The sequence below is a fragment of the Aplidium turbinatum genome, chromosome 11 (assembly GCF_918807975.1).
Source record: "Aplidium turbinatum chromosome 11, kaAplTurb1.1, whole genome shotgun sequence".
Classification (NCBI taxonomy): Eukaryota; Metazoa; Chordata; class Ascidiacea; order Aplousobranchia; family Polyclinidae; genus Aplidium; species Aplidium turbinatum.
In genome coordinates, this window is record NC_137482.1 from 2,097,089 (window position 1) to 2,169,177 (window position 72,089).

The window sequence follows — 72,089 nt, forward strand, 5'->3', positions numbered from 1 at the left end:
CTTTCTTGGGCTATGGCCAGGGATATCTATAACTACGGGATTGGAAATTCTATTCAGTGCTATACATCAGTAGGGTCATCACATTAGCCTACTACGACTACAGAAATGTTAACAAAATAAAATACTGTTTGTATCAACTAAAAAATATACTAAATTAGATTTTACAATAATAATATAATAAATAATAATGTAGGCTACACTCTCATTAAAACTTACTTGATGTATGAAAGTGTATTTAATTTGCTAGAAAAAAAACGATGAATCAAAGAATAAATGAATGCAACGAATCCAAATATCGACTACTGTTGTTCTTTAACGTAGCGCTCAGTTAAAACCGGATGTCCTGATCAAAAGTAAATGAAAAGTGTTCAACAATCAGTGAAATGTGCTGTTGTATCATCATCAACTTGTTTACAGACCAATCCAGCACGAAATCAATCACAAGAATTAAAACCAATACGTCTAGTCATTGTAGAGTTTTTTTTTTAAGCAGCAAACAAAATACATCACGACAGCACCAATGGAATACAAACAAATAAACAAACAAGGCAACTGTATACCCAACATTTTATGGCAGGTAGGCTACATCGATTATTACACTTTTCCTTGGCTGTTTACTACTTGCTGGCTGCTGCCCTTTGAGTTCAATTTTTGTAAACCTTTATGACAGCAGTTCATAAATAATAATGACTCTACTGTGGTATAAAGGTTGTTTCAGTTCCACATAGTTTCCAATCCCGTAGTTATAGATATCCCTGTCTATGGCTAACTGAACTGCACTTTAAATAAATTGTTGTATTCTGAGTAAAACCTGAGCAGCTGAACTGACAACTGACACCTCAGCATATTGACTGAATCATAGTTTAACAATTGACAAACAAAATCTTTACATTTTTTCCAAATCTTTGAAAAATTATGATCGATGGCATTATCTTTTTTGGAAGATTGGATCGGCTACATGTGATTTCAACATCTTTCATAGGGTGAATTCAATTTAAAACATGGGCATTGTATTATTGCATCAAATTTGTAAAAAATTGATAGCTCAGTTGGTAAGGGCGTAACTTCGTGAACGAAAAAGCTTCAAGATCAACCAGCGCTGGTTCAACTCTCGGGGTATGAGCTTGAGCAACTCATTCTAAGGACTGCTCGCAATTTAGTGGCACCTAATGGATGGAATAAATCCCTGGCAACAACACTTTAACAATCGGAAACTTCACTCTGTCAATTTTGGTAACCGGCCTTGCGTCAAGAGCCTCTGCAAGTATGCGAAACTACCAGGAATACGCTATCTAAGGCTTTGTCAGTCCGAGGATAAAGATTCAAAACCAACCAACCAAAAGGTGAGCAAAGATAACACTGTACAATAAAATCACTATGGCGTTATACTTGATAAAAGCATGCAGTAGATTACAGCACTCCAGTGAACTCACTTGATTTGATGGAGAAAATGTTTTTCTGCCATGTATTGGCAGTTTCACAATGTATCAAGGCTAGGAATAAAACCCTCACACTATAAAAGGGGACTATGCCAAATTATGTTTGAATCGGGAGTAGTTGCCAAGAAATCGCAAATTACATTTTAGCCACTAATGACAGCAAAGATCTAAAAATGACTATTAACATGCTCATATCTGCAGAACCAAAGGCCCAATCAGAGCAAACGTTTTTCAAATTGTTTAGAGAACCAATCGCAGTTTTTAACAGTTCCCAGCACAGTTTATCACAAGTCACAGCACAGTTTATCACTGCGCCCAGTGTCGGCAAAATATTTGAATTTTCACAAAATGTGTCACAAAACTGGCCCTGTGGGTGGAAGAAATGTTAATGAATATTTTTCAAACTTTGGATTTATGATCAATATTCATTAAACACAAAAAAAATTCAACCTGTTTTTTGAGAAGTTCGGCGCGTGGGCAGCACCCTATTGTAGGTAGGAGGAAATTAATCTTTGTTTCAACCTTAGCCCTAATTGACTAAATCTGATTTTCAGCCATAATCTGATTTTCAGACTAAGATCATGGAAGCCTTAAGAATCAAACGTAATAATCCATCTCTCAACCGGCAGTTATTCGCCTGTGGCTCATCGTTCCTTTTGTGTGTGTTCTAATTGTTTGTCCAATGCCTGTAGTTTACACCTCATGTGATCTGTTTCCCACCATAATTACTCGTAATCATTCTTGCATCACTTGTTCAGTTTGTGCTTTTCAGTCCAGAGTGTTGTTACAGTTTTAGTGCAAAGTCAAACTTATCTTACGATTTTTCATTTTATGTATATTTCAGATTTAATTCCTGATGAGGACACACTTACGTGTAGAAAACGTTTGAGTTTATTTTAATTATGTTATATTTTTTGTGTGTAAAAAGTATGTTAAACCCGCTAAGGTTACTCTGTTTTATTTTTTTATGGTTCAACAAAGCAAACTCTCTATCAAAGCTTTATTAGCCCTAATTTTAGGATAAAACTGTATATTATAGAGTTCTAGACCAACTAAAACAGTTGTACAGCAAAGCTCGGGCAAAAAATTTGAAATTTCCATCCAATAAGAAAGCGCATGATACTGTTTGAGCCATTCTATTATTGTGTTATAATCTTCAATCTGTTGTTTTATTGATAAGCGGACTGCTCCAAATGAACACAAAAACCTTTACATCAATTTACAATGATTGATTTATTATGTCCAGCTTGCAGAAAAAAAGATGTCAACAAAAGTTAGTTGCTCAACTACAGCTAATGCAACAGGTACTGATAGACAACTGCAGAATAAATTGTCGAATATACAGTAATTGGTACAAATTGGCTTCGTGTATACGTTTATACATTGATTAAAACAAAGCTTTTGTAGTCTTAAAATATAAATAATCCACTATTTTCGTTTGTTTGAACTCGCAACTTTAAACAATGAGAAGTTTTTCACATATTCCTTTCATCGCGCTAGAACAGCTTCCATCATTGAAACCATACGAGAGGTTCGGAGGGTATATCACGACACAGTTTTCACGTTTGCCCCCGTTTGGTTCTCCCATGTACCATGCAGTATTGTCTGGAGTTGAAAGAGCTCCACCCAACCATCTAAACGATCCTTCTTTTTGAAGATCACGCAATCCTATCCACAAGACACCAGAGCCTGATATCCCGTTGTATATGTACCTTAAAAAGCAGCATCAGCATCAAACAGACATTGATTAAGACACCATCAGGGGCAATATGTTGCAAAAGTAGACAAACAACATTGTGAAAGATCATTTTCAGAAAATGTAGACCAGCGAAACAAAGCAACACACTTCAATGAATACAAATTTAAACTGGCCCTTTGTTTTTAGTTACAGTAGGCTACATACAGTATTCTTATTCGTTATACAACACAATATTTTTTTTATAAACAGCTGTTTTCACTAACATGCATTTTGACCTTGCAATTGACAGTCGTTTAAGAATAGTTGCAAACTTTACAAACCCTTTAGGCCGTTTAGTGAGTAAATAATTTTTCGCGACTCGCCTTACTGAGCGTATTTAATTTGGTCACTTTGTTTGCCAGTTTGTTTTGTTTGTTTGTCGTATCCAGGCTTACACCTGGTGGTTGAAGATTTAGATTAAGTGGACGGGAAGGCAAGGAAGCCAAATATCTTCGTGTTCACCATCAGGCATGCCTTGTCCTGCCGAAGACACAGCCGCATGCTCTTGAGCGGTGTCGAACCGGCGCCCTTTCGATTGCCGTTCCAGGGTTCTCACCACTCGGCTACGCAGCTGACGCCAGTATGTTGAGAAACCCCTATGCTGCAGCACAATATGCTTTAGATCAATTTCCTTCTGAGTCTTGTTGTTTTATCTTCTTGTCTTGACTATTGCGGAGACGTATCCGGCTGGATAATTGTTTTCTGGCGTAATCGCATTACTCTCGAGTGAATATACCTTTCACAATTGTCAAATTATTCCTACGTGATATACAACTACTAGTTGTTTATTATGAAGAAAAAAATACATCTGCAACCGTTTTACTATAAATACTTGACCACATTTAGGCTTATTCAGTTCTGACGATAGATCCTGAAGAGAGTCAGACGAAAACCTGCAGCTTTGAGCTATGACCAACATTCTACTTGCACCAATCGTCATTGTAATGAAAACAATGCATTCTACAGTAGGCCTATGTTTCTCCGCACGTCATAATAGCAAAGCGAAGAGTGGGTAGCGACATTAAAAGCGCCATGAATAGTCACGATTACTAAAGCGACTGTAGTTGTCTTACGCACAGCAAAAACGACTGGAAGAACAACAAATTGTTCCTACACGCTTAACAGGTTAAATAGAAGCAATAAAAATTGATGTATAAAATAACTGCAAGTGTCAAAGTTATAGGAAGCACAATGCAATATAACCAGTAATTCGTTCTTTCATGTCACAATCGCTGGCCCCTGTGAAGCCCGATATTTCAAATAGAATGAGTGCGACCGACACTTTCGGCCAAGAAAGTAGAGGCAAACCAAACTTATAGGCTACAATGTTGTAATTTGCAACTTGTTCAAAACTACCCATTTTTATTTTGAATGAGTTTGTTTCAGATATTTTGCTTCGGGTGTTTGCAAAGTTTATGCTTTGAGGATTGTCCAGAAAATCAATAGCTGGGTAAATTAACAAAAACTAGAATAATTACTAATTTCCATCTAACAATATAAGCCATACCCTATGTGAACCTTGTAATGTCAAAATTAAACTTAATAAATCAAGTGAAGACCTGACTTGTAGAACTACTTAAGCCACATTTTTTGGAAATTTAATCACCACCAAAGATATGTTGTATGATGATCAATGTAGCCTATGTCACAGCAAAAAATTGATTTAAAAAACGGCGTAACTTCGCTGTAACACAAGCTGGTATTAGCATAGAAATAAAATATTAGCAACATTGAAAAAACTTCAATTGCTTTATCTCAAATGTCGTATTAGGACTTAAGTAGTTGTTCAACTCAGGTCTTTAAAAGTAAGATTAGTGGGAAGACAATCAGAAAATAAAGCCCAAATAAAAATATTAGTAAAGCAGAAGTTAATTGGAAGCAACATTTAGAAAAAAGGTGTTCGGTTTCATAGCCTTCTGTGCTTATGTAGGTGGTTATCTCAAACCAGTTGCCAAGGAGAAATATAAAGATTACTTAGAGCAGTGGTCTGGAACCTTTTTAGGTAAGTGAGTCATTAAAGCTACATTTTTGAAAATACATTTCCGTGAGAGCAATAGGTAACTATAGGTTACAATGCTTTATCACTCAATAAAACTAACTTGTGGTGGCACTGGTGAGTTGTGCAAGTGGGAACGTGTCTTCGCAAGACAAGAAAAACAGCAAGGGGTTTGGGGGGTCTCCCCCACAAAAAAATGAAAAGTTACACTTAATTTGGTGCGTTCTAAGTGTATTTAAATTGTAATGAATGTAAAGTTAATATAAAACTTTCTCGATTTCCACTTTAGAAGATTAGATTTTTTGCAAGCCAGATGCCGTCGTCAAAAGAGCGATATATGGCTCGCGAGTCATAGGTTCCCGACCCCTGACTTAGAGCCAAGGTACATTTGAAACGAGTAAGAAAATCTAACAATCTAAGGGTCGAATGCACCAACAGTGATTAAACTGTATTTAACTTAATCTTAAATTAAACTACAATTAAGTGAGACTTTGGTATGCACCAACACCAAGGGCTATTTAAACCATGATTAAACTGTGATTAACTAGCAAGTTAAGTAACAGAGTTAATACAGCTCCAGAGTAGGTTTAAAGCTTGATTAACTTTCCAGCAAAGGTTTGTAGTACTGGTATTGTATTAGTTCTTGGTAATTGCAACATCAGGCTGCACCTTTTGAACTATGGAAGGTGTGATGTGTGATAGGATTAGAATGACCAAAATGTAATTGTAAAGGTTCTTCACTTTTCATGGACAGCAACTGATTTATAATTGTATATAAAATAGTTGAGGTTATGGGTTGATTACCAAAATTTGGCTATTGTAGCCAGGGGTGCCGGGACAATTTTCGACTGGGGGGGTGCAGGATTATGAAAAAAGGCATTTTTGTTGCTGAAAGGCCAATTCTTTTGAAAGTTTTAAGATAAGATATAGCAATAATGCTCATCTATCAGCTCACTGTTGAGTAATGAACAAGTGTCCGGTATACAAAGAAAGGCATCATGTTTTGTTATAATGATGGTTACGTACCTACTGTGTTGCAGAATTTTGTGCCGTAAATATTATTTTGAGGCAAAAATGAAAGATTATAATTAGGCTAAAAGTGAATAGCAGAAATTGTTATATTGTAATATGTGCAGTAGCTTACCGGCGCCCCTGATTGTAGCATATGCGCTGTTACTGATGGCTTGGTGTGGCTTTATACCTGCAATGCACTGTCCCAGGCCTATAACAAATTGTTTAACAAGCTGTTTTTGAGTAAGGACTTTCTGCTGATCCTTCTTTTAGGGTGAAACAGGCTGTAGAGGTTTTAGAGAGTATGATACCGTATTACCGTAATAACTATATTTGATATATTACATACATGTGACTGTGCATATTTTAGCATTCAATGATATGTTATATAGAACTATTTCTATGGTAGGAGTTGTTGTACAACATAGATACTATTTTTACACCCCTTTCTAGGGATGTCTCAGAATACATTGTCCCAGGCCTATTCAAAATTGTTTGACAAGCTGTTTGAACATACATACAATTTTGGCATTTCATGACATATAGAACTATTTTTATGGTAGGAGTTGTTGTACAACATACATACTTGATACTCATACTACATTGTCCATTCCTAACCCTTTTGCTTGTCATCTATGTTTACCTAATCACAGTGACCATGCACACCTATCACTTTGTATTTTCATTACATGTATGGAATTCATGTGTACCAGTGTGTACAATTAGATACAAAATAGTAATAACAACATGGTTGATGCAGTGAATGTAGTGGATTGTGCTGAACTTGATGCTAAAGACCTCACAAAGGGAAGTTTGGAAGCAAAGGTATCGCTGCTTGCGAATTCCTCTCTGAACTAAACTGGACAACACCCTTCCCATTATAGTCGCAACTGCTTGTTTGCATAATTTTGCTGTTCACCGTGGTGAATTTGTGGATTTTGAAGAATCTTCATCTCATGCCAACTCCAGCATAAGGAGCCAACAGCAACCCATGTCCACAGTTGGTGGAAATGCAATGAGAAGGCAAATTATCACTCAATACTTCTAAAGTAATCCGGTCTTGGAACTCATACACCAATCTTGTCACCAGGAGGACATGGGTTCTCAATATTTTTAAACTGAAGTAATATTTTTAACGTAATCAATTGATTTTCACCCAGTGCTGTAAATGAGCCGGTTACTGTTTTCTTTCATTGTACACCTGATGAGGGATCTGTGAGTAAATACTCAGCCAGAAAATCATTTTTTTTACATTGATTCAACGTGTACAGACGTTGAATCAATGTAAATAGTGGTTGATTTGCTGGCAGGGTAGTATTCTGAGGTACTAGTTTTTTCTGTCTGTTTTAATAAAGTTATGAAACCATGGCTACAGCTACCTGGTGTGTTTATTTCTGAATTGTTCTGTATGAATAACAATTACGAACAACAAAAAGTTACAACCATTCAATTGTACATATACAAAATGTTATCACTAGGGCGATTTTTTTGTAACCAAAATGACTTCAATTTTGCAAAAAAGTCACCAAAAAGTAACTTTATTCAACGAAAACAAGCGAAAGAAATGGCAGCAATTCCACATAAAAAAGCATCTAAATTAGTTTCAATTTGTACTCAAATCAGAATTATACATTCAAATTACACAATGTAATGTTTTACATACTCTTGGAAGAAGTTTCTGTCAATCGAACACTTTATACAACTTAGCTGTTGCAGGGAAAACAGTAGGAAAAAACAAACACTTTAGCTGTTGCAGGGAAAACAATTGGTTAAATATAGTTAACACTATTTGTTTGATCGCAAAAATTTATTAACGAGTTTTCGGTAATACACGTGATGCGAACAAGCATGGGCTCGTGCATGCCTAAAATCCATACCATAGTAGAAGATATATTAAAAGTCTGGGCATTACATAAAATGTAAATTCATCTCTCCAGTAGCAATAAAAGATATACAAATAGGGAAATTAGGCAAAAAAGTATGCAAAATAAAGTGACCTAACAAATGAAAAGTAATCTAAAAACACAAAAAGTGACTTTTGGTAACTTTATAACATCTTAAACATTGACCCCACACAACCATGAAATTTTGGTTATATTTTACATTTCTTTTGTTAATTGGTACAACTATAAAAAAGTAACTTTGGATACAAAAAATCGCCCTAGTTATCACATAAATACTTAAACAGAGTAGCAAAGCTCAAATTTGTTATTTTTTACATTGCTCGATTTGTGCCTGTATCAGTTGTTCAGCTAATTCAAATTTTCTTTTTCGGTGTCATTACTCTTTTGGGGTGGACCACCGCCAGTGGTGAAGCTTTCTTGGCGGGCCAAAGAGACCCTTTTTTTCGCTTGGGCCTTCATGTTTGTCCACAACCTTTGAAGCGTACCCTCTTCTCTAACTGCGAAGGTTGAGGCACCATTAAAATCTTTTGTGAGTTCCCGCCAGGCATCATTTTTGTTGTGTGTGGTAACACCATCAGTCTTCTTGTATTCAATAATATTGCGATATGTTGCAATGCAAGTGAGAAACAGATCTTCTTCGTGTGGAAAAAAACTTTGCTATCGTTGTTTTGACATTTTATAAATGAATTAAATTTAACAGTCAAGAAAAAATTGTGAAATATTTGTTCTACACTGAAATACAAAACAGTAATATAATATAGTCAAATCATTTCAGAAAAATTTACCTTAGCCCAATGTTTATGAAAATAAATTTCTAGTTGGCAGTTGTTTCTTGATAAAAAGCATTCCATTACCTCCACCTTAACATCTAGCCACCTGAGTGGTGAGAGCATCTGCTCGATAACTGTATGGTTCTTTTGCTGTTTCCAGTCGTCTGCTGTGTTGCATGTGTAATCGCAGTGTACTGTATGTTGTCGCAATGAGCGTAAAATAAAACATGTTGTTTTTAACAAAGCCTCAGCACTACTGTAAACTGGTCTGGACAGTTTAGCACCCCGTAGTCTTGTAGGGCATTGCCAGGAGTTTAAACAGCAAGGAGTTGATCCATGCAGGTGGACCCCCTCCAGTGTGTTGACTTAGGCAACCCCAGTAACAGGTGGAGGGCTGGAGGCCTCCCTCAGAGAATTTTAATTTTGAAAAAATTACATTAAAGTTAGTTCATTCTGAGTATTTCGAGCGCAAAATGGTCAAAAACAAGATAAACCTCTTTCAAAATGCGACGGTTTCTATCAGGGCCATTGAGAGAACATTTCGGGCCCGGTACCAAGCAAAAATCTGGGCCACCAAAGCTTTGAAAAGCAAAGCAACTTGCAAAGCGACCTTGCACAACTGTCGTTGACACTTGAAATGCCCTTTCACAACTTCTTAAAAAGCATGAGAAATGGTTTCTTGACATTAGACTGTCATAACACCTCTCCTACCCCCGGTTATAAAACACTGTTCTAAGTGGAATTGTCTCAAAGATTCACTTTCAAATTTCTGATGAACAACCTTGTAGCCTTACTGCATCTGCTAAACAGGCTGCTTCTGCAATGTAGTGAAAGTTACGGCACACCAAGTTCAGTAGTTAAAACCAGGCTGCTTAGTACCTGGCTCACATATTACAGCAGATATCATTTCGAGCAAATTTGTGAATACCGGTCCAGCTTACATTTCTACCAAATAATTAATCAGCAAATGTAACGCTTTTTGCCATTGCCATGAACAAACAATGTATGTAGGTACCTTTTTCTACCACTGAACTGTACTGAATCTCATAACAAATCAAAGAAATACTCATTGCTAGAGTTATGACTCAGCAAAAACCATCAACAGTCTGATTAAATCATTGATCAACTAATCATGCACAAAATTTTGTTGGTGCATACCAACAACGAATTAACTTTAATCACTATTTAGTTAATCAATGATTAACTTTAATCATTGTTTAAGTTAATCACTGTTGGTGCATTCGACCCTAAAGGTCTAAATGGTAAAATACTTGGAAAAAGGCCAAGAAGAACCTAACGATTCACACTTTGCAAAATTTCTCACCATGCGTCAAACAAACTAATAAATTTTGGCAAGACAAAAGATATTGATCAATTTGGAACATGGTTGTAGACTGACGGTTCAATCGGATCTTTGTTGAAAGCACAATGGGAGAGGGAGAAAGAGAGTAGGTATAAAAATGGTAAGTGAGAAAAGAAAGGAAAAAATAAAAAAAATGTATTAGAAAAAAGTAAGAAAAATGAAAAAAAAAATGAGAACACATCGAAAGAAAAACTAGGTGAATCTGGCAAGTGGCAATGCACCAGAACAAGAATTAAATATGAAACAACAAGCACTTACTTTTTGACATCACTTTGCATTCCATGAACAGCAAGATCTCCACCAAGTGCTTGGCAAGCTGTTCGGCTTGCTTGCCATGTGGCTGCAGCTTCTGTTAGTTTGTACTGGTATCCATTCATACCGTTAAACCATCCTGATTCTGGCGTAGTTGTCAAGGCTGTTGTGAAATAAACCAAGTTGCAAGTTATTTATTTGTTGCTTTGCTACTGAGCTGAAACAAAAGCTTAATCAGCCAATTTTGCATTTTTCTATAGTCTTCTTTTTCAGTTGTACAGCAACAAAGCTTTAATTTAAGTAACATGTAGTACCATGATTATAATGCATATAGAGATTTCTAAATACTTTGTAATAAAATGCTACAATCCAAATTAGATTTTAAAAGAAAACTTTTTTAAAAACGATTATTAAACGTTAAATTTTGCAGTGAAATCTTAACTTTCTCACCGCGCGTCAGAAGACCCAGCTGCTGCTCCAAAGTAGCTATTCGTTCTGCGGCAATTCAACATAAGTTTGTTAACGAATTTGTTGATCGAAACATACAAGTCACAACTGAAAATCCACCAGCTCAGTGGCCAAGTGTTTCGCCTTCGGCTCTGGTGCTGGTAGATCTGAGATCGATTCCAGGTCGGGTCAAACCAAAGACTTTAAAAACGATACAGATTGTGTTTTTTCTTGCATAATGCAGTGAGATTAAGTCGGGCAATAATGTGATGACATTGTAAACCTGATTTAAAACTAAAAATGAGCCCTGCGGTTGCCGCTAAAAGAGTTTAGCTGTTTTTAAGCGTCAATTAATGAAACCACAACATTATTTTTAACTGAATATTTCATTTCTGGATAACACAGACCGGCAGGATACTTTGGTAATAGTAATTTAGTTTATTTAAAAAAAAATTTCTTGGCAATGCCGCAGCATGAGAACTTTTATTGATAAAATGTCGGCAATGGCGAACAAGTTGCTGGAACCAAACAATATTCAGCTACCAACACTTGGCTTCGATCATTCTGTGTGTGCTGGTAATGCAGATTAATCAGGTAAACAGGTCTTGCACAACTGGGTAACTCTGTTTATTACCTATAAATTTCACAGAAAGTCGCGGAAAATCGAACACGCCTCTCAGAACAACATAGTTAACTTGAGTGGCAGAACGTTCAGGTTGTTACCGTTGGCAGTGAAGGAAGTTAGTGATTGAAAATACATTTATTTTTATCTTAGCAGCATATTATTGAAAGCTGAAACAGATCATGAAACCACAAACTCTGCAGATTGCATAACAACTTATTTGTACAAAAATACCCTAGTTATGACGTGTTTAACTTAATGACATGGCTGATGATGACATCATAGAAGTCTTGAAACATATTATGATATTTAACTTTTTGCTATTTTGTTTTTATCTTTGTATACCTCTTAAGCGATTTGCTCCCTGCAAACTTGTCGATGCTCCCTTTTGACCTTTTTCACCCTTCAATCCCCGATCCCCTTTTCGCCCCCGTACTCCCATTGCACCTTTCTGCCCAAAAGCCCCTCGTTTTCCCGGCCGTCCAATTAGGGAGGAGGCTGGAGTAGATGGAAGAGCGGATGGAAGTTGAAAAGTGTCGCTTGTTCTTGAGCACGTCATCAGATTCTGAGCCACACATGACGTCACAAGCATCATTAAAACAATGACGTAAATCATATTTCATCCTGTTGCTAAAAAACACAAATAAAATTAAAGAATTATTAAAATTTTTTTTTGCTTGCAATGTTCAAGTTTACGATGCTATTTGCTATAAAGGATACTCAATTCAATTCATTGCAGGTGTGTGTGCCAAATCCTTCAACTTAATCTCTTACTTCAGTTACAATCACGTTTTAACGTTCGCGTTTTGTTGCTTCTACCTTTTTCTCAACCTTTGCTATGTTGACGTGTAGGCTATAGTTTTTGTTGTGATGGTCGGAAAAAAAACAACTAAACTGAACTGATTTTGGTTCCTTTACTGAAGATCTAACCCAGGGGTTCTTAAACTTTTTTAACGCGGACCCCTTAAAAACAATTTTGGTTTGCGTGGACCCCTTTTGTGGCCTAATCCGAGAAACTTTTTTGATAAGCATGAATTGGACATAGCGCAATAAACTTAATATGAATTGGTAACAAAATTTATGTTTTATTAAATTTAAAAAATAGCGAATGCAGATTGTTTTTCAATATCTTCGATTTAATTTCATTAATGTGAAGAATGCTGCTGTTTGTTTTCAACAAAAACATGAAACTGTGGCTTCGTCTTTGATAGGGCAACACGCATGTCATGCATCCAACCAGTTTCGACTCTTTGTTTTGATAGTTACCAATGATGAAAATCCTGACTCACATAAATAGGCTATGTAATCACAAAAGGGATTAAAGCAGCCATATAGGCTATGCTTGAACTTCATATCAACGAACTTCACAAATCGCCAATATTTTTCGAATTGAAGGACATTTTTAATGATTTCATTGCCCTTAGTTCAATAAACTCATCTTTTGCAAGGTCCTCATCACTGATATATTCCAGTTCAACGAGGAAAGGGTAACGTATCCATGCTGTATTTATCCTCTGGGCTAAGCAGTAACCTCTGAAAGAGTTTTGCAATGCTTCCAAATGTCTGCACATGTCTGTGTGTCTCCAATCTCCTTTTCCACAGAGATAACGGCAGGGCCTTGAGTAACGACAGGGTCTTGAGTAGATTACCTTCATATCAGTAAAAACATCCGCCAAGTAAGCTAACACTTGAATAAACTCTTCTCTTCACCAGTGGCGGCTCGTCCATAGAAACTGCAAAACTGCAGCACCCCCTGCACATTTCAGTATTTTATTTTTTTTATTAATTTCACGTTTTTTCTCGTGTTCTCTATAGATCCTACCGACTAGAAGTTTCATAATTTCTGGGTTTTAAAAAATATGATGATTTTTTAAGTTTTGTATTTGGCAGCTCTGAACTGCAAGCCCTGCAGTTGCGATCTTATAAAAGAAGAACAAAGAGAAATTGTGACGTCATATTTTGGCTCAGGTTGCTTCAAATCCCACAATTTCGAACTGCAAATTTTGCAGTTGCTGGTCACGTGGTCAGGCTAGCTACTGTTGCAAATACTGTTGTTTTCAAGCACGATATTAGGTGGCTGCGACTGATGCTGTTACATGGTTAGACTAATGTGCTTTGCTTTCTCCACAAAAAAATAAAGCTTAGACTAGGTTTTCATTAGTGTTGTTAAATTAAATTTAAGAAAAGCTCTACCAATAAATTTTTGTGGTTACCAAACCTGGTTGATTTTTTATAAATTAAATGTCACCTAGGTTCATTGTTAACTTACGATAATAAGTTAAGGCCAAAGGTCACATGCTAAAACAGCCTATTTAAACTTGATGAACATCAGGAAATTAATTGCTCAAATAGCCTCAGAATTCATGAAATACCACTAAAATAAGGTAAAATCTATGGGGGTCATGTCCCTAGACCCCTTGGCATCGCGCCTTTGGCGCTCGCTCTTTCACGTATAGGCTACCTCCGGTTGCAGCACCCCCTGCTATAAATACCACGAGCCGCCACTGCTCTTCACTGTTAAACTGCTTTCAGAGTTCAATATTTTTGTCTCTTAGAAAAAAAGAAAAAGCGCTTCAAAACTTGTCCCCTTGACAGCCAACGAACTTCTGTATGATAGAGGAGAACATCATATTCCGCTCCCATTTCTTGACATAACTCTTCACACTACCAGACAAAATTTATATCAAATTTGTTGGGAGAGTTTTCGATGCTAATGCATGGCGATGTAAAAAGCAACGAGTAACGATAACCTGAGGAAAATCATCAGCGTTGTTTGAATTTAATTTCTTCTTTAGTAAAAGTTATCCCATTTTTAGAATTGTACACTAAGATTTCCATTGGGCCCCCATTTTTAGAATTGTACACTAAGATTTCCATTGGGCCCCCTTCATGGACCCCCTAAAACTAGTCCGCGGACCCCTTGGGGGTCCACAGACCCCAGTTTAAGAACCTCTGATCTAACCCTTTAATTAGATTAAAAATCCTGGGTTACCTTGGTTTACTACTTCTACAGCAGTGGTTCTTAACCTTTCTCCCTGATGGCTTGGTACTACCATTGAAATCACCAACCACATCTCGCACCCCCTTTTAAAACAGCTGAAATAGAATTCAAAATATTGGGTAAAAGCCCACTGAACTTTTTGACGTCAGTTTATAACACTTTGATGATTCAGAATCCACGCTTTCCTGGAAACACACCCCTTATTGGTGCGTTCACCCCTGGTTAAGAGCCCTTACTCTAGTCTACTGTTTCTTGTCATTTTTTTCAACACCACCAGAAACGCTACCAAGTACAGTTTGAGGAACAAACCGCTTTATCTCAATAACAAACAAAATGCTTACAATTGAAAGAAATGTGGGAGATGAAGCCATTCCACAACGCTTGTAACATATTGGACAAACCTAATTGCGTCGGCCACTCTACCTAGGCCTATAATGTAATGTAGATCCATTTACTTTTATAACTGTTGTTTTGTGGAGATCAATATAAGGTTTTTCAATTAATTATTTTCAAACGATGAAATAGACCAGCGGTTCTCAAACTGGGGTCCGCGGTCCTTTTGGGGTCCGCGAGACAATTTTCTGGGACCGCGAAGCACCTTCCAAAAAAATTAACACAATCCCGAAGAAAAAAAATTTGTGGAAAGTGAAAATTTTCAGGCAACTTATTTTCCAAAATAAAGTTGAAAGATATATTGTAGTAAGGTGGCTTGGCATCCCTGCCTGATCTTTCGTTTCATTATGATAGCCTTTGTTTTGTTTCTATCGCCTTTGTGACATCAAGGAGTGCATAGTGGTGACGTATTCCTACAACACTCCTTACACTCGTGTTTACCAGATCAAGAGCAGAATTACGAAATATACTTGACTAAAAAGGAGTTAGGCGAAGTTGATTAAGGCTGGTTATTTTTACTGATTTAGGTTTTGAATTAAATGCCTTTCCAAACTTTTAGCTTTTTTAGCCTTAGTCAAATTAGCCAAAAATTAATAACTTTTTAACTTTACAAATTGAATTTTTAACTTAAATTTGAGTACAAAACGTGAAAATGGCTCAGCCTCCAAAAAAATTAAGAGTCAATGATTCCTATGTTCAATTTGGTTTCACTGTGATACATTCTGGAGGGGAAGAAAAGCCGCAGTGCGTGGTATGCTGTTAAGTTTTAGCAAGTTCTGCTGTAAAACCTAGCAAGCTGAAAAGACATTTGGTAACTTATTATCCATATTATCAAAACAAAGATGCAGATTTTTTTAAACGGCGAGCTAATAGTTTAGTTAATTCAAAATTTGATAGCACGAGTGATCAATGGAAGGAAAATACTGCAGGGTTAAGGACCTCCTACGAAATTGCAAGAAAAATAGCTATCGCTAAGCCTCACACCAGCGGAGAACAACTGATCTTGCCTTGTTGCCAAGTCATTGTATCAAACGTTTTGAGAGAATCTGAAGCTCAAAAGCTGAAGCAAGTGTCTCTGCAAACGACACTGTGAGTCTGTGAGTAGGAGAATATCTGAGCTATCGGAAAACATTTTGTCACAGGTGGTGTCAGAGATACAGAAGTCAATGTCACATTGATACCTATCTCAAAACATGTTAAATGTAATGCATAATGTCTACATTCTAGATCATATTGAACCAAACGGAACCTAACATAGAACTGATAACACCCAAGCAGGTGCACTCATTTTATTGACGTGTGCATTTTTAATTGCATGTAACAAATAAATTATTATTTACCGCTTTTGCGCTAATTTGCCTTAAGTTTTTGGTGGACCGTGAGTCGTTGAATAAATCGCAAGGGGACCGCTCAACAAATTTTTTGAAAAAGTTTGAGAACCACTGAAATAGACGATGATGCCTCCAGGGAATAGGGTGGGATGGAATGAAATGGAATGAAAAGCAGATTCTGGGATGAAAAATGTCAAGGATGCAAATGGCTGGATGATTTGGATGATGGGATGGAAAAAGTCATCCATCTTTCTTTCCATCCCAATTCCATCATGAACTTTCTTATACTACATCAAGACATAAAAAATTCATAAAAATAGATAAGTAAAAACTTCCGATTGATTTCGTTTCTTAATTGAGAGCCATGGATCAACGTTCGATGGGGCACCGGTTCGAAACCGCTCGAGAGCATGTGTCCTTGGCAAAACACTTAAAGGCAAACCGTCGACTGCGTAGTGGTGCCTCTTCGATTGTAGCCTTGATTACTCTCATAAGTATGAACAAACGCTGCTTTAGAGAAAAATGTCTAGGCTATGGCCCTTCTTCACATGCTGGTACAGTAGCCTACATTGTACAGAAGTAGTAGGCTACCGGTATATCAAACACACAACGTTTATCCATAAGGAAGCTACGTCGTGGCGGCATTAAAAAAACATGTGGTTATCTAAGCCAAGGTGCCCCTACAAATTTGAATAAAGCTTAAGCGATAGGAAAGAGTGTAGGCTGAACTAGCCCTGCTGCAAACTACAAACACACGCTTAACAGAATTTACCGTGAAAACATAACACATAAAAACAGTCACTTCAGCGCATTCCATCTCGCTGGGCTCTCTGCACAGCAAGGGTTGAAGTTGCCCCGAAACAAGACCACTCTCAAGACCACAGATATAGGTCTTCTAGATCTAACTTTAAACACCAGACGGAACCTATGTAATTCTTAGAAAAATATTGCTGTTAAATTCTTAGCAGTCTGTGGATTTACTTGTGACATAGCCTATAAGGCCTAAATGTCAAAATCACAAAATTTGGAGATAGAAAAGAAATCGAAGATGGAAAAAACTTGGAAGGGAAGATTTTTATGATTGATTCAAATGAAAATAGAGGAAAATCTTAAGATAGAAGATGAAAAGTTATACAAGAATCCTTTATTTAGGATATAACCAAACGATTGAACAAAACAAGTGAAGTAATATCATCCAGATTAGGAAACTTGTATGATTTGTTGATAACATTGGCTACAGTATGCTTAAATTACCAAAAGGATTTTACTGAAATATATTTCTCGAGAATGGCGGCAAACATATCCCTCAAAAGCAATTTTTTGTGTCGAAGCGAAAGTTTCTATAAAGAGTTCAATTTGAAACAAAATGGACACAATTTGTTTTCTATAAAAACAAAATAAAATACCTCGAAATTTCGATTGCAACCTAGTTGCTTATCATTACTGTTACCTCTTCAACAATCAGACGAAAAATCCTTTCTGCATGATCAACAAAAATTTTGAGCCATACTCTGTTTATGAAAATGTTAATTTCAACCTATCTGCAACTGCATCATACATTTATAACAAGTCAATCATCCAGGTTTGGGAACTTGAGGATTATAATTCATTAATAAAGATTTTTCCGTCGGAAAGATGGCTTTTTCAATTCTTGAAAAATCGCAGACAGATAAAATTATAAAAATAATTAATTTGTAAAATCAACCTCAGACCTCAGAGCACAGTGAAAATCATTTAAAATACAAACTTCTAACTTTTCAATAGTTGCAAAGCTAAATGAGATTCATTTCATTACGGAAGATATCTTAGAAGTTTAGAACTGAGCTTACTTAAAAACATCAAGGCCTCGTCAAATAGACTAATATGGAAAAACCTGTAATAAAAATAAAAAATAAACTAAATCATTTTTAACTCTGAAATGATTAGTTATTTAGTTCTAGTTATTAGTTAATTTACGTAATTAGTTATTATTAGCTCTCTGTTTTTGAGAAGTCCACTTCTCTCTCCATCGCATTTCTATCTTCTGCTTTGCCTTGTAGGCTAAGTTATTTTACCACCACTCATCGATTTCATGAAAAAGCATTAAACACTTTCCTCCTTTTTCTTCCTCTTTCCCTTCTACTTGAAATGATTATCTGATAGCAATGCAATAGATAGATTCACATATAGGCTAGCATCAAGCAACAGTGGGCACAAAAGCAAAATGCTTGAGTAAAAAAGTATTGCCTAGCCAATACATCCTCTACACCAGGGATATCCAACCTGCGGCCTGCCTGAGGTGTTGTGCGGCCCGCCAGTCATTTTCACTCCAAGGAGTTGTTTTTAGCAAATTATTAAAAATCGAAAAATACTAACATTTAAAAAGATTTTACTTGTTCTCATAAATGTTCTGAGATTTATGCCGCACCTCAACAGCAGCTTTCGTACACGATACACCGCCAGTGCAATTTGCAAGTGTGGCATGGTTACGCCAGTGTTAAGCGAGAGTCGCTAATGAGTGGGTGTGTGCAGCTCTGTGGCTTCTAAGTCTGTGTTATTCGTTCCTATTTTCACAGATGAAATGAATAATTTTTAATTGTTTTTTTTTTATGTACGAATTTTTTTGAAATCTAATAGGTTCTGCGGCCTATTAAATTATTTCAAGTAGCAATGTTCGCAGTCACCCGTTGCAGTATCCACACATTCCACGTGATCGTTCGTATTATTTAGCTTTGCTTAATGAATGTGTGTATTTCTACTCGCAACAAAATAAACGCCAATCAATCAATCAATCAATCAATGCAGCCCACTAAAATAAAAGATTGAACATCCCTGCTCTACACCCTCTGACCATCAGCATTTTTGATAGCACGCCAAGGTTGATCGACGAAGCAACGGCTTATTTTTATTTTTGTTTTTATACTCATATAAATTTTAAAAGATTTGCTTGCTCTTTTTTTCATTTTTCAAAATTTTTAAATTATTGAAATGTTGTGACAGTTCATATTTTAGAATGTTCCTGCTGTTTCGGTCTCAAGCACGTTATAACTTTCGCGTTTTGTCGCTTCTACCTTTTTCTAATCCTTTGCTATGTTTGGCATATATTGTTTATACTGTAGTTGTGATGGTCAGAAATAAAAACAAACTGAACTGAAACTGAACTCGTACTTGTGCAGTCGCAGAGAAAAATGCAAAAAACGAACTGTTGTACAAGAATAGGCCACGAATCAAGTTGTGACGAACTTTAGTAGTTTGTGATGTGCGTTTGTGGCGTCACGATGCAATCAATTATCAAAAACTTGGCAGCAACTCTGCTTCATTAAAGAAAGGTTAAAGGGCTGGAAAAAACGTAGCCTACTTGTAACTCCAATTAATTGTCACATGTTTTGACAGTTCGTGACGAGAAATGCAACCAAACTAACCACCGACAGTTGCGAGCAGTCAATAAGTTTCAAATGCATTCTTTCTTTTAATGATTCTACCAACGATTCAGCAATTCGAGATTTCCAACCAGGCTATTAGCCTACATTCGGACTAATTTTGTTTAACTACAAATTTTGGACTAGTTTTGAAGAAACAAGAATCGGTAGACCACCACTTTCGGTCAGGCCCGTAACTAGGGGGGGCGCAGGGGGGGCGAAGCCCCTCCTGAAAAAATGTTGGCACCTCCTGGAAAAAATTATGTTAATTAGCTCTGTTCGCTGACTTTTCAGTTTTATACTCAATTTTCTTGTGTTATTTAATTGTAAACATTGTGTGTTTAAGGGTGTGGTAGAATGTTGTCTCTAAAACAAAGTTTGCCTAATTTTAAACGAAACTGCATTAAAAGAGCGAGTTTCGCCAATACCAAACATTCAAATATCTCAGCCAGGAATTAGCAACAAGAAAACATAGAGACTTAGCTTTATTACCGAAAAATGCCCTAGAAAACATGATCTTATCCTTTTGCTATGCCACCGGACAGCACCATTTTACAGGAATATTTATACCCACATGTTTGTTGAAAATGCTTTCAGATTGCACCAAATTCAAAGTAATTTTTCAAAATTTTCTGGGGGGGACCCCCCAGACCCCCCGCTGCTGGGTGTCGTCTTTGGCGAAGACGCCGTCGGTCTTTGCCCCCACCCCCTTTCAAAATTCCTGGCTACGCCACTGACTGGTTCTATGATAAACTAGTCTAATGTAAACGTTGTATTAGGCCTACGATTAATGTTCTTGCGTAAATATACCCACATTGTGTACAAACGTCGTTTTCGTACATGATACGGAAAGTAAAAGTTGGGCCCCCTCTAGAATACTTTTTGCCCCCCCTGCTGCTCCAAGCTAGTTACGGGCCTGCTTTCGGTAGAACACCCTTTCTTGGCAAGTAGTTATATTATTTGTATATACCGTACTTTTTCTCTTTCTACAGGCACGACAGAATCTTATTGCATCCAATTCTTATGTTTAGTGCTTTTATTTTGCAGTTAATGTTTGGATTGATTTGTCAACAGACAAGCAGTTTCATCACTTTTTTGTCCAAGGTTCGAAGGGCTCTGACTTTTTTTTATATCAGTTCAGTTATTTGCTTTCATCAGCAAAAAACTTTACGATAATCATAAACACTGTGGAAATATAACTTTGGTCGAGAGGTGACTTTCTTTAACCATAGACAGATAAAACCAAGCAACCACACGGCATTTAACATCATACATTAGAGTGAACATAAAACTATATGCTACGAACGTTTTCTGCGATTATATTTCATAATTTTTTCTTCATAAATATATTTTTCGTAAATGCAATTTTTTCTTCATAATTTTTATTTCATAAATTTATAGCCATAATTTTTCGGCCATAATAATACATACGAACGTTTTCGGAATAATGTAGACCCACAGCCACCATTGCGTTAAGTTGAAATCGACTCCCTTAAAGCTGCGTCCTGGATCAGCCCCTGACTTCACAACAAGCGGAGTTCAAGGATCCAGCTTTAGCTCCACACCAAGCGGAGTTAAAAACTCTGGCTCTAGCTCCGGCTCTACAACAAGCCGAGTTAATGGCTCCAGCCCCGGTTCCATTAAAAACGCTAAGCTTCGCGGCTCCGCGCTCCGACTTTGCAGCCGTGCTCGTAAGCCAATCCCAACAGTAGGCTATTTAGATTAGAAAAAATTGCTTAGCCTACTAGGTAATTAAATGCACCTGTAAAATTTCTTGTAGAAAATTAAAATGGACGTGTGATCCCAACGCGCTCTTTCAAATTGTGTTTCATGACGTTTCATGAGGAACAAAACAACGTTTCTTTTTGCAAAGTTAAGCTTTAGGGTAGTCAAGCCTACGTTTGAAAACGGTTTTATTCGTGTGCCGTTTAATGTTAACGTGTCATGCAAAAGATAGTTTTGAAATCCAGACCAAAAAAGCTTACATACGTCACTTGCTGATGGTGCAACTGAACTTGTGCTTTCGGTTTCTATGAGGAAATATCCTACATTAAGCAGACTGCGCAAAGTTATGAACAAAAATAACTTCAAACGTTACACAAGGCCTTGAAGCACTCACTATGACGTGCACAGTGAAATAAAGCTAGCCGCGTACGGAAATTGATCATAACTACTGTAAAAATTTACAAAGTGTAGACAAATATTTCAGCAAAGAACAGCAAATATTTCAGCAAAGAATAGAATTTTCGGCATAGATGTTTCATTAAATATTTCAAATGAGACTCTACTCTATTTTGATCTAAATTGTCACTGGCTGCCGTACAGAATTGTCACGTGCTAGTCTGACACAACGAAAGCCGTAGTATGGTAGGCTACATAACCACGCCAAGTAACTTACTAACTGGATACTTACAACTCAGTAAATCTATTGTGCTCTTCAGTAGCGTTGACAGGGGGTCCAGCGGGTACTTTTAGACCCGGGTCCAAGCTGATTTTAGGGGCCGGAACCTTTCCAAGGGGTCCTGACGAAACCACAAAGTATTGTTTGACGAAACCACGAAGGAGAAACTTGACGAAACCACAAAGTATTGTTTGGATACCGTGCGTGTTTCGTAGACGTGTCTTGATTTGGGGTGTATGGCTCATTGTTACCGGGCCCAAATTATCCTCTCAACACCCTTGGTGCTCTTCATTGTTAGCAAATCGTTTTATATTTTGGTGTTCTTTGCTACTAACAGCGACTGCATGGCTTTTGCTTGTTAATGATCGGTGTAGTTTGCAAATAAAATTGAAATAAAAGGGGACATGAATGGATTGATTCGAGAATTTGTTATCCTCGGACTGGGAAAGCTTCTTTGAGAGCTTGATCCCGACAGTTTCGCAAACTTGCAGAGGATTTGAACCACTGACGCAATGCCGGTCACCTAGTTTGGCAAAATGAAGTTTTCGATTCTTGAAAATGTGTTTGCTTGTGAAATATTCACTCGGTGCGGCTGAACAGAGAGCAGTCTTTGATATGGTTTGGTTGGTTTGGCTTTGAATCCTTATCCTCTGGTTGACAAAGCTTTGAAAGGTCATTCCTGATAATTTTGCATACTTTTAGAGGCCTTGAACCACTAACGCAGTGCCGGTTACCGAGATTGACAGAGTGAAGCTTTCAATTGTTGAAGTGCTGTTGACTGAGAATTATTCCATCCGCTAGGTGTCGCTGTATGGAGAGAAGTCCTTAGAATGCGTTGCTCAAGCGCACACCCCGAGAGCCGAACCAGAGCTGCTTCATCTTGAAGATGGTTTTAACTTTCCTGATGTTGCAACCTATGCTGAAAATATAATTCCTACAAAGTGGAACTCCCTTCAATCTCTGACCTAGACCTGATGGGCTGAAACCATAAAAGCAATGTGAAGAAGTGTATAGTCTGCAGAAGACTGCAAAATCAAAATATCGAATTATCGATTTGTTTTGTGTTCATAGTGACAAGCTTGCAGTTCAAGATTGGACTGAAGACAAGCTGCCATCGTGAACACAAAATTACCACAACAAGCAATGAGGATATTCTATAACCGATGCTTGATCACTTGTTGATATTAGTTGGTCTGACTTTCCACTTGCAACACTGTGATCTTGCAACATAAGCACAAAATGACTAAAAATTATGACAAATCTACAGCAGATGTATTAGGTTCTGTTGAGGAAAGTCAGTAACGTCACCAAATCAATTCTTTTGCGTATTCAACATTGCTAAACCATAAAATGAAGAAAAGAAAAACATTTCAATGTTGCACCACGATGCGAACACAGATCAATACCTACATTTGCCTAAGTGGTGCAGTACGGTAGAACAGCTTGCTGAAACTCCCTGCTTTAGCAAAGCCAACTATCTAAGAAATGGCTTCTTTTCACATTGTTTCAACGTTAGCAGACAATGAATCAATGTAAAAACTACCGATTTGCTCGCTCAGTAAAGGGTCAAGGTCTAATAAATTTAATGATATGCGGTAAATGTTTTGTCGAGAAAGCCGACTGCCGTTTATCATAATATGAAGTTATTTCATTGCACGAGAACTTGTAAGAATATAAAGTCAAATGCGAATCTTGCAGCTGAACTGGTAGTTCTCTACTATAGAAATGGTTTTACCTGTTTCAGCCTTGTTAAGTCAGTCGTTATGTCGTGCTAACTAAAGAAACGTTGGAAACAAAGCTGGGGTATCACTGTCAACATTTTGTGACAGCTAGTTTGAAGTCTTCAGAAGAAAGTTAGAGATTGTTTTCTTTTAACTTTGCTGCTCAGCTGATTGTGTTTGATTTCTGGCCATTGCTGCTAAAACAACACTATGTCATATACCCAGTGCTGTATTCGAAAGTATACGGCGGTATACGCAGTATACTCTCTATATGCAGGTATACTCTCTATATGTATACTCTCTATATACTCTCTATATGCGGTATATGCAGTATACTCATATACCCTCTGGTTTTCCAAAGAGAGTGTCTATGCTATCCTTACTAATTCTTGACAACTAGTAATTAACTACTTAACTCTTTGAGGACCATTGATAATGTGAGCTGTGTGATGTTTATTAATTGCAATGGACCACCTGTGCCTCAATTATCACTAAAAAATATGTAAGATCCTGGCTGCTAAACCACCGATCAGCATAGCCGAGTGGTGAGAGCCCTGGAACGGCACTCGAGAGGGCGCCGGTTCGATACCGCTTACGAGCATGCGGCTGTGTCTTTGGCAGGACACTTTAAAGCATGCTTGAAGGTGGACACGAAGATTGGCTTCCTTGCCTTCCCGTCCACTTAATCTAAATCTTCAACCACCAGGTCTAAGCCTGGATACAACAACAAGCTAAGGATGCTAGATCTCAAATTTGTAAAGAGGTTAAAGATATAGATTCCTCTCGGCAGGCTGTTTGGAATGTATTTATAGAAAAATAAACAATTTTGTACCTCTCGTCCAATTTTGATGTTGATAATTCATGTTATGGTAGAAATAGAGTGAAGATTAGTATTTTGCAGGTTGTGTATTATTTATCATTTTGGAAAATCTGACAGTATACCCTGTGCTTTTTTTATGAATACAGCACTGAATACCCAGCAGAAGTGTAGAAAATATTTGGAAGCAACAGAACGCCAGTCGTCAACGTGTGAGATTACCAAGCAAAGATATGTTTATTTACTGTAAGTCAGGTGTTCAGTAACTTTTGAAATCAGAATTGAAGTAGAAATGAGCCCTATTAGTGAATCGACAGCCTTTTAACCTTTTAACTGATTTAGAGGCTAATAACAAAGTGTTGCATTGCACGGTTTGTTCGAGCAACATCAGATAATTCTTCTTCATCTGAGCTTCTTGCGGCTGAAGGCAGTAGCGTTGACGGGGAGTTTGAGGGGATACTTTTGCATCCCGGGTCTTGGATGATTTTAGGTGCCCATTACCTTTCCAAGGGGCCTGGGAACTTGAAGAACCGCCTCTCATTGTTTGGACACAATGTGTTTTTCTTAGAAGTGTCTTGATTTGGGGCCCGAGTATCTTATTGGTGCCGAACCCCTCACATTATTCTCTACAGCTCTGACCGAGGGTATATCCTTCTACTCTACCAGGTTGAAGGGGCTCTCGGACTGCACTGAAAGGCTACACTAATATCCAGAGCCCTATTAACCATGAGGCACACGAGGCACAGGTCTCAGGCCCCCTGGTTTTGGGGGCCCCAATTTTTTTACATTAGTACCGTAGCCGTAGGTAGTGAAAGTTGTTGTGCCAGTGTGTGCACAGTTGATATTTTACAATAGGCTAACAATTTCAAATTGTGTAACGATTTCATGCTAGCCTACACCGAGATGCCCACCCAGGCATAACATTATATTATTATTGATGCTTGCATGGTCTTGGGCACATTTGCTACTTAGAAAGTTGCTTGCTCTGCATCGAAAGCGATTGCCAATAGGGGCCCGTAAACTTAGCTGTGCCTCGGGCCCCCGTGAGCCTTAATCAAGCCCTGCTAATATCATAACACAAAAAAGAAGTACATTGAAGGAAATAATGCTAAATCAATGGTTTAACACTGAGATCTGCCATTCATGGAGGTTTAAAATCAATTTCCGAAATGCTTGTAGAACATCGGGTATTTTTAAGGTGGTATGCTACGTTATGCTACGTATTTAATAAGCCTATTATCCATGGCCCACCCGAGTTTACGAACACTTGGTCAGCGGGGGCCGCATCTCTTTTTTGTCTCATAATTTATAGCCTGTCGGTAGCAAAAAGAGCTTAAGCAAAGGAAGTACATGGTGAAACTTGACAACTTGGTTTTAAATGATGCATGAACCTACTTTAATATTCTTTGTACTTTGATCGAGAACTTACGGTGAATGACGTCATTCATAACAAAACGGACTTTGTGACATGGTTTATGGTAGGTTAAGGAAAAACTTGAATATTTTGAGCTGCAATTTTGGCTTTGTAGCAATGTAAGCAATCTAATTAATTAACGGCGTTGGTTTTGCCTACCGACTTTTGGACTGAAAATTGACATTTGGCGCAATGTTAAACAAGAAAGAAATTCAAAGACTGTTACACAAGATAAATATATAATGCCGTGTTTAAATCAAATATAGTTATTAGTCTCTCAACCCTTGACAGCCTGTTTAGCACTTTTTACAGTATTTATTGTTTAATACCGTGTTTAGATATATTCCTTTTCTAGAAAAAGCGATTTATTCCTATTTTCTTGTCTTGTCGTTAAATATTAAGGCATCCGTCAGTTGACCACTGCCTGTACTTGGACTTAAACTTAATCAGACATAAAATTAGCTGCAGTTAAGTGTCTTTAGTTTTTTCGTACCATGTTGAAGAAATTCTTCTTTTGAAAAAACAATCCAATGATAAACAACTATGAAAGATTTCTCCTTATACTGTAGCAAAACCTGCTGAGATGGATTTATTGTTCAAAGATTTACGATTTTCTGCGAATTCCTCACCGACTTAACAATTGTAATAAATTCTCAACCACATGCTGTGGAAAATCGTTTTCATACAAAGTTCTTGAATTTTGAAGTTCTTCAATCGTTTTGATACAAAGTTACTTTAAAAGCATTGACTTAACGTCCATCATCATGTACAGTTTAAAATTCAGAAAGTTTACTTTTGGTTAACATGTTTTTAAAGCGCAAAGGTGCTCTCTGTTCAGTTATAAGGAATTTCTACAATGTAAGCTTTCAATATTTATTATAACAAGTCATCCGTTTTTAGAAGGATAGAGATTGTACATAACTAAAGGTTCTTCATAAACAAGCATGTGGTTCTCGTGTAAAATTGGGCAGTGAAGCAACTGACAGCAACACAAACAGTTAGTTCAGTCTGAGGTCACAATTTGTTTAATGCTCAACGCATTGATGAAGAGCTAAAAGCGTGAAAATGTTGATATCAAATTGTCAGGAAGTCAGTGACAAGTGGTGACCTTGTTCTCATGAAACACAACAAGGTATTCAATTGTGAGGTCACATTGGTGTATGTCAGAAATTTATCCCAACAGCTCAGCACAGCACTCTGAAAGAAAAATTCGTACATGTCATTCAACATCCACTAATCCGATTTGTATTTGCTATGTAACAAGCCACGTTTTTAACCAATGCTTAACGTCTGTAAACGTTGAATGCATATAAAAAACTGATCTTGCTTTAGGTCTGGGATGCTATTGTGACAAATGGTGCAACCAGGGATTACGTGACACGTTCTTTATTGTGGCATTATGATGCAACTACAACATTGGATTGGAGAAGAAATAATGCTTAACTTAAATTGAATTAGTAGAATTGTTGCACAACAATAAACCATGCGCTCAAATCACCATCTCATTCTGCCACTCATGTAATCTTAGTGAAAACAATTGTAAATTTTACACTGCTTGATTCTTAACCGTTAAAGTAGGCTGTAGTGTTAGTTGAGGTATGTGCAATGTACATAATATATACACAACACATGCTACTGCATTATATATGTGTATGCATGTTTGAGGTATGAACAGTGGCGTACGTAGGGGGCATTGGGCTATGACCAGGGCCTCCGAGAGAAATCATGACTGGTCGGGAAACAATACTAAAAGTGGCCCCCAAAAACACATTTTTTAGCAAAAATACAAGTAACGAATTTGTATCATGCCTTGCATCATGTGTCTTAAGCCGAACTTGGCTACTTTCCTCATCGTGAAATTGAATTCCTTTAAACTTTCGATTTTAAACAGCGTATATATATTTCTAAACAACGTATTTATGTGAAAAAACTTCTTTCAATATGAAAATCAACAAAAATCACTCGACTGCACTTGCAGCAAAATTGCCATTGTTGCTCAATATTTTCTTTTGAAAGAATTGCAGTGAAGTTATATGATGTTCACATGCACATCTCATACATGGTGCCTTTGGCCACGGCCATTGGGAGGAGAATTTAGGTCCCGTATCAAAACGATTCTCTGGCCCCAAATAAAGACACTTCCAAGAAAAATGCACCATATCCAAAGAATGCAGTAGTTTGTGCAAACTTTCTGATGTTTGGGCTGTGTGGGCGTATTTGCTGATGAATTCTTGTCTGTTTGTTGTGTGGAATCCTGGAAGAATCGCTTTTGGGTCGGTGATAACGTCTCCTCCTTTGATAAGTCTGCGTCACTGCGTCTGCGTTGGTTCCAGTCATGTTGTGAATCGAAATTGTTATAGGTGGTAATTTTAGTATAACCTAGAGTAGATAGAGGAAGAATTGTAAACACACAATGCGAACAATGAAAATAGCTCAATAAAGCATTCAATCCATTCCGAACCTTTTGCAATGCAGTTACGGATCACAGCATCAAATAATAAAGATTTTGCAAGGTCTAATTTGATGCACAACATGCATAAACTGCTCACTCGGTTTTGAGTCGTGGTGGAGCGTAAACAATTCTTACAAATTTCTGTGTGCTAAAACCACGTTTTCAACTTGCAACCGTTGGAGGTAGCCTACTGGTTTACGTAACAAATTTTCAGAGCAACAAAAATATTTGGAAAAGTGTTTCGAAAGTTGCAATCAATGATTTTTTGAGTAAATATCATGGGGTGATGCGTACCGGTTTGCAGCTCAAGTTTGCTAGGTAGCTTTCTTTCAAAAGTAGCCTACCAACTCATCCAAAATGTTGATACATTTGTGAATAAACTACCAACAGCTAGCGAATCCTTTGCAACATAGCGTACAGTAGAATAAATTTCGTTTGTAAGATTGAGTTGGTGAAGCGGAATTGTTGGAGCGTTCCGTCCCCAGAAAAATAAAATCTTTTTTTTAATTCATAGTTCCTATAACAACTTAAGTTTGCGAGTAGCCTACTTTCCAGCTTTCTGTAGCTTTGATTACATCTTCCTTTAACTTCATTAAATTGATCAGCTTATTGTCCATTCGTCGTCGTCGTGTGAGCCTCCTCTGGGGCCGAAAAACATTGCACAGTTCTTTATCGCTGCATAAATAGGTTGGTAGAGTGAATGTCGCTTAGGACTGTGATCTACATAATGCAGAAAAGCACAGGTTTGAAACTGTTCAGGTAGGCTGCTTGGAAATGGGATAACTTTCTTTAGAATTTCCTATCTGGCTTCGCTGCAATTGAAAATTACATCAGCTTAGTCGATCAATTAGACCAGGGGTCCGCAAATAGTGGGTCGCGACCCAAATTTGGGTCGCGAGACCATCCACAGTGAGTCGCAAAACGGTTTAAACATATTATAAATATAACTTGTATGGCAAAAATAAATATAATCATATAGTCATTTATATGCTGAGTTTCGTACAATTTGGTAGAAAAAACTTATACTTTCGATTGTAGTACAGTCGTTAAGACCACGGTTATAAAGCCTGGAAGACACCTTGAGCCAGGGCATGAAAACTCTCTAGCTTATCTCCAAAACTGGTGACTGAAAGTCAGCGAAACCAAAAGTTTGGCAGCAGCATTCCACCTCCACAATCGGGAATCTGATCGTGAGCTACATGTTCAGAACAATGGAAAACCTTTGTCCTTCTGCCCGAACCAAATATATTGGGGTGACAATAGACCGATCGCTCACATACCACCACCATTTGGTGTCACTGCGCAAGAAACTGACATCCCGCGCTGCGCTACTCAAGCGCCTGGCAGGTTCCAGCTAGGGGGGAGAGGAGTGAGGACTGACACGATAGCAGCCTTAGCCCTTGTCTACTCTTCAGCAGAGTACTGTGCACCTGTTTGGTGCTGCAGTGCTCACTGCCACAACATCGACACTGTCATAAAAAGCGCCCTCCGCACAGTGACCGGATGCCTGCGTCCCATACCATTGGACAATATCCCCATTCTCGCTGGCATCCAACCTTCTGAGCTTCGTCGCGAAGAAGCCACTCTGTCTCTCGGCCGACAGGCACTAGAGCCTAACCATCTTCACTACAAGATCTCTGCTCCCCCAAACGAGCATTCCCATCGACTGAAATCAAGACACCCATTCGTGCCAGCCGCTCAACCTCTGATCAACGAAGCTGATGAACAACACATCTCTGCGGCTACTTGGGCGGACCATAAATGGAATTCTGAAGGGAAGTCAAGTACCACCAGACTCCATTCGTTTATTCCCGACGCCGACACATGCCCCATCGACCTGACACTGCAAAGACAGGCATGGGTTCGCCTCAACCGTCTTCATACGGGCGTCGGGCTTTTCCGCTCAATCATGCACCAATGGAGAATGGCCTCTTCCTGTGAATGTGGTGCCGAGGAACAGACCGCAGACCACATCATCAATGACTGTATCATCTTCAAGCCACCTAATGGAGTGGAAGGGCTACGCGACATGGATCAGTTTGTCTTTAAGTCATTGTCAATCTCAGCATGCTTTTGCTTGAATATATGTTTTGTACTGATTAATACTAATTAATCAAGAACACGTTTCAGTAAACGAATCTTTTTTTCAATTTACTTTCATTTGAGTTGTGATCGAAATTAAAACTTTCATACTGACTTTCATACTGACAAGCACAAACACTTCTATCTTCTGGAAAGTTTTAGCATTCAATACAGTGAACAAGAAAAAATATTTAAAAAAAGATTGCAAAGAAAATTTTATTGCTCATCGTCTTGTATCAAGCCCGAGTTTAATTCGGCCTTAACCACTTCTAATCCGGACACTGCAAAATCTTCCCGATTTCACGATTCCGAATCCACAGTCCTGTTAATTGCACGACCTGAAGATCTGAAGTGAACCTTCAATCTGATATTTTGAGATCAATCACAAATTGTCCAGACAGCAAAATCTTTCATTTTTACATTGATTTGTCTATAAACGTTGAATTAATGTAAAAATGAAAGATTTTGCTGTTTGGATACTATCAAAGATTGGTTGATCCATGGCCACCTGGAGAAGCGGCCTGATTTTTCACATTTTACAGATTTTGATTACAGCTACTGCTAGTGCTTGACTGACATTTTTTGCAATGTTTTTACTTTTTGCGGTTTCCTAATGACATAAAACTTTTTTGTTGCCTTGGGGAAGTAGTAGCAAATGAGAAAAAGTAAGTTGAAAAACGCAAAATCAGACTGTTATTGTAAATTAACAGTCTGACTAAAATCTTTGAAATCAAGTTTTCTTTGTTTTTCAACATGAGAGGATGTTAAAACCTATTGTGTCATCTGGAGAAAAAAATAAAGAAAGCGTAAAAATCTAATTTTTAGAAAAATTTATTTAAACGTTCGCCCAAAGTTAGAAAAACCTGAAAATTTCTGCAAAATGTGACAAATCAGGCCGTATCTTTAGGTGGCCATGGTTGATCTAACTTTTACCATGCACAAGTAGAGATTAGTACTTCCAGCAGTGTAGCCAACAAATGCGGCCTTAAATCAGATGAGTTGTTAGGTCAAAAAGTCTCCGAGTGTTGCTTCCTCATTTTCAGTGCAAAAATCAACCCAAAGTAACTTAGCTTTTCCAAATTCGAGAACTGTTTTGATCTTAATATAACGTGCCAGTGGCTGCTCGACACCTGCCCAAACATCTAGACCGAGTCGCCGCCACTGTCCTAGGGAGGTAAAAAGAAGGTCTATAGCCTACATGAAAAAGAAGAAGACTAGTAGGATGGGTAGGATGCAATCCTGTGTTGTCTGAAAATTATGATCCCCTGACTATGAAGTATAACTACTGTATTAGTAAATAAAAAAAATTCTTGCAAAGTTTTTTTTGTAAATACTCCACCCCCTTCAAGAAAACCCTGCGTAAGCCGCTGTGTATGAACATTTCGATGCGTAAGCTGTGTGTATGCGTGTTGGTTTTCAGAACAACGTGAAGTAACTCCGATGTAATTACAGAATGTTCCTCCTATTTTCAAAAAATGAAAATTCAAACTCTAAGATGTTCTAAGAAACATTGCCCCATTTTTTGGAATTATTATGTTTCTTTTACACTTACACAATGTTTTCAACACATTTCTTTGCCTGGTTATGAAAGATTTACATATCTAGCATCTCTAACAAGCTTCATAAACAAAGGTTGCCAGATTTCCAGCAAAATCTAAATCTGGCATTTTTTTGCTACGTTTGGCAGAAAAAAACAACACTTTGACAAAATTTTAGTAACTTTCTAAAAGGTTACTTGGCAGGAATTCGGTCAGTTTGCTTTGAGAAAGTCGATGTACTTTTTTTGCCTATTTATTCTTGGAGAAAACGTGTTCTTCTTTTCCGTCTACGTAGATCGAAACTGTTCTTCGTTTTGAGGAAGGAAACGGTATTTTTCAAAGAGTAGTAGTTTCATTTATGGTCTGAAATATTTCAAAAATGCTGTTTGTTTTTTTTTTTGTTTTTTTTTCAGATTTGTCAAATCATCATCTTAAAACTCTGGTAGGCTAATTACTCGCATAGTATGTTTCTAGACTTCAGACTTCACATTTGATGGTATACGTTAAGGTACAGTACAATAGAAGTCCAGGAATAAGATGCAGAAGTTGCAAATAAAAGTGCTTCATCTCTCACAGCAGAATCAGCCCAGACAGCAAAATCCGTCATTTTTACATTGATATTAAATCAATGTAAAAATGATGGATTTTGCTGTCTGGGAATAATAATAAAAAACCTGACAGAAAGAAGTTCAGCATTGCTTTAAATTTCTTGCCGAAGCAATCAATCGCAAACTTATTCAAAAGCATAGGCCGAAGCACTGGTTTGATGCGGTGATTAAAAATATCAAAATAAAAAGAAACCTTTTCAAATTAAGTTGTAGGCTACTGTAGACAGAGCCGCTGGAACGGTTTTTGACTGGGGGAGCAGGATTATGAAAAAAGGGCACTTTTGTTGCTGAAAGGCCAATTTTTTTAAAGTTTTAAGATAAGATATAGCAATAATGCTCATCCATCAGCTCATCCTCGAGTAATGATACAAGTGTCTGGTATACAAAGAACAATGATGAGGAATGGCATCATGCTCTGTTATAATAATGTAGGCAAACCTACTGTGATACGGAATTTTGTGTCGTGAATATTCTTTTGAGGCAGAAATGAAAGATTATAATTTGGCTCAAAGCTGAACTTGTTATATCGTATTGCAAAATGTGCAGTAGCTTACATGACCTTAAAAGGGCACCATTGCCCCCCTGCCCCCCGCTTCCGGCGCCCATGACTGTAGATGTAATAAACAGTTTGGTTCATGGCTGTTTTCCATGTTTGTTTTACTTTGCAACTTTTTAGCATTTCTTACCAGCTAAAAAAAAATCTCTGTCAATGCCACCCAATGTCATTTGTTAAAAGTTTTCCTTTCTTGCAAGGATTTTACGTTATCAGACTTTTATTTACTGTAAACAGCACTTTCAGTCAGATTGCTACTAAAGTTGTAATGCCATAAAAGCTGGATGACAAGGATTGAATTGCCGACTGCTTCTGGTAGGTAGGCTATAGGCCTAAGCTGTGTTGGGCGCGATAACTCATTTTTCAGTTAAGCGATAACAATAATCGATAAACGAAAAATGCCTGAAGCGATAACGATAAACAATAAATCAAAAAAAAAGTTAAGCGATAACGATAAACAATAAAATTATCGCCGATAATGTCCGATAACGATTTTTTTTTTTTTCTTGATTAGCGCTGCCCCATCCCATGCAGCACGAACTGTTTTCATCAACATGACGAAAAATCGAACATAGTATACTGTAAAGGGACAAAACGTTTTGTAAGTTATGCATGAATAGAATCGCAACCGCGGCAGTGGGTATCGAATCTTCCACCTCTTAATCCAGAATCAAACCACTGAAGTAACCGCAGTGCTTATAATTATACCTTCAGATACCAGTTGGATGCTTTTATCAATTGAGTTACACTGCTGCTTACGTGCAGTAGGCAAAATAATTAAATCAAATGAAAATACCATAAAAAATTCCAAACTTTGTATGTTTACAGCAAAGTCGCCTGTGCGCTTACATTTTAATTGTAAAATTCACTCGCGATTGCCGATTGAAGCAAAACAACAAGAGAATTGTTGCATGCATTTCATTGCATTGCAATTTGCAACTCTAAAAATTATTGTGTTCTCAGGGCCGTCGCTGCAGGGGGGGCGTGCCCCCTCCCCTGGCAACGACCTGTGCACACACACTTCAGGCACTGAAGAAGAACTGGCTTCAATTTTAGTTTCATTAACTAGGTGGCTAGTAAAAATATTACTTTTCATGGTCTTTCCACTTGTGTGTTGCTCCGAAATAAAATTTATTGGCGATTATCGGCGATAATCAAATATTGCCTTTGGCGATAACGATAAACGATAACTGAAAAAATAATTGAGCGATAACGATAGGCGATAAAAATTTATCGCCGATAATTATCGCCGGGAAATTATCGCCGATAATGCCCATCACTGGCTATAAGTTTGATTCCAGGTCTAGTCACACCAAATACTTTTAAGTGATATCGACAAACTTCCCGAATAATGCAGTAAAGAAAGACAAGTAAAGTAACCTACAAATTTTTGAGCAAAAACCGCCATAACGTTATATTATATTTAAATGAGTGGAAATTAGTCAATCAAAAACTCTTTGGAACACTGCACGACATAGAGAACGCTGGTAAAATTTATGAACCCAGCATCTGGTTTGCAAGGAATATGATAGGCCACATACGGCGACGAGTAGAAATTACATTGGCATTGCAGCGTTGGAATAAGTTTGCAACTACAGTGCTTACATTTTGAAGAATCTTTTGTTTTCTTTTCCATTCTTAACCTTTCTTCAAAAGTTTATTAAAGCTCATGGACTTCTATGTAAGTTTGCGGAGTTGCTATTGAAAGCTTACTTTGTTTTCAATTGTACCCCTTGAAGCCACTAAAGCAACAATCAAGTGGTGCTGAATGATACATCGACCGTGAATGAAAGGTTTTTGAGTCATATCTTTCATTTTGGCAATGCTAACACAGTTTATTTACGGATGTCAAATGCCAGAGAAGTTTGGAAGACCATAATTGCAAACGTCTGTATCAGATTCGGCACATAATCATCATCAACTTTTATTTATACCTTATCACGCCGATATGCTAGGCAGATAAGAGAATTGTTGGTTATGTGTTTAAGTCATTAATTTCCAGTTTGCAAAATTAGTATTGTTTTATTAAACTTTCAAAGGATCAATTTTGCCAGCAAGGTTATAGAAAGATCCAGGGAGGCAGTTGGCGACGTTGTGTTTCTGAATTGTGACGTTGTGTTTCTGAATTGTGACGTTAGGTATTAAATGGTGACGTTGTGTATTATTATCTGAACTCTTTGCCCACAGTCACACATTGCATCGTGAGCCATCTTCCATTTGAAGAGGTTGCTTTGTTATTTCTTACTATACACCGTCTCCATTTTTTTTTTCTAGAAACAGTGACGAATCCAAGAGACAAACGTCCCCTTTAAATCGCAGAAACGTAATTTTATTTACGGTGTGTTTGCAAGGGCGGATTAATGTTGACCTACACATCATTGAATTTTATTGAAATTCTTTTGTTATTTGGAATATTGGAATTCGTTCGCTAAAACACAGTATTAAAATTAAGATTAAGCCTACATCAGGGGCAAACTAGCAAACACGTGCGAGGGGAGGGGGAAAATAGGTATTTTACATATGTGTGTAAGTCCGGCAACGAGTCAGCAAAACCTAAACTGATTTTTCAATTTCATTATGATTAAGCATTAAACCAGCATTGAATAACTTGAGCTCTTGGTAACTTTTAACATTATAAACATGTAGCCTACCCCAATACCCCATAACTTAACTGCAGACAACGCACACCGTTTCGGCCTTCCGGCCTCCTCAGTGCAGTAGGCACGCTGGGTATGGCCACGGAGATATATACCTCAGTGTGACGTTTCCCATTTGTGAAACCTAAGCTTCAAAAGTGGTACTACCGCCAACCTTGCCAAAGTGCTCAAACTGCAAACTGTGGACTTTGCGCAATGCACAGCAAGGTGCCTCCAGTAAAGTGCTCAACCAAAATTAATATCTTGTATTACTTCCTTCTTGCAACTCTTAAAACTACCCAGAGCAACCATATTGCGAGTGCCAAGTTTCTTTTTATCAGACATACTGTTTTATCGCGTTTTAGAATCAGTGCTGTCGCTTCCCGTTGAATATTTTGGACAAACCGAAAAATCAGTGAAAATATTAAATGTGGCCTATTGCAGGGTATTTTCAGTAGTTCTTCTTTATAAAATGTTTACTTGTCTTATGAAAATGGATAGATTGCTGAACGCATGTTTAGTAAGGGGAGCAGCTGACTCGAAGACTATATGTCACTTCGCTGCTTCCCGTCGCCTGTTGTATCGCATCTGTGATCGCAGTGTACTGTATGTTATCGCAATGGGCGCAAATAAAAACCCGATCACTGTATTATTACCTCCAGACGTTAAATCAATGTGAAAAGATTGAAATTTGCAAGCTAGGTTTGCTTATGGATCCTGTAATCTATTTCTAATGTAGGCCGAATGGCCATAAATCCCTATGCCTTGTTGGAAGCCTTGGGCTTTTTATGCAAATTATTGAAATTAAAATTGAACATAGTCATGTAGGCCCTCTATAGAATTATATGCTTCCTCATTTAAAGCCATTTTGCTGCCATAGACTGACAACTTACTAGTTTAATAAAACTATTGTAGCAATAGCATGCATTGATATGAATTATAATATTTAAATAGCTTGTGTTTTCCTGTTACTTATGTTCGTATGACGTGACTTGTCGAAATTGAGCTCAAGAATCTGTCTATTTCAGTAATAGTAGCCATAATGATTTTAAATTAAATCTTGTATTGGTACAAAATTGGAGAGTTGTTTGTGATTGGTCTATTTATGCGAGTGGGCCTGGCTTTATAGATTGATACGCCTCAGTCTCGCAGGATATAAAACGGTTAAGACATTATCCGATTTCTTAAAAGTTTTTTTAATATTTTGATTTGATTTTTGCTTAAAAACTAAGTATGTTATTAAAACTGTTTGACTACAATATGAAGGTACTCTTTGAAGGTTGTAAAACCGTAAAGTTGCGTTGTATAATATATTATATAAGTTTATCGCAGTTACCCTCATTGAACTCTTGTGTGTGATGTTGAGTGTTGAACTAGTCAAAAGTATCGATCACTGCGCTGCTTTATCTTTTTGATAAATTTAATATTTAACTACTGTATTTTGTTCATCAGGTGTGGATAGAATTACTGTATAATTCTTATTTCTGATGAGGAAACTATGTGGTGTCGAAAACGTTCGATATAAAATTTACTTTAAAATAGTTTTTTTCTGAGTTAAAAACAAACGTGAATATGTTAAAAATCGTTACGTCACTCGGCTTTGCGTGGTTATATAAGTTTAGATGGAACAATGTGTTATATAAGTTTGCAAAAAAAACGCTGTGTAGAGTGATAAGCTGAGGTGAAGAGTACAAGGAAAAGATGGCGTAAACCCGTAATGGCGTAAATAGCTTTATTCTTTTATCACAGCAGCTTATTTGAGTGTTTTTAACCTTTTGCCTTGTATTGCACCAGCCAGTTAAATGCGTAATCTGAAAAGTAATAATCGCCTACAATCCGGAATGTTTGTTGAAGACCGGTAAACAAGCATAGCTTTTTAGGTCATTTCATAACTAATCTTAAATTCATCATCCTGCATTAAGTGGTGCGTGCACCCCTGGTTAACAACCTTGGGATTATTGCATGATCGTTTATTTTCCTGTGTTACGTAATAGGAAGTGACTGTTTATATAATTAATGCATCACGCACAAAGATCATCTGTTAGGTAAGGTAGCGCTGCTGGCTTAGTGGCTGTTCGTGGTAAGCTATTAGTACTATAAGGTGTGAGTGCGTCTATACTTACCAGGCTAGTCTTTGCAGGCAAAAACTAAACAAACAGAAAATTAAGATAATAGAGAAGTTTTTGAGGGGAGTAATTGACTTTGTTACAATTTACCCCATGTTAGAACTAGACATGGTCAGTTGGTCACCCCCCCTACCTCGTAGCTTTTACCAATCTACGATTTATAAAGTCGAAAGTTAAAGCTTTTCTATTCAATAGAAGCACGTACATAGCCTATACGCTTTGTAGTACTGTTTGTTTGTTATATCTTTATCCTGCATTGCGAGAAAGCGGACCTGAGCGCTATGCATCGGTGTACGCCTTCCGACGTACACCTGACCCACGCTGCAGCCGACGGCAATGTCTGTTTCCGGTTGTCTACTTTACTTATGACTTAAATTTGGTACTACCCATTACTTGAAATCGATCACTGGGTAGAGGCAATTATCGTAAAGTTTCTTGCCCAGGGAAACAACAGCGAGTGCGGGTGGCTGGAGTCGAACATGCAGGCTCTCAACTGCGAGCCCAACGCGCTAACCACTCGGCCACTGTATTTTTAAGGCAGCCATTTAAACAGGTCAATACCCAGTAAGATCCCAATGCATGTAGCCTAATGACAATGCCAACCAATCAGAATGCACATTGGATAAATGCACATTGAATGAGTGCACATTGGATGAATGCACATTAATAGCCTATAAGGCATACAGTGCTTGGACCGTCTATTATCGTTTCTTTGCTTGGCGTGCTCAAGTTAATTTCTCTTTTTCTGAGTTCGCGCCTCTGAGCTCTCACAGTCCCAGCAAGGCTGTTCCCAAAAAGTTTAGAAAGCGTTCAGTTAAATGGACCATCTACCTTTTTAAACTCTGGTTGTATAATAAAGGCTTACATTACGGTAATTTAAACGTTTTAAGTCAATGACTTTTGTCTGGCTTTTGTTTAACAGATGTACAATAGGTACTGTACTGCGTTTCTTAGTTTATTATAGCCAAATAAACGGTCGTACTACTCGTACGTTATCAAAAGCACAGCACTTCAGATTGTGATGTGGGGTGAATGTAGACTCCTTTATGTTTTCACAAATTCTTGCCCTAAGATGCTCAATTTAAGGTATAAAACAAGCCCAAAGCCCAAATTTAAAATTTGACCGAATTTTTTTGTTTTTTGAGCAGCTCTAGCAAAAATGATTTCAAACTTTGAAAGGATCACTTGATTAAATTCGGTCACAAATAATACCTTAGCATGGATCTACATATCACTATTGGTACTCCCGATGTGCTGGTAAAAAAGTAGCAAACAGCCACAAAATAAACCTAAATTAACATTCTCCGTTGCAGCTCCTGCGAGCTTTTCGCATATCGTTTTCACGTCACTGACGTGGCTTTCCATGCTTATTGTCGTTCTGGAGTCTGTGTATTCCCTACAGGCTCTCCATAGGTCAGTTCTCGCATTTCCTCACGGAGTCTTTGTTTGCTACCATTTTAATTAATTTTAATTTAATTTTTCATACCATTTTCTACTGGTGACATGAATATTCAGCAATTATTGTTATCCAGTTATTGGTGAAGTCTCAGTTCAAATTTTTTTGCATCCAGTTAGGCTTAATATACTGTATATTTTTTGTGATACATAAGAATGTTTTAATGTGATGGTTCATTTAATTGGGACACAGGCAGGTCTATGAACGTAGATTAAAGTAAGTTCAGCCTTGTTTTGCTGTTGTAGGCTACGTGTTTTTTTTTGCTTGTATTTTGTACACGGCCAAGTTGATGAGTCTCAGAGGTTGTGAATAATTTTGTATTTTTGAAAATATATATGCAAAGACAAAATTTGGGAAAATTATTTTCGCCCCCCAAAAATGTTTTACTCTCCTACGGCTACTCTACTTTACAAAGAATTAATTTCAGTCGAAAACTCCAACAATTTTAAACATATCGACGAAGATCGTGATTGAGAGCAAGGATTTTGAGGTTTATGGAGAAATCCCTAATGCGTAATTGCACAGTTGGGGAAATTCGTGGATACAACAAATCTTTGAGAATATATAAATGATATTCCTCTTAATTTTCTACATTGAACGGCATGTGTCATCCTCATTTTAACACCACATCAATAAAATTTTGTACACGACCTTTATATTCATAACATTGTCGATGAAGGGGGCCCGAAAATAAATGGGTACCGGGCCCGAGAAATCCTGTCAACGGCCCTGGGTGAATGTAGGCTACTTTTTGTTTTCACAAATTCCTTCCCTAAGATGCTCAATTTAAGGTATAAATCAAGCCCAAATTTAAAATTTGACCTAATTTTTTTGTTTTTTGAGCAGCTCTAGCAAAAATGATTCCAAACTTTAAAAGGATCACTTGATTAAATTCGGTCACAAATAATACCTTAGCATGGATTTACATATCACTATCGGTACTTCCGATGTGCTGGTAAAAAAGTAGCAAACAGCTTTATTGTGGCCACAACATAAACCTAAATTAACATTCTCCGTTGTAGCTCCTGCGAGCTGTTCCTATATCGTTTTTACGTTCCCTGACTTCGCTTCCCAAGCTTATTGTCGTTCTGGCGTCTGGGTATTCCCTGCAGGCCCTCGGTAGGTCAGTTCTTGCGTTTCCTCACGGCGTCTTTGTTTTCTACCATTTTAGAATTGGAATGCCATAGAGTGCTTGGAAGCATTCTTATAATTGGGACAGGTACATATAGCCTACAATACAATTATATGGTTTTGCGTCCGTTTGACGTTGCACATTTTGTTACATGCCTCGTTGCAATCGATATGTCGTGGCAACACGCTCTGAGCGCATGTCATTAATGAAGACGGGGTGACTGGCAAAAGCAGCGGTTGAGAACTATGTGGCAAGAACTAGTGGTGCGGTACTGATGAGCCCAGCCTCATGGGCGAAACACGTGTTTATCGCTGTTAATTCTTGCTACACTCCATTGCTGAGAAGCACATGTTTTTAGGAAGAGTCTAAATGGCTAGTGTGGAGGCTACACCGGTATGGTTAGCGAAACACAATGCTCGCTGTTCTATAGTGGGTCTGTCAGATAGTGCTAACGCCAGGAAGATCGCTCCTTCTCGACAGAGTATCAGTAACTTATATCAGTATGCCTTGATGTGGGTATAACTGCTATTATTGCTGTTAGTCTTAGGTTTTGTTCCTGGTGTGAACGTCGTTGTTCTGCAGTTTTGCTCTGCGTTCTGTTCATGGTTTAATTTTGTTGTCAGACCGATCACTCTATTTTCACGTTCTCATGGTGACGATTCGTTCCATTCAACTGCAATAAAATGATATACAAGAAGTATAGGCTTCTTTCTCAGGTCATCTCCACCACTACTGTGCTCGAGATGTCACTGTCATGATTGCAGCTGTGTATGAGCGGATTGCTACTCACTGCACCGCTATATCCATTATAGTTTTGAACTTTTGAATTGGGAACATCGCTGGCAATCACCAACAGGGAAAGAATCTAAAAATAAATAAAAAATACCATTGTTCGTGTTTCGGTAAATTCCCGATTTAGAGATTTCGGTTTATAAACGCAGATTAGTTCCTTATTGGAGCCATTGTGCCTATTGTTGTTGGTTCTCAAGTCACTTATTAGGCGAGTAGACAGCTTATACTTTGTGGCTGTAATGTGGTACTTCATTCAGTTTGCCTTAATAAAATAGGCCATCTTGTTGTAATGCAGAGCACAATAATTGCACATTTTCCTTATTTAGGTTCATTAGTTTGTTTTGCTTAATTCGCCTGTGCTGTGTTTGGCATATTGTGTTTTGTTGTTATGGTCAGAAATAAAAACAAACTGTATACCTGTAGCTTCAGTCAAAAAAAAGGACCACCAAATGTTTAATAAATAATCGCAAAGTCTTTGTGTAGGCTATATGCTAAACAAAACTTTCGGACAATAACAAATCGAAAAAAAAATTGGGTCAAGTCGATTCTACGTAATGTTGTTTACACTGTTTGTTGTCAAACAATGTCACAATTGTTTCGTTCTTCAAATTATCTGCAAGGTTGCTTCAAAGCATCAATGTTTTATCGAAACTTTATGGACATGTGTAAACAAAAAAGTAAGTTATTATGTTTCTCGGCAGCCGAATGTAGCAAGAATTGACAGCGATAGACACCGTGTTTCGCTCATGAGGCTGGGCTCGTCAGTATCGCACCACTAATTCATGCCACAAGAGAATTCGACCGCCGCTTTGACCAGTCAGTTCAACTCTACTGTACTAGTGAGTGGCTCACTGCTCCAGTGCTCAGCCTTATATTAATAATAATGTTAGTTTTTATATAGCGCTGTATCCATCGCAGAATGCGTTGCTCCACAGCGCTTTACGAAGCAGACAGTGTCAATGCAGCCGTATAGAGGCGCAACTGAGTACATTATTACCCGAATCCACTCCATTGCTCTGTGCCAAGCAGAAATTAGATTCAGTACCATTTTTGAAAAGTCTTTGGTATGACCCGACAAGGTATCGAATCCATGCCTACCGCTTCAGAGGCGGGCGCACTAACCACTAAGCCACCGAGCCGATAGCCTTGTGCTGATAGCCAGGAAAACGCTCCCTTCTTCACAAAAAAGTATTACTTCACACAAGAAATGGTGCTACATGGTTTAGTAAGTTATTGTTTCCATAGTTCTTTGATCGTTTTTACGATATTTTTTTGTAAATTATTGCCACACCTAAAATCCCGATGAATCGGTTTTCAAAATCTGCCAAAAACTTCTCAGCGAGGTAGCAGGGATGGAGGAACCACGTGGGCCTGGGCCCACCTACTTTATTTTGTGGGTGGGCCTGGCCCACCCACTTTTGAAAGCCAAGTTTCTTTGAAAAGGTAGCGAAAACGGAAAATTAGAGAAGGAGTTCCAAAATAAGCTCTTCACTTTGATACACACTAGTTTGATTACACAGGCCAACAAAAAATTTTGGGACAAAATGTGAGAGTCATTTTAGAGTATTTCAGGGCCCCTGATTCCAAAAATGCCATTAGTTTTTTCGAAATTTCGAAACTATCAGGAATTGAATTTCGAACCAAGGTTACGTTCTTCCGTAACAAGGATAAAAGTTTAAGCAGCTACTTTATTGAAGAACACAACTTTTTATTCTGTAATTATATAAATAGCCTTCGTACCTTGATGGATGTTGCTCAGTAGGGGAGACTGGGGTAAAGTGTGCAATGGTGTAAGATGAGCAACCCCTGTTTTTGGAATAACGAGTCGGCGGAATTTTTTATTTTTTATTCTGAATATATCACTCATAATGCCACTTCATTCAATGTATTTGATATGACCACTGAGAATTGCATTTTACAATGGCACGCAATTATATTGTTTATGTCGAAAACCCGAAATTTTTATTTTTTTTTGTCAAAAACTGAATAACTTTATTGTTACACTATGTAAATCAAATCTGTTTTTTTGTATTGGTAAGTATAAAGTGTGAGGATATTCAGTAAAACGTTCAGGTAGGTTAGTCTTGTAGTTTTTAAATATTTGTAATTTTGCCACAAAAATCAGGAAGGGGTAAAGTGTGCAATGCTAGTTGAAGTATCTAGGAACAGTTGCTCAACGTACCCCAAAAGAAATAGCCTTAGCTTATTTAATGTTTGAACTGTTAAATTTGTGTCTTTTTAGGTTCGTATTGGATAAAAAAAACAGTGTTGTGTTGTAAAGCATAATACCTCGCAATTATACAAACAAACTGACAGGGGAATGCTTCAACTTAATCGAATTGCTCAACTTACCCCAGGTCATTGCTCAATTTACCCAATACAATTTATGCCGGGGTAAGTTGAGCAACACGCGAATAAGTATCAATATAAAAAAATATAAAAATCGCAAGGTTATAAAACTCAATCTAAAATGTAGCTGACTCACTAGTGCTTTAAGTTCACCCTATTAAAATTTTCCAAAACAAACCGTTCTTTTGTAAAAGCGACTTAAGCAAAAAGGTGCTCATCTTACCCCACCCTCCCCTATAGTAAGCCAACCATAATAAAGAATTGCGTTTGTTCATCGATGGCTTTGTTTTGCTTATTTGTCTAGTTTGTTAAGCAAAACAATGTAGCCTGTGTATTTTGTTTGTACTTAGTAGCTTAGTTAGTAAGTCAGATGTTGTTGAAGTCAACAAATATATTAAGGCAAAGTAGGCTACAAGTTATATGTTCTACATCGTGTATCCTAAGGCTTGCTTCACGTCGTATTTTGATTGTTACTAAGCCAGTAAACGTTAAATAGCCGTTTGTTTGGGTTGTAATCAACGTGATTGGTTCCAAATAGCGTTTATGCAACTCAGAAATGTGCCTGGGATTACTTTCAGTTTTGTCTATGTAATAAACGACACGACGTTAAATCTATAGGGGCTCAAAATTGCAAAGAAATGTTTTTGCGGTAGGCTATCTCAAAAACTAGAGCCAATTCGAAAAAACAAGTGCATTTTCGGAATCAGGGGCCTCGAAATACCCTAAAATGACTCTCACATGCCGTGCCTTTCAAAAAAAAAATTTTTGTTTGCTTGTGTTATCTTTGATAGCTCAATGATGAAATCTAATCTTCAAACTTTTCTGTTGAGCCCACTGTTGATGGGCAGCACGTGTGGGTGTGGTTGCGTGTGATTGGTGGAGTAATCTATAAATCAATCTAATTGCTCTCTAATATTAAAACAATGATATCATTACATATTATGCAGTGCATGCACGACTGCATGTAGGCCTATAATGCTGCAGATTATTTCTCCCAGGTTGATATTATAACTGTGTGTGTATTTTGCCTTTTTATTTGTGTGTAAATCGCCATATTTTGTACAGCGCTTTAAAGCAATTTAACAATTTTGTAATTTGTTTGGCCCAAATCGGGCCCATAAACGAAAATTTGTCTCTGGTTGGCACAAAAGGCAATCATGAAAACACAATGTATAAACGATTTAAAGTATTAGCTGTGCAGCAATGTTATTGGGGGTCTGGGAGGCGAAGCCCCCCAGAAGTTTGATTAAATTTGACTGCTACGCCTTTGGGCCCACCTACTTTTAAAATGGTTCCTCCATCCCTGCGAAGTAGGTCTACAAAAATCTTACATTTTCATACAAAAACTGGCCACCCTGAATACAAGCATGAAGCCTGTATTTTGACAAACTGCATCTCATGTTCGTAGCAGATATTTAAAACAATTACCAAGAGTTGCAAAAATCGGTTCAGTTCAGTTTATTTTTGTTTGTGACTGTCACAATCAATATGCGTAGCCCCGCGGTAGGCTACATTTTTGTTCTAGAATAAGTGAACTATTTAATTACGTCATTTTGTTGTGGTGTTTCGACGATTACTGACCCATAGTAATCTTCAGTTACGCAATCTTTTATTGTGAAAACTGGTTTTAGAAGTTTTTGTGAACCTGACAGTATGAAAGCTGCTTTGACTTGTTGACCAGAAGAATGATTTCTTGTGATGTAATATTACCTTAGTCTCTGGAAGCTTCTAGTCCAAGAAAATCTGTTAAAATTGCACGTGATTTGATTATAGATGTGTTTAGAGTTGTGCAGAGAATTGTGCTTAGAGTTGTGTATTATTTTTAAATCGAAGTTGTAATGAAAAGTTTAATTGAAGACGATTGTAGCTAGTTTTAGCCGATATTGAATAGATTGTAAAAGTGAAAGTTACTGCCAATTGTAAAGTAGCTGTTGTAAGCAGTAGTGTAGCCTATGTTTATTTGGAAATTGAGGAAGACGTTTACTGTTCAGAATTGAATTTCTTTTTGTGCTGGAAATGGTAAACCGTTTGTCAGTCTAAAAATTGTCATCTATCATCTCACAAGTAGAATTCTATTCGACCATTTATTTGACTTTTTAACGTTTGATATCCCAATAAACTACGATATCAATCTTTCCAAAGACACTTTACGTGTAAGAACTAAAAAGAATTGTAACAATGACCACGACAACGATAAACAATATGGCACGATTGCAACACCTAAATGCTGATTCTTTAATCAACGTAGCTTTGTAGTCAACCAAATTCACCCCGACTGATCAATTTTCTCAACTATAGATCCGCTATATCTTTTGGATGCTTTTCTTTATTCTTGGATGTCTTTGAATGCCTTTCAAGCTATTTCAGTATTTACAATATTACAGCAAAACTTTTTCATCGATAAAAGATGGCAGCGGATAGTTATTGTTTGATTCAACAACAATCCCTTACACAATAAAATGCATCTAAGCAAACCATAGAGTGTTGTTAAATTCCAAAATAATTTGAAAATGCATTACGATATTATTAGCTTCTTATTTTTTATGTCTTTTACTAAATTTATGTTTTGAATTATTAACACTTTTCTAAACAAACTAACAAATCATATCGGGCAACGCTGTCACACCCCTTCATCGCAGATAACGACTAGACCATCACACAACTCAGGCAAAAGAGAAAATTGAAAAAAGAAAACTAATCGGGAAAAATGATGGTTTGCGAAAGTGAAAGAATTGAAAGTAGTTACTTTTAGCTCCAAAAAACTCGAGAGTGCGATGTTTTAACTATTTCCCGATTAGTTTTCTTTTTTCAATTTTCTCTTTCGCCTTAGTTGTGTGATGTTCTAGTTGTTACCTTCATCGCAGAAGTTTTTATTTACTTTCATCGCAGACGACATTTTACCAGACAGACATTTTACATGATTTTACCTTCATCCCAGAAACTTTTAGATGCAAGAGTTGCCAGATTTTGCTTTTTTATTTGCGTTATTTCAACAGATTGTTTTCACGGTTGGCAAAATTTTCAAAGTACTTTTAAATTAAGTGGACTATCACACTAAATCAAAAAAATCAGTTTATTTGTAGAGCTTTTGCCACACCAGTGTGGCTTCTTCTGTATAGCCTTATTCAAATAGAATTTTATTACACTACGCATTCCAATCTGATCATTAGTTGAATCATAAGAACATTTGAAGTCAGTTAAAAGCGAGATATTATTTTTTCTTACCATCACCCAACGGCAAATTTGCAAACCAACTTACCTTTTTACATTTTACTTTGGTGTAATACTGATAGGCTACTGGTGATTTACGGAATCAGTTCAGTTCAGTTGGTTTTTACTTCTGACCATCACAACAACAAAAACACTATATATGACAAACATAGCGGAGGTCTAGAAAAAGGTAGAAGCGACAAGACGCGGACGTTATAACGTGCATGATACCAAAACAGGACAATCAGTTTAAAATATGGCGCGGTCGCAACACCTCAATCTGATCTGTTTGTCAAAATAATAATGTTCTGTATGGTGCTTCTGTAATTTGTCATATTTTGAAGATGGTAAAAAGGCGTGACCTAATTGATTGATTTGATGGTTAATTATGGAAATCATTATCCCCAGACTGACATAGATTTTTTAAAAGCTTGGTCCACGCAGTTTCAAATAGGTCTTCTTACTGAAACTTTGGACCACTGATGCAGGCCCGATCACCAAGATTGATGAAGTGAACTTTCTGTTTATTGAGGTAGGCCCTTTAACGTATTACACTTTCCTAAAGCAATAACGCAATCATGCGTGACATAGTATACGATTCCTCGCGAATCAGCTGATTGCAGTCATGTGACTCAGCACGTGATATTGTGACCATTCTTCTCGAAAGTTTTTGATACCGTACAAACTAAACTAAGTGAACGACTCGCCGTCAACAGCGTGGCCTAGTGGATTAGAGTTTGGGCAAGAGATATAGTCAATTCGATTGCTTTGGTTCGATTCCCACCTCCTGTCTTTAGGCTACTCTTTTTTCTTCTGTAACTGAACTGAATGCAAAAAGAATCTTTGGCTGCAATCAGGTGGTTTCAAACATCAGTGATGTCATATGTAACGCATGATTGCGTTACTGCTTTGGGAAAGTGTAATACATTAAAGTGGCCACCGTTTATTGAAGTGTTGTCCGTAAATTGTTCCATCCACTAAGTGGTGCAGCGAGCACACAACCCCAGAGCTAAACCAGCACTGCTTCATTTGTTCACGAACTGAGCTATCGGATGGACAGTCACTATTCGTTTTTTAAACATGATTTGTTTACTTTTGTTTCTTCTTGATTTTCCAGTTTAAGTAATTTGTCTCAGCGCCAGAAACAAATCAAGAATAATTCCAAATAAATGCTGGCTTATATAAAGTCTATTATTTTCATCTTCATTTATCGGTTGGTGTTGTAAACGCTTGCTTCAATATGTTTTTACCTCTGTTGTGATATACCAAACCGACCGATAATTTTGTTCAATCCCTTTCAAAGTCTGAAGTTTCAAGAATAATATGCCATAAAATTGAACTGAATTGAACAACAGCCTGTGCAGTGTGTACAGAGTTTACAGTATTTTTTACCAATTTTAACTTGGCTTGTAAAAAGTTACAAAGTTTTTGAACACCTTATATTTTATTTAATCGTTGCGCACTTTATACGCAAAGTAATGTTTATCTGGGAATGTTCTGCAAAGGTTAATCTGATGTAGGCTTGGCTATGTCACTGGCACTCAACTGTTTTTTAAAAGTTATTTCTGCACTACTGTAATATGGCAACACTGAGACAGGAAGATTTTTGAAAAAAAGCTGGAACGCCAGAATCCGAGGTAAGTTCAGGGAACATCTCTCTTCGGAACCCGTTTGTTTTAAGAAGACTTATTGCAATGCAAGATTACTTTGACGTTTTTCCGGACGGTAGGATTTCAAATCTTGATGCGCAAGGTCAGAGAAGTGTGCATGTCCCAGCAGGTGAGTTAACTGTGGCTCTGCCATATTTACTTACCGTGGGTTACGGTACTGTTAACTTTTAGCTAGATCTACATTATTTTTTTGCCTGCAATTTCTTGCAGTTTATGAACACTGCAAAGCAGTCTTTGTTACTTCTTAGATCCATGATATCTGATTTTATATGTCGTACATAGCCTATGTACAAGCATTTTTGTCTCCCTTCATAAAAAAAACAACTTGTTGAGCACTTAGTTTGTTATACTGGCAACAAAGAGTAACAAATTTAATTTTACATTATTTGTATTGTAATGATGTAAGCATTTTATTTAATAAAAAAAATACAGAGGCATTAAAGACGTTGGGCTATGCATGTGATTGAGCATTTTATTGTCTTATGTAGACTACTACGGTACTTTTATTTGTAGATCTTTAAACGTTAGTAAGGTAAAACAGAAAACACAATTCTTTCATTTATATTAATATTGTTTGTTGTTTATTCATAACAGTCGACCTCTGATGTTTCAAGATGAAGGTCAGGGTTCATTCAACTTAAAACAAAATAGAGAGTGTTTTGCAGTAAACTAAAAACATTTTCAAATGTGTCTCAAAAAGTTATATGTGGAAAGGGTCAAATTAATTATTGAAAGACAATTACATACATTGAATTTTGGGCTCAAAGGATGTTTTTAAAAACTGGCTTAACTTTAATCTTGTTTTTGAAAATAGGTCACTTATTTCTGTACATTGATCATAGATCATGCTTAGGTTACTTGTCGCCTGGAAAACACAGGGGACTTTGTTGTTTGCACCTGTTTTGAAATCTTTGCACATATGAACTTTTTCTAACCAGTTAGTGTTTCAAAAGTTTTCTCAATATAGTGCAGCATGTCACTTTGTATATGTCTAAACCAACTTGTTTTTAAACACTCTTTTTGAGCATGGCATGCTTGGTTTTACACTATCTTTGCCTCACTGAAGCTGCGTACCTACACAAGCATTTATTGTGTGCAGTGTTTGACTGAAAAGTGTTGCAAAATGGTTGTAGTATTGAAAAAAGTCACAAAAAATGCATTGATATTTTATTCGTAACTATATTGCAATGATACACATTAATGTAGCAATTGATAAATGCTACTGTCAGTAATGCCATCATATTGGAAATGTGAACTTTCTTGACCAACAAATTTTAAACAGCCTTAGAAAGTTGCATTTAATCAATAGAGCAAACACAAACAGGCACCATACAATCTTTACATACAGAAAACCAACACTACCGATATTTGGATAGGTTGGCATATATAACAAATTGTGAAGTACATGTGCCAATTTCAGAGGTGGGCACCCGCTACTTTTAAAGTAGCGCGCTACCCGCTACCGCTACTTGGGCCAAAGTAGCGCGCGCTGCCGCTACCAATTTACAAAAGTAGCGCGCTACCGCTACTCGGGCCAAAGTAGTGCGTGCTACCGCTACTTCTTCCGCTACTTTTGTCTAAACTGACACTAGGCAACACTCAAGTCCCTTGTGACGCAAAAATGACCTTGAAAACGAATGTTATCATTCGTTTACACTGTCATTTTAACGTCGTTATAGAAAACACATTCTAAGGGAAATTTATTGTTACGCATCTTTCAAAAACACGATCATTTCAAAATGAGAGTCACTAAGTCCTGCCCGCTTTCGCTTAAGCACATCTTTTCCAACAGAGAAAAGTCTCTCCACCGCAGCACTGGAAGGAATGGGGGTGTTGTATTTAATGAACAGATGTTTTAACTCGGTATTCAAAAAGCTCAAGGACTTGCTCTTGTCCGAAAAAAAGGCGTCCACAATTTTAGCTTCCTTCTGCACCGACGTTTCACGGGATGGCGCAAACACTCCAAAAAATACATCCTCGGAGTCATGACTGGTGTTGGTGTCACTCTTATCGGTATCAACCTGGCTTGATGTCTCCCGCAACAGTCGAACTACATCTGTCTTGACTTTTTCTCGCAGTGCGTCAGCATCATCCGTGGAAACGTAGTGCAGAAATTGTAGCTACGACGTCTTGAAGGAGGGATGAAGACATGATGCCATAACGCATTTCATGTTGTTAAAGCACTTGTTGAATCGTTTCTTCACCCCTTCAAGGACTTTCACTTTCAACTCCTCACAGGTCGCAAGATCACTGATCTCGGTCAACTTCTTCCCGCAAATTGTGATGGTTGGAAGCAAGACTCCGCCATATGCCTTGCACTTGCCCTGGAGAATGTCTAAAGCCTGGCAGATAGGCTTCATCACACGGAGATATTCGCCGAAGAAGTTGACGTCAGCTAGAAAAGGCCGAAACTTTGCATCCAAGCCGATTATATAGCTGCTTGACCACGCCAGTATTGCAAAAAAAAAACAAGCATTTTTTTCAATTTAAATTAAAGTAGCGAATAGCGGGAGTGCAACTGAAAAAAAGTAGCGCCTCTCCCGCTACCGCTACTTTGGAATAAAAATAGCGCCGCTACTCCAACTAAAAAGTAGCGCCGCTACCGCTACTTTTACCAAAAAAGTAGCGCTGCTACAAAAGTAGCACGCTACTGCCCACCTCTGGCCAATTTTATTTTCATACCAACTTACAGATTCAATTGTGCAAATCAATTTGATTTTGCATACATAGATACTTGTGTACCATATAATATATCTTATTATATCAGCAGGGAAATATTTAAGTTTGCTATCTTTCTGTTTTTACTTAAAACTATTGGTTTTTGAAAAGTGAAACTGGTGACACAAAGATTAGGAATAAAGCACATATCTGTGTGCTTAGTTTTGTTTTTATAAAGCTCATTTTGGAAATAGTTTTATGAGCTATTGTGAAAAGTTAATTTGTTGTAGCTATTTTTTGCCAAGCCACAACTTGAAATTGTTGTAATCTGTTTGCACATCTAGTCATCTAGGGAGCCTTTTGCTTTACTACTGATCCTCTTGTTACCAAAGACTACTTAGGAAATAATTAAATTGCCATGGTGCCATTATTTCATATAAAAAGAAAAGATTTCTTCACACTTGATTACTCCAAAGTCCATGGCATGATATAACAATTAACTAGGCAAACCCATGCTGTGCGTTATTGGCTTCTGTTCTGCAAAATGGGTGGTCTAACTATTCCAGACAGTAAATCAGTCGATTTTTACATTCATTCAACGTCTGCAGAAGTTAAATCAATGACAAAAATGACTGATTTGCTTTTTGGGTCCTCTTGGGAAGTCACTAACATCTTACACAACTTTTAGTGTTTTTTTCTGCTTTCATACTGCTATTATATATACATTTTGATATTCTTTGCTTTGCCATTTATTTGTTTGCTACATGCATTTGTCGCAATTCAGTATTTGCCAATTTTTAACGATTTTACGTACGGTACAGTAAAATATTACTGTTGCAAATTTAGTTCATTGCAGTACAAGCGTTTATCCTGAATACTGAAACATCTGGGTGTTCATTAAGACAATTATCGTTTCTAGCACTGGTTGCAACGTTCAATCTAGTAAAGGAAAAACCAGGATAAACAAGTTGATTCATTGCTTCACTGGTGTTTCGTGCACCATGACAATGTGCATCCTCAAAACGACTAACCCAAAATAAAATTTACAAGTTATATACTGCAGTGGGGTTGAAGGCAAGAAAAAGTTGAACACACATTATGTTAAAGGTTGCCTAAAGATGTGTGAGCGGTTACTTTCCACGTTAAATTACGTAAAAACTTCGAACCTTAAACATAAATTCGAAGCAGTAAAAACCAACAGAAATTATTGTAATCTAATTTCGTCTCTCATTTCTGTTTGTCTCCACTGCTTCGAATTGATGTTTAACGTTGGAAGTTTTTACGTAATTTAACGTGGAAAGTAACCGCTCACACATCTTTGGGCAACCTTTAAAATAATGTCTGTTCTATTTTTTCTTGCCTTCAATCTCACTGCAGTATATAACTTTGTGCTGTGAGGATGCGAATTGTCATGGAGCGTGAAACGTCAGTGAAGCAATAAATCAACCTGTTTGTAGTTGCTTTCACTTTCTTCAGATGAACGTTGCAACTAGTGCTAGAAACAAAGCGTTTATACTCTAATATTTCCATAATAATCGACCAATATACGGTCTCTGTAGCGCCTACTTACGGTAACAAACTTTGCTGGACTTACTACCGACGATTTCTGCCAAAGGTCCGCAACGCGTGATATCGTGTAGCAAAAACTCGAGAGACGCGACATATTTTCACGCACGTAGTTAAGGATGATAGGCATTGTCTGATCATAGAGATGGACATTTTTGAATGATTGAGGATCCGATTCTAAGAAAGTGAAACAAAACATTTGTGTTCGCCAGCAAACTATGTTCGAGTTCACATTATTGCAGTGCAATATTAAAGGCTTTCAAACCTTTGCCTATTAACACGTGATGGCGGTTAGCTCTATATTGAAAACTAACAATGTGTTATCTCACGCAATGCAGTCGCTGTTTCAATACTCCAGCACTCAATAGTGCGACATCCACCAGCGAGATTTTATTTTGCTCTCATTGATCAGTTTTTCAAACAAAGCAACAGAAAACGTTTTTGAATTGATTTCCCATCTGCAAACGTTGAAACAATTAAAAAATACGGGTTTTGCTCTCTAGAGTGCCATGCAAAAAACTTGCGGATTAATTTTTATGTTGAAGTGGAGATACCGTGGTTTTATTCCTCTAATTTTTTAAAGAAATTTGATCAACAATTTTATATTGGTTAACAAATGGCGTGTGTTGGTTCATGTTCTCAATCTTGATCTCAAGGTTTAGGCAACAAAGTTACCTCAAATAAACGCAATAAAACCGCGATCAAAGTACTGTAATTCTAGGTCATACGCCAAAATAGGTCAAATACTTGCAATTCCTAATCAAGGTTATAACAATTCGGCGGGGAAAAATCTCAAAACTGGCAACTGTGAGGTCAATCGACGTGTGTACGCTAATTTGCTGGGCTGCTTGCGCGCAGTTCATCAGTAATAAGTACCGGTAACGTAAATGTGACATGAAAAAAATGTCATTCAAGGTGAGATATAAACAGAATCCCATTTTATATTCCAAACTAGTTTTGGGTTCGGTATTTAAATTTCGCATCCCCAAAACTGTTCATCACACCATCTGCCGCTGTTCGAAATCTTTGCAATTACATTGCTACTCAGCTTTCATTGAGCGTAAAGGGTTGAAAAAAAGTCCAATGATGAAATAATTCACCTGAAAATAGACGCGCATGCAAATTTTACGTTAAAAATGACATTTTGTTTCTGAAAATACATTTAACGTTGTCTTGTCCTTAAGGTGACCCATGTAGGGAAACTTATCGACTTTCAACCTTCAAAGACTTCCCATCTCAAGTAAAGATTAACGCTTGCAAATTTGCCGCTTGTGGATTCTATTTCACTGGACTTGATGATAAAGTGAAGTGTTTCAGGTGAGACGTCTGGTTGCATACTTTGGTTTCAACTTGTTTTTGTGGAATTGAACATTTTTTACTCACCACGATTCGCGAGTATTTTACCAATCAGAGAGATTGTCAGTTTTCATAAAGTTTAAACATGGTATAAACAAATTGTTTTTACTTACGCCAGCATCCAATCCGAGGTAATCGAATTACAATAACGTTATATAGCCGACCAATTGTAAGTGCGATTTCTCCATTCATTATGAAATGAATATTGTTGTCAGTTGTAATCAAATGGTCGACAGTTGGCTACCTGGAGATGACGTCAGGCTGCGCACGTGGCATAAATCTAATTGCGCGTTTGTCAATGGACGGGATCCACGGAACTTACCAATCAGTATGTAGCATAGATTTCTTTATTCTGTTGTGTGTTCTTGTGTCGACTGTTAGTTGTTATACCTACTAAGTACGATTATTTATTGCTACGCCTCAAACCTCAAATTGTCATATAAAATGGTATAACAGTTTACAGTTGTCAAAATTCTTGTATGTATCCTAGTAGTAGTAAAGAGCAAGAAAGTTAAAAGAATAAGAAAAGTACAGTAGCTTTTTTGTACAATGACCATTCAATATATCAGGACTTGCTGGTTCCAACGCAAGATGACTCAAGGGTCCCGACCAGATGTTTTAAAAATGAAACAACTGCCGAGATAAAAGTAACATTGTTGTCTCAAAAATAAAAATTTAATTATATCATAAATGCATTAATTCTCATCAAAAAGAATCATTAGCAATTAGCATTTCTTGGGCAGGAACTTACTTATAAAAAAATATAATAACTTCAAAATCGTGATCACATCAATTTATATCGAGAAATAAAAGGAGACAGATCAAAGGTCCCACAACGATCATAGGTGGCGACCTTCCCCTAATTACCGACGCCAAGTTCGAAGAATTTGACTTTTTTACATTGATGCACTATCTGTTGGCCTTAAATCCATGTAAAAGGAACTAGTTTTGTAATCTGGTATGTTCCTTATCGAAACATTTAACTTTGCATTGCAGTTCCAGGATATTCTGTATTTTCATCCAGCGAACAGACGTCGAATCTCGCTTCCTCTAGCACGGGATCCTCCTCTAATGTTTCATCCTCATCTAATGTTTCTGTGACACACAGCAGTGCAAGACATGTCCCCATGACCTTAACACCCCCTGCTAGTGTCGTTGCATCTGCCAGAGCGCGTGAAAATCAGCCGACCGTGTCGAATCCACCAGTGGACCGAAGCGGAACGCAAGAACATCGACGATTCTTTTTGTTTCCTTGCCTCAATCCTATAAATCCTCACATGAGGAACAGAGAAACTCGTCTTCAAACGTTTCTTGATCATTCAACGACTTGGCCGGCACACAGAATTGGAGCCACACCACAAGAGATAGCGGACGCTGGGATGTATTATCTTGGGGAAAGGGACCGTGCAAAGTGCTGGTACTGCAATGGAGGACTCCAGAACTGGGAACAAGATGACAATCCATGGGAAGAACACGCTAAATGGTTCCCGATGTGTGAGTTTGTTCTCCAACAAAAAGGTCCAGATTTTGTTCATCAAATAGTTTCTAGATATCCCAATCTCAGAAGACCGACTTTGCATAATCCAGCAAATAGCTCTTCCAGAAGTGGACACTTGTAAGTACTTGAGATGTTCATACTTGTGACTGTTCAACCGGTTTTGGAATTAAAAATCTACTGATAATATTTTCAACTTTTAATTTAAGGCAAATTAGTCGCGATAATTGCAATTGAATATTTACCTGCAAACTGAGAAAGACGCTTCCGAATTTTAACAATTTCTATTCTGGTTCTGGCTCTACTCGACGTGTACGTTATTTTTAAACTATTGCCAAAAGAGAGGAACTGGCCACTTTACTCTCTAGTTCTGAAGACTTCGTGCTCGGGGAAACTTATCTTCTCAACTCCCGTAGTGCCGTAACCGAGTATGGATTCCATACTATGGAACCACCTAACAATGATAGGCTACATACCTTCATTACCTTCTTTTTGGACTGTGTTTTTGACTGATAATATCAAAGTGAAGACGTTCTTGTCATAATGAATACTAAATTTGAAAATAGGCGAGATGGGTTCGGTGCCATGTAAACTTTTAAAGTGATACTGATTACTGAATCTTACTCCTGCTGGGCATTCAGCAATGGAATGAATTCGGTAATAATGTAACTCACTTGCCCCTCTATACGGCACTGACACCGTCTGCTTTGTAAAGAGCTGAAGAGCAACGCGTATCGGCAATGGATACAGCGTTATAAAAACACACATTCTTATTATTATCACGCGGTGTTGGACACTGCGCACTGTGAATGAGCATGTACAGTTAGTTGTACACAGCACGCATGAGATAAAATTATTTCTTGCGTTGTTTCGATAGTCAAATCCCCGGAACCAGAAGACAACAAGGTCCGGAGATGGTCGATCCCCGGGAAGAACTCAGAATAAGGAACCAGAAAATCGATCAAGATATGACGTCAGAGGTGGTGTCACACGCGAAGACGATGGGATTCGAGGATGACGTCATCAAGGAAGCACTTAAAAGGTATGACGTTAATACTGTACTGTATGTTTCCTGGTTTGACGTTAGCTAGGACGCTGGTTCGACACAGCTCAAGAGCATGTGGCCTGTCGATTGCGGAGTGGCGCCCCTTTGACAATAGCCCTTGATTTCTCTGATTGTCTTTTCAATGGCCTGTTGGTTGTCCACCATGACCAGTGGCCACCCATTCAATAATGAAACTGATTGTAACTGCGTATTTGTCTATGCAGAAAGTACAACTTAGATAAAGAAGGCTTTACAACTGTAAGCGATCTCGTTGACGTTCTTCAAGAAGTTGAAGCTTCTGCTGGCGGAGAGGATATGGCGTCGGTGGCCGCGAGCAATGAACCAGCGAGTCCAGGACCACCGGAGTACGAGGAGATGCGTAGACTGGAGGAAACAAGGCTGTGCAAAGTTTGCCGCACTGAGCCATCTTGCATGGTGTTCATTCCATGTGGACACTTAGTGTGCTGTGCTAACTGCGAGAAAAAGGTGACAAACTGTCCAACATGTAACGAATTTATACGACAAAGGGTTCGGTCTTTCTTGTCGTGAATAGGAAGACTAGGCGTTACCTTGTTGTTGCTGCATGAACCATAGTGGGATTTGTTTTTTGACCTGCGGTACTTTGATGTTTAGTTTATACCTGTGTCTATTGTAGGCTACTGCGTGTGAGGCTACTCGGGTAGTAGGTTCTAACCACACGTATATTGCAATTTAGTTTTGTCATTCTTCGTAACAATTACCGAGCGCGTGACGCTTCCCGATGGGTCATCACAAGCTTCATGTCAACTTTCACTCCTCACACCAAACTGTGATATTTCTTGCCAGTTGCCACATTTCAGTGTTTACTGTAAAATATACGTAGTGATTTCTTCGACAACTGTTGTTTGCCAATGGTGATGTTCAGTTTGTTTTTATTTCTGACCATCACAACGAAAAACGATATATGTCAAACATAGCAGAGGTCTAGAAAAAGGTAGAAGCGACAAAACGTGGACGTTATAACGTGCATGATACCAAATCAGGACAATCAGTTTAAAATATGATGTAGTGTTGGCTTGAACCTATTTTTAGTCAGAAGTGATCGAGAATGCACAAATTATTTCGACAGATAACAACAGGCTAGGCTACTGTTTGATACCATGTTCACGACATGACCACATTTAAAAACCAGAGAACCAACCCGTCTTAACTACGTGGTGCGAATTCTTAAAGTCTTTGGTAGGCTAATATGACCTTATCTGGAATCGAACCCAGATCTAGCCGCACTAGAACCAAAAGTGGCAGCTTAACCACTGAACTGGTGTCAACATATTACGGAGTGGCACCCCCTTCGACTAGAGCCCTTGATTTCTCTCATAATAACAGTTGGCAACCCTGCAGGAGTGTAGCCAGCATAATTTTTTTAGGGGGTCAGATAAATATTAGCCTATTGCACATGTAAGTGAACCCAATAACGAAGCCTTGGGGAACCCTTCCCCAATATTCTGCAGTTTGAAAGTATTATCAGCCCAACTCTGTCCAATGATGCTGTATCAGAAGGTAAAATATTTTGCTCGAGCAATTGCCTCCTCCTGACTACGTCCTTGCTACTCTGCTCCAGAGGGAAGTATGATCCTTCTCAGGGCTATAGCTTGCTGAAGCTGTTCATAGCTTGCTGAGCTGTTCATAACTTGATAAGAAAGGAAAACTTGTTTTGTAGGCTACATGCTTAAAGTTCCTAAATGGGATTTGGAACCAGAATGGTCCAAGTTCATGAGTGTGAATAGCATGGATTACAGGAGTCTAGCCTACAGAAGTTAGAGCTTTTTTGAAGACATCACCCCAAATCATTCGACCATTCTATCACAAGAAAATGATTTTTTAAGTCTGATTTTAAATGATATATTGTTTGGGCTGGTCTTATGTGACATAGAAACACCTGCATCATTGAAAAGTTATTTTTCCGAGTTTTGCCAATTTTAAAAAACTCCAAAGTTTCCCCTGATTATATCAGAGAATGCATGCAGCAACTTCCTGAACAAAACAAGCTTTTGTCAAGCCAGAAGAATGTTGATTTCAAGCTTCTTTGGCACAAAAAGTCTTATTGATTACTACTTTGGTAAAATGGTGCATGAATCACAGTCTTGTTACAAAAATTTATGAAGTTATTCAATACCAACCAAAGAAATGCTTTGAAAAATTTGGAAAACAAGTCTCAAACGCCCGACGTTCTGGTAATGTAGACCAAAGTAAAAACAAATTGGCTGACACTTTCGAGCTGTGGGAAAACGGTAACTAACAAAGAAAAACAAAACAGTTGAGTAGGCTACTTTGGTAAAGATAATGTCACGCAAACTATCAATGAACCTTTTTTTCATGCACTAGGCCTAAACCAAATTTCTGAAAACTGTTATGAAGTCAAAAGTTTCAAAAAAACCATTCAATTGATTCTCCCAATCCAGATAGGTTTCATTGTTTATGGCTATGCTACAGCTCTACTTTCAATGTCTTGAGATGGACGCAGACTCGTTGTAGCCTACTTTGCTTTATCTGTAACATCTATGGTTTCCGTCCAATGCTTGTCCTTCCCATTGTGCTGATTTTATTTCCAGTAGCGTATTTAAGGGGGAGGATAAAGGGCGATGCTCCCCCCCTAATGATAACGTAAAAAAATTAAAATTTTGCAAAAAAAAAAAGTAGCGCAAGACATAATTGCTTGGATGATTCATCCTAGCGCGGGGGGAGAGGTATACTTTTTGAAATGTAATGGGCAAGGCTTGCTCAGTTTTTGGGGAAGAAATCCAAATGCCCCGGAGAGCACCAAGACAACAACATCGACCTAACATTCCAGCTGAAACTGCGGAGATCTATTTCAAACGAACAATTTTTCTTCCTTTTCTTGACAATTGCATGGCACAAATTCACGAGAGATTCAATGAGCACTGCGCGCTAGCTTTTAAAGTCAGCACATTTCTGCCTTCATTGATTTATGAAGATGAGGACTGCCCGATCGACGAGATTTTCGACTTCTACCATGAAATGCTGGATGTTGAACCAAGCAATTGCTTTGCAGCTACTATTAAATTACGAAGCTGGAGAGCGAATTGGCTTGCAGTTTCTGTGGATAAACGACCTGCGGCTTTTGTGGATGGGTGTCAAACTGCTGAACAACTCTGCACTTATCCGATTATCCATAAATTACTTCGAATCTCTGCTATGCTTCCAATTACAACCGCCTCCAATGAGCGATGTTTCAGCTCACTAAAGTAGGTCTACCTGAAAAATTACTACCGCACGACCATGACCGAGCCACGTTTGGATGGTCTAGCTCAGATGTATTTAACCCTTTACAGGCGGCGAAGACTATCTCTCGTTATTTGTTCGTGATTTTGTAGTTTTGTATATTGTAGTTTTTAGTCTAACTAAGAATATTTTATAAAAAAATTTAAAATTTTTATTTCTTTGTTTGTTTTTTATTATGTTCCCAAAATGAGAACGTTGGCATGTAAAGGTACCAAAAAATATCGTATCGTGTTTTGTATTTGAATACGACGTTAACTTGGGTAATCTACGTTATTCGATACAATAGCATTGAAAAAGACAATAAAAAAAGTACACACGTTTAAGAAATCCACAAACAACAAATGTACTTTCTACCACTGTACTTTCTACCGCATGTAACTGTACTTTCTACAACTTCCCTGTCACTATAACTTCATTTGTGGTGGTATGCGTCACTGCATAAATTATGCGTCGGTTTTTCGCATTTTGTGCATAGCAACCTTGCAATTTTCATGCACACTACACAATACACATCTTCCTTGTTACGATGATACAAGAAAATGATTCAATGAGTCGAATCGCACGGCTGCATACGGATGTGCAGTAGGTTCCCTAAGTCGACGCCTTGGTTTCTCTACTTTCACCAATGACCGAGCAATCTCGCGCCTAAACTGAAGGTGGTTTTCAGAACATTGATTTACGTGATTATAAAAACGGAATGCAGCTACAATTGAGAGGTCAATAATATGGGCAAAAAGAATCCATCACCATTTTTTTGATCGAAGTCGTGGCCGGTAAGAAGATAGCAACCTGTCACATACATCCAGGGCCGGATTTAGACCGTGAGAGGCCCTAGGCTATTCCATTTGTGAGGCCCCTCCCTATTTTGAGCTCCGAAATTCTCTCTAAACAACATCACATGTCATTGCTTAATGTTAAAAATATGAGTGTATTAAACTCTTCGTTCTTTTAATTTTCCACATTCATGGGTGCAAATTTTTAATTAAAAGAATAAAAATTTAGTTAAAGCAGTTTTGCTTTTAATTTTAATTTTTCTGATCAAACAACCGTTACAATAATTGTAAAGTTTATTTACGAGCAGTGGCGTAGCCAGGAATTTTGAAAGGTTTTTTTTTTTGACGACGTATTCGCCTAAAACGACACCCAGCAGTGGGGTTCTGGAGGCCTCTCCCAGAAAATTTTGAAAAATTACTTGGAATTTGGTGCATTCTGAGAGCATTTTCAATAAAAATGTGGGTATGAATATTCCTGTGAAATGATACCGTCCGGTGGCATAGCAAAAGGATAAGATCATGTTTTCTTCGGCATTTTTTGGAAATAAAGCTAAGTCTCTATGTTTTCTTGTTGCTAATTCCTGGCTGATATATTTGAATGTTTGGTATTGGCAAAACTCGCTCTTTTAATGCAGTTTCGTTTAAAATTAGGCAAGCTTTGTTTTAGAGACATAAAGAGACTGAAAGCATCATTCTCAATATCGTAACGTCGCACGCGTGCCAAAAGAGGGGTTGAAACCCCCAACCTCCCCCCTGGCTACGCCAATGTTTACGAGGACATAAGAAATAGTTACAGCAATCAAATAGAGTAGCCTAAGACTAGACTATCAAATTTCTTTTTCTAGCTTTTGTCAAAGCAAAATCATGCAACTTAAGACATTGTCGATCTCAGTTTATTTTTAATGCTTTTGAGCCTTGAGAAAGATCTCTCTCCTGAGCAGTTAGTGATCATTAAGCTTAGAAACAGTCTTCCTTGCACATAGAAGTTCATCAGTAAGTTTCGGGACTTGGGTCAACATCTTCCGGATACGCTTCCTTTAAAAGTTTTAAACCTTGGTTGTCCATTTTCAGTTTTAGTCAAAACTCTGGTGGGCTAAGGTTATCACTATCATGCAGATTGCAGAGCATTGCACGCTTGAGGCAAAGCTCCCTATTCTTCCTGCAAATCATCTAAACCTTCTTCGTTAACAACAGAAGGAAAGTTGATGCTGCCACTCTCAAAATTTAAAAAAAACACTAGATTCTCCAAGAAAACCATTAAATTATTTCATATTGTTTTTTGCAGAGAAGACTGCGGCACTTTAACATAGAAGCTTCCAGCAGAAAGCGAGCAATAATTGCCTCTATTATGATGCAAACGAGTAACGACGTAATAATGACTGTTTGCAACTTGTGTATAGAATTTTATACTCTGAAAAGCTTGATATATATAGGTAGCCTACTTTAGGTAGGGTTTAAACTTGTCAAGTTTTTAAAAGAATTACAAACTTTGAAATCGAATTTCGAGGCCCCTGGACGTTGAGGCCCTAGGCTTCAGCCTGCCTAGCCTATTGGTAAATCCGGCCCTGCATACATCCACACCCCCATTCTCTGATTGTACATAGCAATCAGAAATGGCGGTGTTACTGATTTTTCCTTATATTTCACTCTTCGTTGAACTGTTTGTGTTGATGCTACACCGCAGTAATTGCTTGCAATAGTGACAGCACAATTATCGTTCCATCTGGCACAAATTACAATACCGTCTGATCGGTAATCAAATTCTCCTCTAGGCTTTTTCGGGAAGGTTTTTTTACTGGAGAGAGGACAGGAACCGGTCCTGTTCTCTCTAATTGTACCACATGTTCTGATGTTTTCTCCAGCAAGATCAGTAAGTAGTTGATGGCTTGTGAAAAAATTGTCTAAGAGAATAATATGTTGGTCTTAGTTGGCAACACATGACAGCATTGTCTCAACTACGTGTGCTCCCAAAGGTTCAGCTCTTCTTTCATCTTTACCGCAGTAGATTTCGAAGTTGTAAGGATAACCATCGGAGCTACACAACATCCATAACTTGTAACCAAACTTTACTGGCTTTCCTTTTATGTATTGTTTTGCACTGTGTAGTCCTCGATAAGGAACCATCGATTTGTCAATGCTTAGTCACTGGTGAAATGTACCAAATTGTTGACAATTTGACCTTAGCAGATCTAACAGCGGCAGTACCTTGGCCATTTTAGTCTGAGCTAGATTATGATTGTCAGCCAGGTGTAATTACGTTTTTATATTGTAGAAATGGTCTCTGCTCATGATCTTAGAAAATAGCGCTTGAAATTAACACTAACGCCGTCAATTTCTTTGAGAGCTTACGCAGTAGGCTACTTTACGCCGTGAAGTTTTTAGGTAACTCGCGCTAACGCTGACGCCGTCAATTTATTTCATTGACGCGTACAACACTGACAGTAAGCCAATAAGTTTTCTCGTATCAACCTCATCAACTTGTTTATCTTATTCTTGTCTCTCCTTGTATATAAGCTTGTTTTCTCTACGAGTAAAGAAAACATGCCGTCAGTAAAGAACAGAAAAAATGTCTCAAACATGCTTTTCCTTCCATGAGATTGAACCTTATCGAAGGGCTGCAGTTCTTTTGGGTCGCTCAGTGATGCTTTGTCTTTTTTTCGACATCTGCAAGCTCTTTCAGTTCCTTCGATAGAAGTCATAGAAGTGTTTTCTGCTTAAAATCAAGCTGTGAAAATATCATGCTGTGACAGCATCACGCTGTGAAAATGTTTTCTTGGTAAAAGTAGTGAGAACTTTTTTGAGATAAACTCCGTTATTTGTGTACCACATGTTGCCAACGTTCCCATTTTGGGAACAACATATAAATTTAATTATGAGAAGAAAAAATGTTAAATATAACAAAACAAATGGTAACGGAAACAAGTTATCAGTAATAACCTCACATAAAAAACGCAAATATTTTGAAAAAAAGTTTGATTTGTGTTTTAGAGAAGCACATTTTTTCGAAAGATGAAAAATATGATTTTTGACTAAATCCAGCGCTTTTATAAAGGCAAAATTTTGCAAATATTATTTTTTCAACAAATGCATCTAAAACAATAATCATTCAACAACAATATCCAAAACAGAAAATTTTTAAATGAAGTCTGTGTAAAGCTGTGTGCGACTTCAATCCCATGTTCCCATTTTGGGAACGTTGGCGTGTGAAGGGTTAAACAAGGATAGTGTAGACCTACTCGAGTATGATGCAGTCATTGATATATTTGCCAAGCTCAGCCATCGCATTAAACTGTAAATTGTCATTGCGAATCGCCGAGAATGTTAAAAACGTATTCGAGGTTGGAAGGACTAACTTATTGTTTATGTTCTGAAGTGTTTGATATCTTTTGTTGGTTTATTGATTGGAACAGTAACTTACTTCTGCGGATTCGCTCTTGATTTTGGACCTCTCCCCCCTATCTGACGATATTCTGACGGTTTCAGCTAACCCCCTCCCCCCGTTCTGACGCATCATATGACATTGTGGTATACCCCCCTCCTATTTAAAGGGTCATAAGTCTAATTTTAACCCAAGTAGAAAAAATTGAACCAATTAACAACCATTTTCACCAAATTTGAGCTTTCTGTGCCGTTGCGACTACCCCGTTGAGATTACCCGTCTACCGTTGAGACTATCCCGTGTGTACTACCCCCAGACCCCTATTGGCCTCCAGCCGCCGAGTCACAATGTCTTTCCCCCCCCATAAAACACTTTCTAAATACGCCACTGAGTTGTGGAGACTTTGTTCCTAAGGAATGTTGCCTTGCACAGCAAAAATCCGACAAACGTACTCTTTGTCTGTTTAAATTAGAATGGCAGAGTCAAGGGCTTGTAGCGCTATGCAGTAAAAGCTACTGGGCTATTGCTTTAGCGCTTCCAGTAAACAGGTCTCAAAGAGTCTAAAGCAGTGGTTCTCAACCGGGGGTCAGCAAAGCAATTTAAGATGGTTCGTGAAAGTTTCCGAGTTTGCAGCATGATTGATCAATTACGAAATTTAAAAATTGGTTGTGCTTGATTTGTGTATTACAGTGATTTTTATACTGTAGGCTAGCCTACGTCGCAGCGCACTGGTGCGTCGTTTGAAATTTCAAAAGACATCTCACAAAGGTTTGGATCCCTAACCAAAAAAAATTCATACAAATGAGTTAAATCTTTCAATAAGACGATCAAAATATCACGTGTTGAGTCACATGACTGAAATCAGCTGATTCGCGTATTCGTTACGCATGATTGCGTTACTTTTTTCGAAGAGTCTGTTACGTTAAAGTGCCTACCGGCTACGGTAGCCTACAGTGTTTTTGCATCTCTTTGTTTTTACCACTTTTTCTTGATCTAACGTTCTTGGACCTTGGTGTGTTCTTACTACCTTTTTTATTGCATTTTAACTGGGTTATTTTGTTTATTGAATTCTTATTGTGTATTGCGGCCCTCGGGTTAACTTACAAGTGTTCGTTTGGCCCTCAGAGCAATTTGAGTTTGAGACCCTTGGTTTGGACATTCTGCTTGGTTGTTTGCTTCAGAGACACTTCATTAAATCAATGTAAAAACGACTAGTATTCTGGCTTCACCCAACAAGCTGCAAAATGCGTCACAATCACATGCGATCACGAGTTGAGGGTATTCCCCTGCAATATGTTTGATCACGAGACTGCAAATAATGTAGCCCAGCTTACAGTAGCCTACTAACAATAATGCTTTATGAAATACCACAGGGAAATCAAATATAGCCTACATTATTGAGCCATAAGCAAATAAAACTAAATACTGAAAGGCTTGGGTGTTCCTCAGGACAATTCATTCAATCATTCAATTTTATTTTTCATACACACGAATTTTGCACCAACAAAAGGGAAAGATGGCAAAACCAAAAGGTTTAAAATATGCATCTATAAAACAGTGTTTGAAAATCATCGTTTCCAGCACTAGTTGCGATGTTCATCTCATAAAAGTGAAGGTGAAAGCAACGACAAACAATTTGGTTTAATGCTTCAATGACGTTTCGCGCACCTTGACAATGCGCATCATCAGAGCGAATAATATACAAAATAAAATTGACAAAGCTATGTAGCCTACTGTACAAAGTAGGCTACCTCATTTGTATGTTATTCGCTCTGAGGATGCCCAATGGCATGGTGCGCGATTTGCGCGAAACGTCAGTGAAGCAATAAATCAACCTGTTTGTCGTTGCTTTTACTTTCACATTCATCAGATGAACGTTGCAACCAGTGCCAGAAACAAATAAAACATTTAGCATAATGATGATTATGTGTCTTATTTGATGCAGACGTTGGCGATTATGATCTTCCAAACTTCTCTGTCATTTGACATCCGTATAAATATAAAGCATAATATAAAGTAAAATTAAAACACCCTAAAAGAATGTACAGTAGACTAGGCAGCCAACCTACTTCTGATCGAGAAGATTCCTAGACAGCCACTATCTAGTGCAGCTCTTTATCAGATTGGGTGCGGATCTGACCTGACCTTTACCAGACCTGGACCAGACATGGACCAGACAAAGTGGCTGTCTGAGATGTGTCTCATTATGGCCATCTAAAGGACCGTTAAGATAATTTGGGCCCGATTCCAATGAGATCCTGGGGCTCCAAATCAAGACACTTGTAAAAAGACGTCTTTTTACAACTGCTTACGTAAAGACAACTGCTTACGTAAAGACAACTGATTACGTAAAGACAACTGCTTACGTAAAGACAACTGATTACGTAAAGACAACTGATTACGTAAAGACAACTGATTACGTAAAGACAACTGATTACGTAAAGACACTGTCTTTTTTCGTATTTTTTTAATCATTTTTTTTCGTAAAGACATGTGTCTTTTTACGCAGACGTAAAGACACTTTGGGGTCCCTGAAATTACCCCGGGACCAAATGTATCTTAAGGACCCCTCCCTGTCAACGCTACCGGCTACCTATTAGATCTCACTACATCCACTTATTAGGTCCCACTATGACCAAAGATGGGCAAGATCACACTACAAACTTTTTTGTACAAAATTGTATGAAACTTAGCACATCAAAGAGTAAATGATTGTATTTATTTCACCTGTTTTTGAGAAAACACATGTTTTTGGGAAAATCTTGATGGCTAGGGTGGAGGCTACACCGGTATGGTTAGCGAAACACAGTGCTCGCTGTTCTATATAGTGAGCAGTCAGGTAGTGCTGACGCCAGAAAATCGCTCCTTCTCAACTAGGCTAGCCTATATGAGTTGAAGGATGCAATGCTCTCTTTATTCAGCCTTGAAAAGCAAGAGGAATTTTGTGAATTGCTTTGCGATTACAATGGGGTCTCCAAATTAGCGTATTTAGTAAATAGCTTCGACCATTTAAATGACGTGAATGTAAAGATGCATGAAATTCTCTTAACTTCAACCGATAAAATGAAACCACTGAGAGAACAACTGCAAATGTGGTCCTTAAAAGTGGAGAACGAAAACTTTGACATGCTTTCACATTTCACTGAAATGAAGAACAAAGAAGTTCTCATTAATAACTCAGCACCTAAAATTATTGGAAGAAAAAATTTAGAACTACTTCCCCTGCTTGTCCACGGAAAATTACGCATTGGTGAGATATTCACTTTTACTGGACTCTCGTATTGTTTTGAATCTTAAAGAAGAAGAATTAATTGATATTCGTAACGATAGAAATTTTAAGCTTATGCACAAGCAGATGCCTCTCGACGAGTTCTGGATAAAAATTCAAATGAATATCCTTGCGGTGAAAAGAAAGCTATTGTGCCTTTTCTGCAGTTTTCCGCGTCATACCTATGTGAGAGTGGATTTCCCGTATAAACGAACATAAAAACTAAAAAACGAGAACGACTGCTTATAGTCGAGGAAGAAATGCGGGTGGCTTTATCGAATAGAGCCCCAGATATTAAGGGACTTTCTGCAAGAAGTCGAGCCCAAATTTCACACTGACTTTTGAATAAATAGCCTACATTTATTTACGCGCGCTATTAGGCCTATTTGAAATACAGAAACCTTATAAAATTAATCCAGTTTTGCCAGGGTGCCGCAAATTATTTATCTCTTTGATAGGGTGTCGCAAGGTCAAAAAGGTTGGGAACCACTGGTCTAAACTGAAATACAGTAAAATTAGGGGATTTCCCTAGTTTGAACATAAGTTTTTTTGCTATTTCTCATCTTTTTCTCAACATTGAAACAAGGTAAATTCAAGAATTAGGTTAGGAGACCAGTGCCAGTATGTCAAGAATCAAGATCTCAATTGAGGTCAAGCATGACAGCTCCGCGCCTGTTACATTGATTCACCATCTTGCAACATTGAATCAACATAGCTGGCTTGACCTCACTCAGGGTCTTGGAATAATGGCTTTAGTATTTCTTCTTCTGTTGAATCAGTATTGCAGCGTCCAGGAAAGCTTAGTATTAAACCCATGCAAGTTGTGACTTAATCTGGGAGAATATAGCAGACAGCAAAGATAAGGCAGGTAGCCTACTGTAAGAAAGGGTTATGTTACCTTCGCTTCTTGCAGGAAAGGCTAATAATGTTGCAAAACCTATGGTTGTATTGTTTTTTAGGTTATTCTACTAATGATAATTGATACGGTAGTGCTTTTACAAATCGGTCTGGTTAGTGTAATGTCTTGATCTCTCAAGATATATTGATTCTTATACTGAATTATAGCTTCATCTAACTAGCGTCTTGCGCATACATCAGTAACTCGTGAGAATGTATATTTCGTCATAATGATGGTAACCGCACATATATACAGATGGTAGGTGGCGCTATAGGCCTAATCGTTCAATCTGTTACATCTTCCTTCTTCAAATAGGCCAACATTATTTACACATCATAAAACTACACTCGTGAAATATGAACAGTAAGTCAGTAATACAAACGCTTGTAAGTCACAAGTCGGTGAATAAATCAATCACGATATCTTTGTGGGGTGACAACTTGTCTGCCAGATCGCGTTGTCCTATTTTCAAGTCGAGAAGTACTTGATTCATTTCGAACATCAGGCACATTTTGATTCAAGTCATGATTATTTGCGATACAGTTTTCATCAGGATCAAAATTGAAATCACCATGACAGTACGGATCAGCGGGCATTTGCAATAGATGTCTACGATTACGTCGAAGAGGTCCACGTTCATTGCGAACAATGTAAGATCGAGGTTCATTGCATACATTCGAAACAACAGCATTGTTCCAATAATTACGTGTTTTATAACGTACTTTATCTCCTTTCTGCAAAGTAGGTAAGGGTTTTGTATGACGATCAAAATAAGACTTTTGGCGATTTTGACGTTTGCGTAAATCAGCATACACATCAACAACTTTAGGCACAAGTAAAGTGTTAGCAATAGGCAATTTACTGCGAAGACGACGACTCATCAAAATTTGAGCAGGTGAGTAACCAAGACCAGCAATGGGTGTATTACGGTACTCTAACAAAGCTAAATAGGGGTCAGTGCCTGCATCAAAAGCTTTTTTGAGCATTTTCTTTAACGTCTGAACAGTGCGTTCAGCCTGGCCATTACTCTGAGGATATTCGGGGCTGGAGGTAATACTCTTAACACCATACTCTTTACAAAACTCAACAAACTCTTTGCTTCGAAACGGCATATTGTCGCTGACAATTTCTTCAGGAATACCGTGTCTCGCACAGACACTTTTAACTTGTTCTACAACAGTCTTTGCTGTCTTGTCAGCTAAGGAAAGCAGTTCAGGGTACTTGGAATAATAGTCAACAATAACAAGATAATCGCGATTTTTAACAGTCATTATGTCCATAGCAATTTTTAAAAAGCGTCCATCTGGAATTTCGTGAGAAACTAGCGGTTCACGTTGGTTGTTTCGTTGATGAGCACAACAAACATTGCATTTTGCAACAATGTTTTCGATGTCTGATAACATCCTAGGCCAATAAAGCAAGTCCTGCGCTCTGGATTTGCATTTTTCTATTCCAAAGTGGCTTTCATGGATTAAATTCAACATAAACGGTCGTAACTCGACTGGAACAACGATTCGATCGTTGGCCATTATTAAGTGTTCGGCTTCATGCAATATGTCACGCATATTCCAGTAACTTCTAGCTTCGACTGGAACGTCTCTTTGTGCACGAGGCCATCCATTTTTGCAATAGCTTTTGACCTTTTTAAGACCTGCATCTCGCTCTGTAGCCTCAATAAGCTCGTCCATGCGAGATGGCGTAACTGGAAGGCTAGTTATAAGAGTGTGGATTACACGGACAAGGTCATCATTCAATTCATTGTCTGGCACAACATCGAGATAAGCACGTGATAAAGTATCAGCTAGGTACATTTCTTTTCCTGGAACAAATTTGATTTTTAAATCGTATGGCTGCAAACAAAGCATTAAACGTTGAAGTCTAGGCGGAGCTTTGCACAATGGCTTCTTCATAATTGATTCAATTGGTTTGTGATCAGACTCAACAACAATAGAGTCTTTTCCATAAATGTACTGATGGAACTTTTTTGCTGCAAAAACGATAGAGAGCATCTCTTTTTCTATTTGTGCATAGTTTTGCTCGGCGGAAGTCATGGACCTAGAAGCATAGGCAATCGGTTTTCCATCTTGAAGTAAGCACGCTCCGAGTCCCTTTTGAGAAGCGTCTGACTGGATTGTTACAGGCTTCATGACATCGTAGAACGATAAAACTGGCTTACTTGTCAACAGTAATTTAAGATGAGTTAATGCTTCGTCATGGGCATCAGTCCACTTCCATTCAACTCCTTTCTTTAACAGATCACGTAAAGGCGCTGTAATGGAGGATTCATTAGGTATATATTGAGATAAGAACTTCGTCATTCCTAGCAATCGTTGCAAAGAATGGACATCTGTGGGCTTGGGCATGTTCACAATAGCGTCAATTTTCTTTTCATCCGGCTTCAGACCATCTTGTGAAACAATGTTACCCATATATTCAACAGTTTTCACTTTGAGTTGGATTTTCTTTTTGTTAAACTTCACTCCTTTTTGACGAGCTCTGTCTAGCACAGCTTTGAGAATTTCATCATGTTCTTTCTCAGAAGATGCTGCTATGATGATGTCATCAGCTATGACATGCACATTGGCAATGTCACCAAATGTCTCTTCATTTCGTTTCTGCATTATTTCAGATGCGGACGACAGTCCAAAAGGCATTTGAAGAAATCGTTTTCTACCCCAAGGGGTGTGAAACGTAGTGAGGTACGAAGATTCTTCTGTCAACTTTACATGCCAGTAAGAGTCTTTCATGTCAATTACAGTAAATAAATTCTTTCCGGACAGTTGGGATTGGACATCCGCTGGTGTGGGAATATTATGACGTTCACGCTTAATAAAAGTATTCAATGGTTTTGGGTCTAAACAAATGCGCAACGATTTGTCTTTCTTTTCAACTACAACAAGGTTATTTACCCAATCAGTTGGCGTATCAACATCAGCAATGATTTTTTGCGTTTTAAGTTTTTCAAGATGCTCTTGCAAGTGTGATCTTATAGCATAAGGGATTTTTCTGGATTACAGCTTTGGCATCAGGCTTGAGCATTATGTGGTATTCTTTATCTTAAGCTCCAATGCCAGAAAAAATATCAGCATATTCATTGGTAATATTTGCAATAGTACCAGTGCCATTTTGTGTGTATGCGTCGATACGCTTAACAAGGTTTAAAATAGCACATGCATGTTCACCAAGAATAGCAATATCAATGACATCAGTTACGTAAAATAACAAGTCAAAACAATTGTCGCTTTTATCATAGCATTTAATTACGGTGGTGCCATGCGGCTTAACAACGCTATTACCAAAACCACAAAGCTTGGTACTCGTCTGCTGTAATTCAAGACCGGACATTTGTGCAAAAAAATTGTAAGGAATAACATTTGCAGCTGCACCAGTGTCAAGCTTACACAATACAGAATATCTGTGACCATCAGGATCACCAATAAGCAGGCGAGTTCGCATTTTCGTGCTGCTTTCTTGTTCATCAATGGTAGAAACTTGTAGAAATGTTGGTTCTGATTCTTCGGCTTTGATGTCGTGCATCGGCTTCGTAGGTGGCTTCCGACACACCGATTTAAAATGATTACGCACACCACAGTTGAGACATGTTTTTCCATAGGCAGGGCATTGTCTAGGTGCGTGGACTTTACCACAGTATCTACAACTGTTTCTTGGCTTTGGAAGGGGTTGCATCGCAGAGGCTGCGCGGTTCGTCATGGTTGGCTGGCGTTTACTACTAATGCTGTCGATATG

General features: G+C 37.9%; 3 protein-coding genes across 3 annotated transcripts in view; 1 reads left to right on the forward strand and 2 right to left on the reverse strand.

The window, feature by feature from the left end:
• Positions 1 to 2,598: 2,598 nt before the first annotated feature.
• Positions 2,599 to 12,168, reverse strand: LOC145779974 (C-type lectin lectoxin-Enh6-like). Its single transcript, XM_082591667.1, has 4 exons — positions 11,888 to 12,168; positions 10,924 to 10,968; positions 10,480 to 10,636; positions 2,599 to 3,151 (listed from the first exon to the last, which is right to left on the reverse strand). The coding sequence occupies exons 1-4, from the start codon at positions 12,156 to 12,158 to the stop codon at positions 2,896 to 2,898; spliced, it is 729 nt and encodes a 242-aa protein (XP_082447793.1). The 5' UTR covers positions 12,159 to 12,168; the 3' UTR covers positions 2,599 to 2,895.
• A 36,295-nt stretch (positions 12,169 to 48,463) lies between these two features.
• LOC145779514 (baculoviral IAP repeat-containing protein 7-like) lies at positions 48,464 to 57,613 on the forward strand. Its single transcript, XM_082591122.1, has 6 exons — positions 48,464 to 48,731; positions 54,031 to 54,163; positions 54,418 to 54,530; positions 55,199 to 55,817; positions 56,575 to 56,739; positions 56,967 to 57,613. Exons 1-6 carry the CDS (start codon positions 48,647 to 48,649, stop codon positions 57,289 to 57,291), a joined length of 1,440 nt encoding a protein of 479 aa, XP_082447248.1. The 5' UTR covers positions 48,464 to 48,646; the 3' UTR covers positions 57,292 to 57,613.
• A 13,786-nt stretch (positions 57,614 to 71,399) lies between these two features.
• LOC145779691 (uncharacterized) overlaps positions 71,400 to 72,089 on the reverse strand; it is a 1,260-nt gene continuing 570 nt past the window's right edge. The window contains exon 1 of the mRNA XM_082591328.1: positions 71,400 to 72,089. This exon is cut by the window's right edge and continues 570 nt beyond it. Coding sequence (XP_082447454.1) covers positions 71,400 to 72,089 — 690 coding nt within the window.

Excerpts from the sequence above, each read along its gene's own strand:
- LOC145779514 (XM_082591122.1), top strand. The coding sequence starts at position 48,647 with ATGCAAGATTACTTTGACGTTTTTCCGGACGGTAGGATTTCAAATCTT. Across the intron at positions 55,818-56,574 it reads TCTTCCAGAAGTGGACACTT|TCAAATCCCCGGAACCAGAA; the intron begins GTAAGTACTTGA and ends TTGTTTCGATAG. Across the intron at positions 56,740-56,966 it reads ATCAAGGAAGCACTTAAAAG|AAAGTACAACTTAGATAAAG; the intron begins GTATGACGTTAA and ends TTGTCTATGCAG.
- LOC145779974 (XM_082591667.1), bottom strand. The coding sequence starts at position 12,158 with ATGATTTACGTCATTGTTTTAATGATGCTTGTGACGTCATGTGTGGCT. Across the intron at positions 10,637-10,923 it reads GCTGGGTCTTCTGACGCGCG|CCTTGACAACTACGCCAGAA; the intron begins GTGAGAAAGTTA and ends ATTTCACAACAG. Across the intron at positions 3,152-10,479 it reads ATGCAAAGTGATGTCAAAAA|GTACATATACAACGGGATAT; the intron begins GTAAGTGCTTGT and ends CTGCTTTTTAAG.